Source organism: Megalops cyprinoides, chromosome 19, assembly GCF_013368585.1.
Source record: "Megalops cyprinoides isolate fMegCyp1 chromosome 19, fMegCyp1.pri, whole genome shotgun sequence".
NCBI lineage: Eukaryota > Metazoa > Chordata > Actinopteri > Elopiformes > Megalopidae > Megalops > Megalops cyprinoides.
Genome location: NC_050601.1, coordinates 9,858,386 through 9,922,249, shown reverse-complemented (window position 1 = coordinate 9,922,249; position 63,864 = coordinate 9,858,386). Strand labels below are relative to the sequence as shown.

At 40.6% G+C, this 63,864-nt stretch overlaps 2 protein-coding genes and 1 long non-coding RNA gene across 3 annotated transcripts; all 3 read right to left on the bottom strand.

Moving 5' to 3' along the window:
* Nucleotides 1-3,803: 3,803 nt before the first annotated feature.
* LOC118794948 (SEC14-like protein 5) lies at nt 3,804-17,457 on the bottom strand. Its single transcript, XM_036553244.1, has 14 exons — nt 17,395-17,457; nt 12,973-13,122; nt 11,589-11,720; nt 11,237-11,365; nt 10,616-10,832; nt 9,865-9,977; nt 7,953-8,231; nt 7,690-7,760; nt 7,326-7,497; nt 6,477-6,611; nt 6,067-6,204; nt 5,386-5,628; nt 4,029-4,192; nt 3,804-3,943 (listed from the first exon to the last, which is right to left on the bottom strand). The coding sequence occupies exons 1-14, from the start codon at nt 17,455-17,457 to the stop codon at nt 3,838-3,840; spliced, it is 2,112 nt and encodes a 703-aa protein (XP_036409137.1). The 3' UTR covers nt 3,804-3,837.
* Nucleotides 17,458-23,658: 6,201 nt separating this feature from the next.
* Nucleotides 23,659-25,363, bottom strand: LOC118794061. Its single transcript, XR_005005729.1, has 3 exons — nt 25,306-25,363; nt 24,840-24,906; nt 23,659-23,878 (listed from the first exon to the last, which is right to left on the bottom strand). It is a non-coding gene; the product is annotated as an uncharacterized LOC118794061 (long non-coding RNA).
* A 34-nt stretch (nt 25,364-25,397) lies between these two features.
* si:dkeyp-72e1.9 (syntaxin-binding protein 4) lies at nt 25,398-57,403 on the bottom strand. The gene is made up of 21 exons (XM_036552839.1): nt 57,341-57,403; nt 47,670-47,743; nt 45,793-45,888; nt 43,320-43,389; nt 43,118-43,192; nt 39,883-39,962; nt 38,215-38,338; nt 37,580-37,721; nt 35,134-35,240; nt 34,839-34,980; nt 34,396-34,468; nt 30,812-30,903; nt 28,654-28,750; nt 28,022-28,146; nt 27,666-27,758; nt 27,110-27,175; nt 26,642-26,833; nt 26,373-26,489; nt 25,922-25,971; nt 25,638-25,765; nt 25,398-25,444 (listed from the first exon to the last, which is right to left on the bottom strand). Exons 1-21 carry the CDS (start codon nt 57,397-57,399, stop codon nt 25,398-25,400), a joined length of 2,049 nt encoding a protein of 682 aa, XP_036408732.1. The 5' UTR covers nt 57,400-57,403.
* Between the last annotated feature and the right edge of the window lie 6,461 nt (nt 57,404-63,864).

Here is a 63,864-nt window from a genome sequence, read left to right as displayed (position 1 = left end):
GTTTGCCCCACAGAAAAGGTTTTTAATTTTCTTTGCTAGTTTCGTATTTATTTAGATGGAATCTGTGTAATCTGCAGTCCCTTACAAAGTTAACCTATCTAGTGAATGATTTTCCACAAATTCTGTAAAATGTTTTTTTTTTTTTTACCTTCCTATTGCAATTATCATTTTCTCCACTAGAGATCTGAACAATATTGGTACTAAAAAAGACAGAAAACAGTTGTGGCATCTCTGCCTCACTGCAGTACAGCGTGCATCATCTCTGTTAGATTGTATTTTTCAACATGCTGTTGGTCTTAACAGGTGCTGAAAAATAAAGCAATTACTGTGAAAGCCCAAAAGTGAATTCTCCTAACTTAAGCTAGGTATAATGTAAATATAAATCACAGAGTGCCTTTATGATATTATCTCCTCTTGTCTGCCATGACTCCCCGATGTCAGAGGCTTTGTTTTATATCCAGCAGCTAGTGTTATGTCCTTACTTTGCCTTTTATTTAGGACAGATTTTTTTTTTTTAAGTGACATCACTTTTTGTTTCCTCAGTCTGGACATGTCCTTTCCATGTAAATATGTACATTCTCCTACGTCTTCAACCAGCAGCACATATAGTTCCCTTCAGTGTGCTGATGTGTACAGTCCTGTTTTAAAGGTACTTGGACAATAAAGAAATGCAATAAAAAAAAAAAATTATGTGCATTTTGAAATGTGTTCTCGATGTGGACTCTGTCTTTGCTGTTTGGGGGGTCAGTACTTTTTGTATATAGAGATGTTTGTGGCTGTCACTCTCATGTGAAGAGGGAGCTGGCCGTACTCCTTGTAAGCAGTGTTTCAGTACAGTGTCTGCAGTGTTTCCATCGGGATGGTGAAAGGAATTATCTGTAGGGTTGGCCTGTATGTTTGGCAAGTTCTTTTTTCCCAGCGACCATCATCCAGAACTGGCAGCCACCAGGGGAGACACCCAGCATCCATTAATCTGCTTTAGCTGCATGCCACCTGCCTTTATCCAGGGCAACATACTTGGCCTACGTACTTTGCCCATTATCTGTTTATACAGCTGGATATTTGCTGAAGCAGTTCAGGTTAAGAATCTCGCCCAAGGGTACCCCACCTGTTATTTGGGCCTGGGATCATCTGAATCAGGCATACTTCCCTAACCAGTAGATCCACAGGAGAGGTTGTGTTGCAGTGCACGAATGCCCGGTTTGCTACAGTGAGGTGTGGTGGGAGGAGGTAGCAAGCATGTAGATTCTGATGGTTCTTGTCACATGGCTCATGGTCCAAAGAACACAGGTAGATCTCTTAGGACTGAAATGTGAGAATTCCTGCTTCTTCAGACAACTGTTAGACAGCTGGATTTGGACCAGTTATAAACACAAATGCTTAAAAGGCTTAAAAGTTTTTCATAAACACAGGGTTGAGGTTTTCAAAGTAATCTGATGTGGCCCTTAGCTCTTTATAACTTCATGGCATACATATGGGGGCTTGGAAGTACATGGGTTCAACTGTAAGGAAAAACCTGTCATCTGAAAGTTGCTGGCTTGAGTCTCAAATTAGGCAGTGTTCTTTTGCCTAAGAACCAGGTGCTTTACGTGAATTTCTTCAAGGTATACCCAGCTTGCATAACTGGTCAAGCTGTAACAGCGTTCGCTCTGTAATTCACCCAGATAAGGACATGTGGTAGGCTAATACATAATGTAATCTAATGGTGTCATTAAATGCTGTTAACATGGAAAGGCCTGCATCTGCAGCTTCTGAAGATCTGACGCTGATATTTTCATGCTGTCAGCACATCAGAGAAGTGATCTTATCAGCTAATGTGCCATTCTCCTTCATCACCACGGGAGCGCTGGCAATAGTATCAGAAGTGTTGATGTATGAATCCTTATTCAGCACTGCAGGTGGGCACCTCAGAGTTCAAAGAGCCGTTTGCTCTGCGGAGGCAAGCTGTCAGCGCTGCTCCAGGGGCCTGCGGCTTTGATATCCCCGACACTGCGGAGTATATCCTCAAAGGGGTGGAGAAGGCATGTATTTATGCGTGAGAATGTAGCTGGGTGCGGAACAAGTGTGCTCTGACGCGTTCTGTCTCAGTACGCCCGACACTTTTGATGGTAGGGGACTTTGGAGCATATGAGGTCTGTGTTCAGATGTTCAATGGGAGGTAAAGCAACTCATTTGGAACGGATGATGGGTGTTTTCAGGCGAGGGCCCCGAACTGAGACTGCAGGCATGAGCAAACCTCCACTTTCTCCTCAGGCCAGTCCAGGACATCCTGCAGATGCCCAATTCACAGATGTAAAGGTATCGCTACTTCCAGGTGGAAGTGTGTCAGAAAATAAATTTTTATTTCTGTCTTCTTTACTTTTTGTCCAGGCACTCCTGTCTGTTCTCCTGGGGTTAAATTAAACTAAACCAAAAGTATTTTGAGCCTGTGTCAATAATGGGAACTTTGAGTACACTGTGCTGCATCATTTAAAAAACAGAAAAAGGATTTGTTAAAAAAGAAAATGACATGTCAAGGGTTTTTCATTGGTTTATTTAACAATCAGAAATGTTCTGGATATGAATTGTGAATAAATCAAAAATTTTTGGTCTTCCATCCAGAAAACTACTACATTCTGCCCTTGTTTAAGCTTTTTAAATTGAGTTTGAAATACAGACTATAGGTGTAGAAAGCTGTTGTTACTCTCATTATGTAAAAATATAGTTTGAGTAACTGAGAGCTTATCAAAGTTAAATAATAAAAGACCAACTACCCAACCATTAGCTTTCCCCTGTAAAAGCTACCCCATCGATAACAGAAATTAATTTTATTGTTATCCTGATAATGAGAACTTGATGTTCTCAACATTTATTATGTAAATATGCTGCGAACAAATGTAGCCTTTAAAAGTCATTGCTTTTGTTCCTGCTAAAATATACATTTTTATTATGCAGCTAAATGTCAGTTACAACAATGCTGCTCATATTTTATATTCAACAACATGCCTTGGTTTTATTTGGTAAGTCATTAATTTCAAGTAGTTAATGGTTGTTGTAATCAATTAAATTAAGGCTGTTAATGAAAGGTCCCTGGCACTTGATTAGTGCATCCATTGTACCTTGTAAATATTGCTTATATAAAAGGCCCTGAAGTCATCTAAAGGTTTTTTTTGTATCAAAGCTGATTTGTGTCCTCATTAACTGAATGCTGAATTAACTGGCTTGAAGTTAAGGGAGGAACATTTGGTGATCTTCATTTTCTCTACCAAAGGTATCCTGAATATCAAGGACATGACTTTATGCATTTCCAGTGCAGGTTTTGTATCATGGTTTGCTTTCTGGTAATTTCAAGTAAAAATTGCATAATAAGGATAACACTTGTTTCTGAGAAGACTTAAGTTCAAGATAAGAGTTACAGTACATATTTGTCAGCTATACCCATCTCCCTGTCCAACATACTGCTGAATGATGTGTACACTGCTTTAACAAAGTAGTTTAGGAAAGGGACTGGCGGACATCTTAATAATGCAATACGCTTTCACTTGTCATTTATGTTGCAAAAAGATCTGCTGCAGATGAAACTCACCTGGATTCATGAAAGAGTCACTCCTATAGAAGTTTGTTTCATTTATTACCTACAATATTTAAAAAACTAGTTGCTCAATTGCAAACTTTCAAAACCTGAAGTCATTTGTAAATGATATTTCTTTCCCTTGTGGACTAGGCACTTCTTTGTATGTGTGTGCATGTATGTATGTGTGTGTATGTGCGTGTGGATGTACACTGAGATATGTGAGTGTTTGTGTGTTTGAGTGTCTGGGTGTCTGGCCCATGCCAGGTTAGGCTCTGGTCCTGGGTCTATCTGGAGGTGAGGGAGCTGTTCTGGGACTGGCTAGAGGATGTAGTGGCAGCACTGAGGTGGGAGAAGCCGCTCTGCCACGACTCCAGGCTGGTCATCGAACCCCTGCGTGACACACAGAAGCAGTCAGCTGCCTTCCTCCTCCACATTCACACCGCTTCACGGCTTTGTGATGTCAAGGCAATTTTACCTGAAGTCCCGGGAAGCCAACACCTCTGTGTAGTACATGACCTTGCACTTGTGGGAGGAGCCCTGCAGGATGGGTGGAGCGTCATCCGATCCGGATCCAGACAGAGGACCCCCCACCTTCCACTGCAGGATGTAGTGGCCAGGCCAGCGGGTTATGTGGGAGCCCTGCAGCCAGCATAAACACCCACAGTCATCCCTGCTCTGTCACTTATTGGCTGGAATTTATTATATTACTCCAACATTATAACCAATCCGTGAATTGTTGTACCTATTTAAAATATGTACTTTTTAATGAGCAATAAAATGGAACTTTGCCTCACATTTAAGTATAAAAATAGCATAAAAAGTATAAGTATAAAAATTTTGCATCATGCACAGTAACAAAAAATACTAAGTAAAAATTACATTTTTAATAGTACTAAATAAAACAATTCATATACTGTGTACACATTGGGTCTAGAAAGCCTACACACCCTTTCAAAATGTCTTCTTTTTATTGCCTTGAGGACTGAAATGAAAACCCATTAAATCATGTTTTCCACTTTCATTTAGACACGGTAATCCACAACATCAAAGTAAAAAAGAAAAGGCAACACATTTCTGAAAATTATTTTGAAATAGAAAAACTAAAACACCCTGGTTTCATAAGTTTGCACACCGTTTATAATGGAAGTTGTAATTGTGCTCCGGTCTAACCATTCACCATCTAAATCATGCCCAAAGGTAACTGACTTCACCTGACTAATTGATTGTGATAAGTTAAGGATAAAACCAGATACTTCTGTATGCTGTCCCAGCAGGTTTTCTTGTTTCTTAGTGCATGCCAGTATAAGGAAACAACTATGGGCAACAAGGAGCTACCAAAACATCTTCAGGATTGAATTGTTCAAAGGTACAGATCAGGAGAGGGTTATATAAAAAGATATCAAAGGCCTTCAGAGCTTTGACCAAAACCCCTTTGAAAATCTCTGGACTGATGTGAAGAGAGCTATTCATAAGTGGTCCCCTCACAATTTAAGTGAACTTGGTAGACATATCCAGACAGACTTGGTGCAATGTAAAGTATGTATGTACCAAGTACCAAGCATGAATTTAAGGGTGTCCAGACCAAGTTTTTTCATTTTTAATACTTTTTTGAAAAGCAGACATTTGATGTTTCACTTAGATATTGTTGGTTACAGTGTGTAAATAAAGCCAAAAAAGACTTCACTTGTCTTTATTTCAGCCTTAAAGGCACCAAAAACAGATTTTGAAAGGATGTTCAGACTTTCTAGATCCACTATGTGTATGCACACAGCTGTGCATATGTACATCCATACACACAGTGATAAAGAAGCGTTCTGAACTGTGAGATGCACCTGGATGCTCTCTCCTTCTCGACACAGGAGAGGTGGCTCCACCATGCTGTAGTCCACGCCGGGCACCCAGGTCTTCTCTATCAGCTGCACATTGCGGACACCCCCGGGTGCCGTGGTTGAAGCATCCTTACTGTCTGCCTGAGGGGCCCTTTTGGAGCGGAAGATGTTGAACAGCAGGTCTCCTCTCAGCACGTCAAAGTCCCACGTGATAACCGAGGAGCTCTCCGGAATCTCGATGAAACACTTCAATGAAAGAGGGCCGACATGTGGAATACTAATGTGCACCTGTAGAGATTCTCATCTCTTTTATCATCTTTTTTTTTTTTTAATTTGAGATGGCATCGTTGTGCACTGTGAAGGCATTCATTTTGGAGATTACTGTAATAACAGATGTCTGTGCTGCAATGATTCCATCCTTGAAGTTGTAATTATGGCAAAGAGCTTTTGTGTTTAATTTGTTCATGATGTATTTAAGTGAGTTAAATTGTTCGCTGTTGTATTGTAATTATCTTGTGCATCACAAGTGCCCCTTGGCAACTGTGAAATGACAACAGTAATAAAAACCATGACAATGACTCATAACGATAATAACTAATAATAATGATTAATAGCAGATAAAGATGAATATAATAACAGATAAAAGGCACTTTGATACAGGTGGACACTTTTTTATGGCGCTACCTCATGGGGTGCTCCTTTAAAGACATGGGCAGTCTGGTAGATGGTCTCAGCCCACAGTTTTATGTGGCCTGTATTCTCCGGCTCCTCCACTGTTTGATAGAGGGACTTTGGAACCAGGCCGCCCTCTGGCACATTGCACTGCCGAAGACAAAAGGTTCAGCTTTGCCTGTGACTCAGAGCATGTCTATGTATAGCATTCCTCCGCACATGCTTTGTTATGTTAAGGCAATAATGTTTCAAGATCGAAATGGATGTAGTGTAAAAGGTCAAAGGTATTCATCCCCTTACAAAAAGTAATATGTAGTATGAAGTGTGTGTGTTATTTTGCAAGTATAAATATGTCAAAATGATATTTAAAAAACAAATGCTTTCTATTCACTAAATTTGTGAAGTGAGGTGAAGAATCTTACGAGACAATCCCCACCGAGGAAGTCTGGGATGATCTCTTCGCTGATGTACTCTGCCAGTCCTTCCAGTCCCTGAGAGCTGATACCGCCGAGGACCAGGAATTTCTGCCGTGTGTTGTCATTTATGAACGGACTGACCTACACACACAGGCAAACACATCAAATCTCTATTTGCTTCTGGCATCCAACACTGGAATGATAACATGTCTTTGAAAACAAACTTATAGTTGCTCCAGCCTGGCACACTTGGCTGGTGTTGTTTCAATATCTTGGATAAGTACTGAACACTACACTGATGAGTAGCCCTACTTCATGTCTTATAAACAAAACTGAAGAGGTTGTTTTAGGACCTTCTTACTTCATTGGTTAAAGATGGCACTACCCACAGTCAAATGAATTATTTTACCACATGGATAAGAATCCACCTATGTATATGGAATAGCACATGAGCCAAGCAGAAATGCCTTCTTATGAGGAACCTTTCTATGGAATGATAAAGCAGATATATTTTTAGATATCTGGGGTCCATTTCTCTTTCGGACAGAGAGATGGCAAGGTCTGTGCCTAACAAAGGTGAAAGTTGATGTTGTAGGGGAGGTTTGGGGTTCTAAAGTGATGTTTTTTGATCATTTTTAAATTAATATGAATAAGTTTTTTCCTGGAAAAAAATTATAAATAGGAAAAAAAAAAAGATAACATATTTGAGTCGGTTATAAAAAAAAAGCATGTATCTCGGTTTAGAATAACTCTTCCTGGATAAATGCGTGTTTCACAAATCAATACATAACGTAACCAAGCAATGAATAAATTCATACAGCAATTGTGCAACTGTGCGCTGACACTGAAACTCACCAGTGTCCACAGCACGGGGAAGACGCGTGGGGCGCGCACAATCAGAAGCCTGCCCAGAGTTTCGGGGTAATTGGCCTCCACCACCTCAATGATCTGCAGGAGGGCCTTCACCCCCGGCCTCCACAGGTGCCTCATGCTCAAGCCTTCCAGGTCAAGGAGACACGTCCAAGACCTGGGCAGAGGAAGCACAGCTTCTCCAGGCTTCTGAATCAATATCCAGCTATCCAAGAAGCTACGCTTACACTGATAAGTGCAGCTTGGTAAAATGATTTTGACTGGATTGCGTACACTTAAGATCAGAAATTTAAAAGTAAGATTTTTGTATGTTTTTTGAACATGAGAACACGTTTGGACATGCACTTACGAGATCGGTCTTCCAAATATTTTGGTGTTCTCCGCACACCTTTTCTGTCCCTCCTCATTGATTGATAGCACCTGAGGAGAATACATCCAGATAACAAAAGTCCATTTGCCCCTTCGCTCTCACTGCTCTGTGGTCATCTCATACTAATGATTTCAGATTCAGACCCAGCCTTATGTTGTGTGAGAGTGCATGAGTGACCGGTAATATGATAAAGCACAGACGCAGTGCCCTTGTGTACAGACGGATGGCAGTAGAGCACTCACATGTCTGAGCAAGGCCTCCTCCCCCAGCGCTTTCACCAGGCCCTTGGTGTCCATCTGGCCCAGGCGCAGGATGTAGAGCGGTCGCCCGCTGCTGTCGTGGAAGTGCCACCCGCCGGCGTAATACTCCTCCAGGAAGGCAGGGGGCCTCCAAGCCTCCAAGATGGAGTCTACCTGGTGCTGCTTCCTCCAGGCCAGCGACTGGCACAGCATCTCCCGCGCCTTGTCCAGGTTGAAGTCCCGGGCGCGCAGGAAGCGGAGGATGTGCTCATCTTTGGGGATCTGTGAGAAAGGGAATGTTGCAGACTAGCTTAATCCTGCAGTGCACCTGCCCAAACCAGAGACCCAACATATGGAACCACTCAGACCATCAGTAACAATGTGCATTCAGTTTTATGAATGGAAGTCTTCAGGTTTTGTCTTGCGCTCAGCTCAGGTTATCACTGGACAAGCCTGGTCTTGCACATCAGAATAAAAGTAAATACTGAGAGCAAGGAAGAACATGTGCAAACTGGGCAGTGACTTTAATATTGTTTTGACATTTACAGCAGAAACAGTCCATTACTGTCACTCTCTGCCTCTTCATTCAAACAGCTGTGATCATTGATTGAGAGGCACTCGAAAATAGATTCAACAGAAGGTTTAAGATAAAAAACAATATGTCAAGCCTGCCACTCACAGCCCTGTCTTGGATTTAGAGCTGTAACCATGTGTGTACACACTAAAATAATCTTTTGTGTTAAAAGTAATGAATTTGATGGATTTTTTTCTGTCAATGCGAGGTTAGGAAGGTATTGAGTGGCTTGCCTCCATAAATGAAAAAGAGACTGTAGCGATAACCTTGTGAATGCGCTGGATTTCATATTATTTAATAACAGTTTTATCTCATTTATACACATAGGTGGTCATCTAAGCCAGGTATCAGACAGACAGCACCTATTTTTAATGTGACCCCCCTGGACTCTGAAGAATTGATTTGTCCACTGCACATACATTTGATTACAAATGTAAACTGTATATTTAATTTCATTGTCATTTTTCTTTTCAATAAACCTTTACTCTTTGAGCAAACAAAAAAACATTGTTTCTGCACAGGGTGGCCCACGCAAAATCAAAAGTCACTCCCTAAATGTCAACAGGAATAATTATGGCCTCCAAGAAATTCAATTAGCTGGCTATCATGACCTGCTTCAAAGTTGTCAAAATGGATATTTTTCTATCCTAAAAATATCTTTTTGCGTGCAGTACTTTTGATGTAAGACCAAATGAAGATGAAGCTCTGCTACTGGATGAAATTGTACCGGTAACGAGCTACATCGGCATTTATATTCATTAGTACCAACAGACTACTGGTAGACATCAAATAACATTCAATGCTGGGTTTTACACACATGGACAGCTCTGGTTACTGTGCTCATCAGTTCAGATCTGTTAAGGTTATCCACACATTTCACACAGCACATGCTACCTTCTCAGCTTCCCATTCACGAAACTCTGACTACAGTAAAGAAACAGGATTGTTAAGCCACTAATGTGCTAATGCAACAACAGCTACCCGAGTGTGTAATGCAAGCATATGAAATGGATTTTCAAACTCCTCTCAGAACCTTAAGACAATGGAATCAGCCCAAGTACAAGGAGAGAAAAGTCTGTGCCAGAGCATTATGAGGCTGTATCCTATTAGAGCAAATAGCATGTCAGTGGGAGGGTTCTCAGAGTTAGAGCTCTGTGCCTTAAATGCAGCTGCAATTATATGATTATTCAATGACAGCAAACCCAGGGTACATTTTTAAAAACGGAAGTCACTGTGAACTTTACACACTGTGAGCATTAAATAAAAATGAATGTTTTATGGCACCAGGGGTCCTGTGAGAAAAAGGGCCTTGATGGCGACATGATCAAAATGGTGACATACCTTTCCTTTGTGGGTCTCCTGCAGCCACCGCCTCAGCTGAATCAGACAGCTCTCCTGCATTGGTGCCAGTTTCCCCAGGTAGCGCTCAATATAATCTGCATCTAACTTGTCCACTGTAAGATTATAAAGACATGACAGTGTGGTGCCCATTCAATATAACTACAGTGTGCTTTGTCCTTCACTTAGATTGATAACGACTGATCATTAATAGGAGCCAGTGACTACTAGGATTATATTGCTGTATACACATCATCATCAACAACAACAATAATAATGATTATTCCACAGATGACTGTTACCTTCCTGATGAATATTCACTTTTCCAGCTTTAACTAACAAGGCTCAGACACACTATCACAGATTGCCTCCCTCAAAATACAGACAGCACAGCATTTTACTCCTAAAATCTTGGAAAAGATGATTTTTGCTTGATAAAAGATAACAGAGAGAAGCTAAGTGTGTTTGATGTGAGAGTCATTATTTGGGGATGTTTTTCCCACAGCCTAAGCATTATCAAAGTGTGTGCCTCTTCAGTGCTGCTGAAACATTAGATGGCTGAAAGACTAATGAGGGGGGTCCACTGAAGTGGTCGCAGGGCAGGATCAGTGTCTGCTTTTGTGTCTTATTACCACATGACGGGCTTGAGAGAAAGCCTCAGCAGAGATGCAGCAGTGCTGGCACTCTGGTATCACATCTGTGGAGAGCGCCTCCCATTACATCTCAGCATGTCCTGACCATCAGGCCCGCTCACCATCGGGCGTGGTCGGCTCTGGCGGGCCGTCTTTGGTGACGCTGTGTGCGAGGGAGTCCAGGTCCAGCCTGGAGTCCGGCGATGAGAGGGGAGAGGGGCCGCAGGAAGAGGCAGGGGGCCCGGTCAGGGTATGCTTCTCCGGGGGCGCCCAGCGTGGGATTTCAGAGATCCCCTCTTCCATCAGCTCCTTCACATAGTACTCAATCACTTCTTTACCCTGCAGGGTGAGGATAATATTCTGTAAAGATCTGTATAAAATTACATTCATTATATTGCATTGTTGTAATTTAGCAGACGCTCTTATCCAGAGCGACTTACATGGTTTACAAAACATGTTATTCATTTTTATAGCTGGATATATTTACTGAGGCAATTGTGGGTTAAGCACCTTGCCCAAGGGTACAGAGCAGTGCCTCAGCAGGGAATCAAACCAGCTACCTTTGGATTATGAACCCTACACCTTAGCACTGTGCTACACTGCTGCCCCTGTCACATTGCAGCTATCAATATTCAACTGTTGTGTGTCACTGCTTGAATGACATCATTAAATCAACACTACAGTTTTAATACAGCTGATTTATAGGCCTGAATGACATAACAGCAGACCACTGTAATCATTACTCTCTTGATGTTGGCAGTGTACTGTTTCATGCCAATCTTCTCCACAGTGCTCTCAAATCCGAAGAAAGACTTGATGTCCATGGAGGCTGACTGCTCAAAACACGTCCAGTCCTCATTCTCAGGATGAACCTGAGGAACAGTGAACACACATACAAAGCCTTCTTTTAAAAAATAAATACAATGATCTCACATTGATGCAGAAAATATGCATCAAAATAATAACTCGAAAATAACGAAAATAATAACTCTTTAGCAGATACTCAATGACCAGGGTCAGTGAATTACCTCCTTTATTAAAAGCCATTTGCACACACATGCACACACTGGATGCATTGCATTCAAACACACTCACACTGTAACAGCAGGTCTCGGTGACAGCCACTCTGCTGGCGAAGGTCTCATTGTGGGCTTCAATTAGTAGAGTCCTGTCCTTCCAGTTATAAATGTTCTTCTGAATGAAGTAGACATATTCCACACCTGCAATCTGCAGAAACGGCCATCATAGGAAATGACTAGATGTATACAAACTTGTACAGCCATGACCTCTTGTGTGCATGATCCTGAGTATAGAAGATCATATTTTTACAAAGTGATTTTGATTTTTCATGATGAATCCATGAATGAATGAAGGAATGAATGATATACAGTCATTATGAATAGAACTTATATAGTCATAATGACTAAATGAATGACAAAGGCTATGGCAATCCTTCAATGGCAGATGCTGTTACATAGACTGATAATCAACAGATAAACAATCTAAAACAGGCATACCATAATCATACCAGTTCTAACAGGAAAAAGGCTATTTATCCTCCATCAGTGTGTGTGCGTGTGTGTGTGTGTGTGTGTGTGTGCACGCGCGCCTTCTCATCCATGGTCTCATCAGGAAGGCGTGTTATTCGAACAGGAACACTGATCCTGTACAGCTCTACCCACGGTTTAAGAGGCAGACAGGATCACAGCGGGGTGTTGACCCACACTGGCAGAAGCTCATTACACTGACTGTCACACAGACAGATCGTGCCGTCGCAGACGGCAGGAAGTCCTGTTTTCCTCCCACATCCTGCAGCTGTAGTATAGCGGTCATTATGACTTGTTTGTTTACAAAAATAGCATGCCTATTTAGAGGTTACGACTTCATCCCGTACATTGTCATTGCATTAAGCATGTATTTTTTCATTCTTTTACTCATTGTAATGATCATGCATGAAATATTGTTTTGTGTTACTACATTGCAAACAGAACACATCCTAATCAACACTGTCATTTTGTCTGTCAATTGACTCAAGAGAATTAATCAAGTGACCTATTCACTTCTACTAATATTGCAAACATGTCATATATTAGTGAGCTGGAACACTTTTTCATACATTTATTACACATATCACACATGTATAAAGTTACAAGGTAAAAGATACAAGGTTACAAGGATCAAGCTGTTTTTTAATGGCACATTTTCCATGCAAATATCCTCAGAGAGATAAGACAGCAAGAGTGATAGAGAGGGGGAAAAAGTTAGACATACTGTAAAGTGACTGTATCTACTCCTCACTCACCACCTAAAACTAAGATGTTACACTCTTATTGTACCCAGTTAACATGGTATTGCTAGGCCGTATGCATTCCCCAGCCAATAATCCAAATCCTGCCAGGTTTCACAAACACAGCTGTGCTGATCATGGTGGTGCCTGAAGCTGACAGGTGTTTTCCGTGTGGGTCCTGTGGCACCTCACCTTTTTAAGGAGCCGTGGCGCGTCCATGTGGAGCTTGCACCTTCGCTCCACCGTGCGCAAGGAGCCGTCCTCACTGGTGACCTCACCGAGGACCTCGCTGCCCAGGAAGACGGGGATCAGGGGACAGGTGGGGAAGCGCCTGTCATACGCCTGGGACAGGACAGACACACGTCAACGGTCACCTCCGGCCTCCCGTCCGGCCCTGCCTTGCTCCTCTGCAGTGAGGCGAGGAGTAGGCTGAGCGCATATGCACATTCTCATAACTGCTCTTTTCTGAAGAAGGGACACCCCTAAAATGCTTCCCTCTGTAGAACCGACTGCCTTTCCCATCTAACATACTGTAAACTCCATTCATATAATCTTCACAGAGTGCTATGTACTGTTAATACATTTAGGGTAAAATGTATTTAAGCGTATGTTACATTACAGTGTATCATTTGCAGATACCCTTATCGAGGGCAACTTGCCTTACCTCTACATCCATAACCATTCATAGAGCTAGATACCTGTATTATCAAAGCAGCACTGGCCAAATCTCTCTGCAAGGGTATCACAGCAGGTTCCCATCTGGGCCTCAAACCTTTTCACAGACATTTTCTATGGGTGGAGCAATTTAGGGAAAAAAATCATGTTGCAGGTGCAAGGAAGTAGCTATTTTTAAGGAAAAAAAAGTCATTTGAGTTCCTCAAAATTGCACGCCTTGTATATCTGCAGAGCAAGGTAATGGATTCAGGCTGCTCCACACTGTTAGCAGCACAGCCTAAAAGCACTGTCAAGCTACTCCACTTTCCTGGAATACTGGTGTGATATTGCATGACAGTCAGTCAAGCCAGTGTAGCCAGTGTTTGCTGCTCTAAGGATACCTGACAAACAAAATCATTCACACATACAACTGCAGAGGAGAGCTGCTGTGCAAGCCTTGCTCCTGTACATTACGGTTACTTCTCATGGGGAACTGAAGTGCTCCATCCACCAGACTGCGGCATTCTGCCGTGCTGCCCGGTCTTTTCAGAGCGTGACTCTGAAGCTGAGCTCAGAGGGGAAGGAGAAGGAGAAGCTCAAAGGGGAGCTCTCGAGCTGAGATCAGAGAGAAAGACTTCCTTTTCGTGTCAATTTTGCATGGACCCTCCAATGGACACACACGCACACGTACACACACACACACACACACACACACACACACACACAGGGCTTTCTACTCTATGATAACGGTCTTCATATAACAAAAGGAAGGACAGATGTATCCACGATTAATAAAATATGTTTTTGCAGTAATGCTATTGAGTAAGCCCGTGAGGTAAGGCTGGGTCATGAATACACCACTTCCTCTGCCAATCGTACTAAACCCACCAGGGAATGACCATAATCCTCACAGAAACAAAAGGGCACAAAAGTTAAAGCCAGAGAACACTGGGATACTGTCATGTGTGCAAATGAGTACAGTGAGCACACAAATTCCTCTGTTCGACATGTTAACATGGGAGTGAAGCACGTCCCACATGCTGCTATACTAAAGAATGTGGATGCATGCAATGCCTGACAATGATCATTAAATGATAGGCAGGAATGTCTGATTTCTGAGCTTCAATCGTTCAGAGAACAGTGACACTAATCCTTAAAATTTAATGTTCCCTCTCCCTGGCAGGCCAAAATGAATTAGAAACAAGCTACTGCCGCAACTATGAATGCTGAGCATGAGTTATGCACAGCACATTAATATATACTGTGGTCTACACATATCCAGTACCCATGTTACCCAGCCCAGAGGAAATCTTCCTAATGAAAACCTGGCTTCTTTTGGTACCCTGACAGGTTGGTTGTGAAATCTCTCAACTAGTGAGACATCTTGGTTAGACATCAAACACCCTTTGATTCTGGGTTATTACATCATTGGTACAGTTCTGAAGAGGACCTCAAAATCAAGCAAAATGAAAAAAGACAGAAAAAAACTATATTATTACTGCAAAATGACAATTTGGAAAAGCAGTGCTGTGTTTCCACTTTGGCTATGAAATCATTAGCTGGATGAAAAATCCCCTGCCTTCTGTCTCTCAGCACATGGCAATACTAACATGAACGTCAGCCTTCTGCTGCTCTTTTTAATTCTCTCCAACACTTTTCATCTGATTCTGTCCAGATGAGTGACCTTAAAGGGCCTTGCTTAATGCCCTTTATACAGCGGGCAGGGTCCTGTCCAACTGACAGAGAAGTTGCGACTGCCGGCAGCTGCTTTTTGTAAGGTGTCTGCAGCTGACCACCGAGCTGCGATGCTCGTGCAGCGGTACGGAACACGCCCCGAGCCAGACGCAGTGCAGCTAGCTTTCATGCAGCGCGGCAACAGGGTGGGCAGTGGATCTCAAAGTCAAAAGTGGAGTCAAAATCTCCATTCCGAGTGAATCTCTACTGACCTAGTGCCGTAGAACCTGGCTGCTCGATCTTGTTTCCTGAGGCGTGCAGTGTTCTTAGGCTTTTCTTCCCACGATGCCCTTAGCTACCTGATCCCAGGAGTCATCATCTTGATTAACCCCATTTTAGCTTCCCTTTAGCTGGGAAAAACCATTGTGATGTGTCTTTCAGTGCTGTCTGGCAACGTCTTGCTTGGCAGGCACAGTCATATTTTTCTTAAATAACTTGTTTTTAAATTATTTAATATAATCACGGCTCTCACCTACTATATGAGGTCTGCATGAAACATTGCAATATGCATTTCAAAGCTTGCCAAGCCGGGGAAAAATTTGTGGGAATATGCAGTCTGACAAAAGCTGAAGATCTTCCACTTGGCTGGGGAAGGTGAGGAAAAATAGTATACCCCAAGAGAACTACTGCTGTGGCTCAGACTAAATCAAAGCCTGATCATTTTCCTGATTCAACATCCACTGTTAACCACAGTTTAGACAATATTTACAATATAATCCTGGATAAAGACATGATTTGGCGTGAATCCACAGTTCTACACAGAAATCTTTCAGTGCCCACACAACAGCAATCCACAGGCTCTTCATAGCATAGCAAACCTGGTGAGAATCCACGAACATAAACAATTCAAATCACAGCAGCTTGCATCTCTACCCACACCGGGAGATGCTCAGGAGATTGCTGTCAGGGCTGTTAGATTTTGTGAGGAATCGGCTTCTCCCATCCTGGAAGGCCCTGTCATTAATGATGGCACAGGGTTGTCGCTCCCCTCTCTGACAGCCGATGTCATAAGCTCCACCCCCCCACCATTACCCTAGAGAACAATTGCCCCTCGCTCTCATTCAGCTCGGAGCAGCTGGCATCCCCCAACAATGCCCGTCTGTGTCGCTCCGCATAGCGGGTGTGGGCGAGCTGGCTGCGAACACGAGTTCAGACAAATATTTGTCATACGCAATGGCACAGCCTACGGGATGCCAGGCGTGTCTGAAATAGGCAGCAGTCCTTCAGCGGGACAGCTGGGAGAACCCCAGCGCTGGTGCAGAGGCAGTGCAAAGCTCACAACCATAACACTGCACAGAGGCGATCTCAGCAGCTGCAAACTTCAAACAACTATCATTAAAGCTAAACTTTCTGCACTGGAAATATTTCTTTTGGTAGGCTTTATGGTCATTTGGACGCATTTTTGACGAGCATATTCTGCAGATTGAAGGGACTGGGTTGGAACGAGTGAGAACAGGATCAATGTTAATTACTTAATACTGAGAAAGTGCACATTTTCAGAGAGGTGTTAGCAGAAGCCACATGCCGCAGCACCATGGACAGCTCTCATGCTTTTTTTGCAGCAAATGCAATTTTAATTATCTCCCATGTCACTTCCTGGGTAAGAACAGCACAAAGGAAAACCAACAGGCAATTGGTTTCAATGTTCATCAAAAGCCAATGCTGCTGTATTGGCTGCATCAGTAGGGTGGAGGCTGTAAGTGTGTCAGCGGAGTGATGTGATTACCCATGTTGTCATATTGTGGACCATGTTCATACCAACATCCCCTTTTATTATCAGCAGCAGAAGAACTGAACTGATATTGTTTTACCACTGCCTTCAAGATTTGCATTCCCGCACACGCTATGGGTTCCCTTATGGACACACTTAGGCCTTAGGAGTGCACGGATCTACATTTTGATAAGAACACATTTTACGGCCTCTGTCGTAAATGTCCAGAGCCATTAGCTTTCCTGTCTGTTGTGTGCTTTCTCTCGTTAAGTGTTACCATTTACAAAAAAGTGAAACAGACTGTAATTGCATGTTGTTGAAGGGGGCTTGGTTGATGTGCACTGAAAAAAGTGAGGCCCCATGGAGAACCCTGAATGCTTGCAAGTAGCATCTTGTAGCAGATTCATTTGATTATGTTGTATTTGACAAGCATGACAACCCTTTCTCTGGGCATTTGCATAGGCAGTAATTAAGACCAAGGAAAATCTCAGACACTGTGATGTCACTGTACTCACCGCCATTACCATTTCAAAGGGGTACTTGTGGACTCTGACCGGAGACTGATATTTCTGTACCATGTTTGCTCTGCAATTAAAATGCAGCATTTAACAGAATGCAAATGCAAGCTACAGAACAAAGGACAAACGGCAATACAACAGAGAACACACTATGGGTATCACAAAAACGACTCTAGATGAACAGTTGACATATTCAGTGGAGGTGATGGAAAATATCTATACTACCGGTTTATGGGCAATTCTGTTTACAGCCTGCATGATTGCAATGTCATCTAGAAGTGAGACATGTATATTTGAGTAGACTTGTGGTAGTTGTAGTAAGAGGTGGTAGGGGGTGGTGGGAGTGGTGGGGGGAGGAGGGGCGTCAGCTGAAAATGTTTGGTCAAGTTGAACACTGTTAAACTAATACGCACTGTGATCATAGTACAAAATAATACAGCAGTCATTTCCTGAATGATGAAATGGTGATAACACTGAGGCTGAGTTTACTGACAGGCAGCCAACTGAAAAGAAAGGTAACTAAAAAATATGCTTTGAAAACATCAACATTTCTGAATGTGATTCAAACGTGTATGTAACAGGTGTAGCCTGTTTGTGTCTGGGCCATAACAACTGCATGTTTCAGTACAATGTTACCTGTGAAGGAGGACCTTCACTTAAAAAACATTAAAATGTTTGTCAGTAATGTGTATTTTAAATGTGTGTTTTGCATTAATGTGTGTTTTGCATTAATGCAGGATTAGTTACCATAATCACCAATTCACAAATCCACAAATTTATGAATAACAGATTTGCATTCCATCATCTTAATTTCAAACAGGATAACAGTAATTTCCTGTGTGTGGTTGTGGTACATAGCCAGCCATTGGCTAATGAGCTCCACCTGCCTAACTAAAGGCTCATTAAATGCAGGTGTGTGGCCTGAGAGCTGGGGATATTTATGAGCAGTTTGTGCCTTTGCTCAGACTGGTTTATTTGTTTTGAGCTTTAAAGTAAGATGTTTTTTTTCCTTTTTAGTTAAAAGTGTCTCCTTTTATGGTTTTATGTGCAGTGCATCGGCCAGCATCTTTATATTAGCCTTTGCCATCTGGTTCTGTTTGTGCTGAATGATGAACAGGGTAGCAGAACTTCTTGATAAGAAGGCAGGGACAGTCCTTCTGCCACTTAGCAAAACCTATGGAGGGATGACTCTTCCTCCCAAACCACTGCTACTTCTCTGGAAACTGACAGGTGAGAGGCCAGTAGCTTAGCCGTCATTTATGAATTTTAATCAGTTGTGATGTGTGAAGGTCTCAGAAAGAATTCCTATTCACAAATAAATGAATGGCACCTAGTTCAGAATGTCTAAGGCTAAACCAACTATTGCCATTGTTCCTCACTAATGTACACTGCTCTGAGCCAAAGCTACATAATTTTAAAGCAGACAAATCCAATGTGGAAACAATAAAGAAGCACAACAAGTAATACACAGTACTTGGAGTAAGACTGCTGTGTTCAGTGTGATATGGATTGACTCCTGCAATCTGTAAACACTACAGCAATCATCATTAACAGTTTAACCACAATTATTTTATCCCTGCAAATGCTATTGGAGAGAAAAAAAAATGGCTCACCAGGTTTACCAGTAAATCTGATGCAGGTTCCAGCGTCCATTAATCTCAGAAGATATTATCACAATGGTGGCATCTCCTGAGTTGACAAGCCAGCCTATTTTAATGGAGGAATTGGAGCAGATTTAATATTTGTTTGCCAAATATATTACCAGTTGATTGTCCATGTCATTCAGCTTTGTGTCTGAGTAATAATTTCTGCACCATCGATGAAGGTTTATGTGATTTCCTTTACTATCAGAATTATTCATACAGCATTTGTTTACTGAATGGAGAGTGTGCTTTCACATATGCACATATGTGAGTGATAAGAAGCTGAGAGATCTTTATTTTATGTAGTTTCATGGACTACATATCCACTGTGCAACATTTCACATGAGAGTAGGTCATTGGGACAATATTTGTAGTAGTAGTACTAGTTATATACTGCAGTAACATGTAGTTCTTGTACCTTGCAGAATTAATTTAATAACATTAAAACGTTTGATAAAATTGTATTTATGTGTTTAGACTGAATAGACTATTCATACTATGAATAGACCATGAATTCTACTCAAGGTAGGTGGTCTGGTTCTATGATCATACAAGTTAGAGTAAGAGTAAATTTGTACCAAATTCAGACAAATCCAATGTTGAAATTTGGTCATGTCATGGTCACATCAAAGTTATCAGCACAAATGTGAGCATCTTACGTTTGCATTTGCTGCTGTCATGTATGCTTGCAATGAACGTCAGCTACGATTTTCTTTAGTTCTGAGTTGCGCAGACAGCTGCCATTTGGACGACTTGAAAAGATCGTCTTTAAAATTTTCACTTAGAAATGACACGACCGAAACTAGCACTAGAAACTAGAAAATAGGCTAGGTAGGCTACACTTACCACATCTTCCGAATATACCGTAACTTCTGTCTTTATCGCCCTGAATTGTCACGATGTAACGATTTAACGCAGCTATGGTTTCTCTGCCAGAAACTCATCACTTACTATCATCATTGATAGTCATAGCTAATTGAAATAAAACCACTTTACAAGGAGAAGCACTCAATATTTAATAACGTAGAATTTTACCTCACAATATGATCAGCGTCCGGCCAGATTATGTCCTCCGCAAGATTCCAAACTTCCTCCATCATACATACATTTGTTTGCATTCAGAAGTACGTTGCGTGAGTGTTCTCTGACCACAGAACAATTGTGTATTCATTTGTCACTTTCTAAAGAGGCGTTTGTGACGTAGTCCTTCTTTCTTGACTTTTTCTATCCTGTGCTTCCCCCATGTAAAACTGTCCATGAAATCTGTATTACATTAATGCTATATATACATTAATTAAACATGCAAAACAAATAAAAAGACAAAGTCAAGACCCTACAGCCGAGGACACCTATAAATGTTGCACTGCTGTGTTTTAATTTATCCTTACGCAGACTTCTCCAAGTTCGTTTTGCCTAATTGTCACTGTTAAACTTGCAATGTTGCATGGACAAAATTGCCCTTCAGTGTACGGCACTAACAGGCATCTTGAAATTACTCAGTCCCAGTTTAGAAAGTAGATTTTCTACTGTATATTAAGTCATTTACAATTTACAATTTCACATTTCAGCTTCAGTTTTCCCACTTTTTGGTAGAAAGAATCAATGCGTTTACTTTGAAAGCAAAATAATTTACACTGTCGTATTTTGTCTATAATCAGTAGGCTACTGCAATATTGGAACCATGAAACTGCAACTTAGTGTGTCAACTCTTGAACAACATGTGCGAGCACAATGTTCGAGATACGTTTGCAGATTTTCCAAGGTTTCAACTAATTACTCTAAAGCACTTTGTAAACATGGACCACACAGCTTTAGCGTCTCCATTGTCCAGCATCTCGCCCACGATGTGTGACATATAAAGTAATAGAGTCTCACAGTGACTGGACTGCCATTCACGGCGAAGGCGGGGCCGCGGAGCAGCAACGGGCGCAGCCTGGACGCTGTGGCTGAGAGCCGAGCGCAAGACCGGTTGCCAACACTGGGGGTATTGTTTTCATTTCCGTCGAAATCCAGATGTGCACTACGCTGCCATTCTCGTTCATGAAACAGAGAGAGGCCTTATCAATCAGGGGGAATTACTGAGGGACGAACAAAGAACAGATTGCACAGACTGCAACTTTCTGAGACCACACCAAGTAATTACAATAGTTTCGAGCAAATAATTTCTTTTCCAGAGCTGGTTCACACGGGTAGATCTTTATCAATGTACATCATTGCTGAAGACGGAGCAGTGGAAACATTGTATCAATTTCTCTTCAATCAGGGTCCAACAACGTTATTTAGAATAACCAAATTAGTCCTCATATAGCATGCATTCGTTCGTATGTTTATAGTTTACGTGTGCAGTAGCAAGTAGTACCATATCATGGGTGTGTTTCAGATTAGATCTGTTTAGAAACAGTCAACATTCTGTGAAATGTTTCACTAAATGGCTATTGAGGGAATCAAATGGCCCTTGTTATCAAATGTGTGCATTCTGTATGGTATTTGTAAACACATTCTGTGTGCTAACATACAGCATGCTGTGGAAACAGATGGTGAGGTCAATGTGGCTATTCCCACATTTTTCCAACACAAGTTGCCAATGACACAAGAAATGAAAGAATATCACATTTCTCTTTTGTTCCTTTAATAAAAAGAATAAATAAAATTGAGGCCACACATATAATGCAATCTAGTTTAAGCACAGGAAGGACTACATTTCAGCATTTTGAAAGCATGTTCAGTTTTTAATATAAACAGGAGTCTTCCACAATGGCCAACACCTCATTCCATATGTTTTTCCTCACAAGGGCTTGCTTTGTAAGTGTATCATAAAGCCTGCTTTATCATGGCATTAATAATGTAAGGACGGTGTAGAGTAAAGCCCTTTCTATAAACCCATGCACAGAGGTTTACTTTTTATTGAAAGCGGAATCTGAAACTGCGCCATGGCCACACTAGCATATGGATTTTTGCATTTGTATACAAAGGCATCTCCAAACAAGCTGCGTTTTTTTGTAATAAAACCATAGAACAGCTGATACGGGATTCAAAAATGTAGTTCTACTGCAGCACAGGTGGTAAGTCTATCACATGGAGTCAGAGAAATTCTAAACCCTTATGAAAAAATAACTGTCAACATATGGTGAAATATGAGATCCAAAAATATAAAGAATATGAATTTTCATATATGCCAAAAACAGCACAAGATAAAATATATAAATACCTTGCACATTCATAATGCAATGTTTTGCTTACATTGTTGAGTATAACTGACTATGTACATGATTTTATTATATATGCTACACACTACATACATGAAAGTGACAATTATTGATACATGTTCATTAACATACATTTTAAGTACATACTTTTGTTTTTGGATTTTGCATTTGAAAACATTACTTTTTCATAAGGGTATATGGCTTTGCAAATAAACATATTTAAAGCATACTTACATATTTTGATACAGAAATGCCAAAAAAGCATTGTAATAGGTAATCAAATACATGGCTTGAGTAGCAAAAACATGAAAAAGACCATGACAGTTTGAATTCAAAGATCACTTGTAATAGCAAATAAAAATTTCTTTATTCTGCTTCCTCTGCCACCTTTTCTAGTAAGAATAGACTCCAATGACACAAAATCTCCATATGGTAATCTCAGAGCACTTAACCAAGTACAAATATGCGATAATGATGTTTGCAAGAAATTAAGTGCAATGCATTGTGGTACAGCAGAAAGTGTCAGAACCACACTTCCTCAAACTCCTCAGCAGATTTGGGCCATAAACCTGGGAAAGCAATCAGATGAACTGCCAACACCCTTAGTGTTCCTTTATCCTTACTGGGTAGAGGGCTGGCTTCAGACATCACTCCCACCAATAGCTGTCTGGCTCAGAAAAACTGCTAACCCTCCATGGGATATGTGTGTTGAGTATTTCCACAGCAATGTCTAACTGTTTTGTGGTGCTTTGTTGACTTCACATAATCAATTACATAATTCTAAACAAGATACTGTATAATAAAATTGCACCATATTGTTTAGTTTAATTTTCCATTCCAAATACTGGGCATAATATGCATTTCATAGTGAGCCTCTTAGTAGTGAAGTATGTTTCCAGTGTAGATTATCAGGTAGTACTCATAACCCTTGATATAGACTATACCCATGGATACATTTGATGGTCATTCAGTGAGTTCCTTCAAAATCCACCGGTGGCATGATTCTGAAAAAAACACAAATCTGAACATATGCTGGACAAAATCAGGAAGACATCTACAATTTATCTTTCAGCCTGTAACAGCACAATGTGGACAGTGATTCGGAAAGTGTTCCTCTGCAGAGCTGAAATGAGCGCATGTTGTGTAGCATCGGGACCTTGTTGGTAATGGCACGACAGAATCCGGCAACCGTCCCCTCAATAGGTATCATGCTCTCTACTGCTGTTCTATCTAGCATCTAGTTGACTTGCAGCTGAACTTACCCCCGATGCCCTTTTTTTTATCACAACCAGACAAATGCAAGAACACTGAAATTGCAAAGATGTAGCTGCATCAGTAAAAAGTTTTTTTTTTTTTTTTTTTTCCTTTTCTTTTGCAACGAATGGTACATTTATAGAACAGTCCCACCGCAGAGCTTCCACTAATGTAGGAGTTATTTAAGATTCAGAATAGCTGCACTCTTTCCTCCTCTAAAGCTGCTTTCACAGAGTTCATCAAGCTCCATCTTCCCAGCGCATCCTTTATTCTTGCTCTTCTGTGTTCTCGGGGTCCTTTGACTGATATCCCTTGTCTTTGGCAGGAGGTTCGGGGTATGATGATTGGGGCCAGAGATTGTAGCGACTGAAGTAAAAGCTAGAGAAAGATACAAGTTTCAGTGTTTGGCTGCGAAAAATAAGTGCTGCAATCACATACGACCCATACTCAATGTAACACTGCACTGTTCTTAGCTCTGACCGATGATATTAAACAAGGCCTATTCTTTATACTTATTGTCAGAGTAATTAACACAAAAGAATGCACTTGCTTAACTGAAATTTTTCATGAAAATATTTCATGAAATGCAATACAGTGCAATACAGTACAAATATATCTGGTCTTAATATCGAATCAAGACAAACAGTATGTGTTCATGCCAGTAGGCGAGAGTAAAGCTTCCCAACCCTGGTCCTAGGGGGCACACTGTATCAGATTTTTGTTTTTCAAAACTACTCTACCTAACTGCTATTGAGCTAATGATTGAGTCACCTGAGAGTTATTTGCTGTAAGCCTGTGACAGAACACATGTCTGACAGTTCATCTGGAATAAAACCTTGCATGGATGGTGTTTTGCCAGCACCAGGGTTGGGATAAACTATGAAAGAGGAAAGTGCATACTGTAACTACTAAAGCACTTAACTCTTCACTAACATTATATAATGCTTAAGTAGCATATTCTAATAGCTACTTATAATATACATTTGGGGTGAAAAGGGTACATCTCCACAATAGACAAACCATTCAAATAAAATGAATCCTTGGTCCACTAACACAAACAACATAATAAAAGTGATTAAACAGATTCAATCTGATCCCAATCAATAAGTTGAGACTGGAACTGAGGTCTACATCTAGTGCTCTCTTAAGTTACCCTGTGTAAGGGTAATATGTCCAATAAGGTAAATATTAGCAATAGCTAATTCTAAGGCAACGGAAAAAGCGTCATTGTGGATTGCACTCCAGAGGGGGGCGATAGAGAGCCCAGAGAGCAGTGAAGGTTGTGAGGAATCTGTGCCAGCCCCACTGCTACAGGTCGAAGCCCATCTGAGTTCCTCACCTGATCACTGGGTACAGTATATGCAGGGCTTCAGTCTCTACAGAGTTCAACCCCACATTCACGTCCTCTTGACAAACCAAAAACAAAAAAATACATGCTGACAACACAGAACATGGGAGCTCGGCACATCGCTAGGTGGGCGTACCCACATCTACTCAGATTCTTCGGGATTCAGTTCTTGAGAAGATAAAACAAATACAGCATCACTGCAGGCCCTTTTCAAATACACAGCCCGCTGTGCCCTGCGGATATAGATAAGCAAGTCCAGACACTGAAAAACTGACTGATACGCTAAAACAAGTCTGAAATCCAGTCAATTCTGCACTTTCAGTGTGCTATGACAGCTGCCTCTGTTAACCCCACAAACTGACAGTAACGCCATAAAAAGTCAGTAACTCTATGGAAAATTGCTAGCTGTTGTGAATAACAGAAGCCGGCGAGAGTGGGAAGGCATTGGGCCACTTACTCTGTGATACTGTCATGTTCTATTCCTGGATTACACTCCTCTGCGTCACACGGTAACACTGAAGGGAACAATGAAAAAAACGATGCTGGTGGTTAGAATGTTTCCATGAATTTGCTGCACCCGTACGAGTTTGTGAAAACTGCAAACAAGCAACAGAGGGTACATGTGTGACAGTGTAAACTGTGCCATGAAAAAAAGTGATGTTTAAATATAATGAGCCAGTGTGCATCACTGGGTGTTTTTTGACCTGAAGTATTTTAGGATTCTTAAATGCTGGGAGGTCCAAAAACTGGCAGATGTCAACACTGAGACCCTGGCTGCGCCTCTCTCACCCTCCTCTGTGCTGAGGGAGCACACTCTGTCCACCAGCTCCTTGGCCTCAGCCGCCAGCTGTCCCGCGGGGTCTGGGATGGGGGACGGGGTGTCTGGACTGTCTGTCCCTGGAGACGTTTTTGCGCTCCTGTGACGAAAAAAAAAAATCTCAAACCCAAGCAGCTCAGACAACTACAATTTCTCACATTTTACTTCCATGAAATACACTTTTACATAACGTAAAACAAGAATCTTTCCTTATAGCTTCTTTCAGAGACCATTTACCAATCGCAAACACACTTACCCACTCTCAATCCCAAACAAGGTGGTGGAGGACAGCACTCGATGGACATTCTGTAACAGAATGACCAGTAAATATGATCCACAAATGTTATGATGTTAAACAAATGTACAGCGCTGAATAGCTAGAAAAAGAAAGCGCTGATATTGGAAGATATTCTAACCCTTTCAAAGAATAATGTTTATGGTTGTTCAGCAGTACTCGTTTTGTTGAATCTGATATTATGGCTTGTGACCACTAGATGGCAGTGTGGTTAAGAATATGGCAGTGGTGGCGCAGTAGGCTAGGCGGAGCAGTTAATTTGGAGCTAATAAATATTTAAGTACACAATGTACACAGTACATTTATGGTGGTAATTGTATCTCCTTTCTTTGCTTAACCAACATCTTGCACAATATGTTACCACATGGACTGCCCTTCTACTCAAAAGTTTGTTTGCTGAGGGTAGTATCACCTTGGCGAATCCAATCAGCTTTCTGTTGGACACTTCCAGATGTTTTCTGCTGAGTTCTGATTTCCTCAGCTGGTAGTCAATGAAGCAAAGCCGCCTGTTCAGTTCAATGACATCCTCCTGGCACAAAAGAGACCACATACTACTGCTCATCTACACATTAAGCATACAGACAAACACTCCAATAAACAGGGATGTGGTTAATGCTCCCTTGTTTCCTTATGTGAATTTGAGACAGAGGGAAGAGAAAGGGGGACTCCATAAAAGCCTACTTTAGAAGCCTCCAAGCCCTTCTTGGTGTTCTTCCCGGCCAGCTGGTTCTTGAGGTCTTTGATTTCGGCCTCCAGGAGCTGGATGACCTCCTCGTAGTCCTGCTCCGCGCTGGTGTTCTGCTTCTGCACTGTCTCCGCCACCTGCAGCTTGCTCTTCAGGGTCTGGTTCTCCGCATACGTGGCAGTGGCGTTCTGCGACACACACGCCCGAGAGCAGGGAAAGGTGTAGCAAATACTGCAGTGTGCACTCCAGACCACCTTTTAAATTACCGGTCTTTGTCCCTACCTGTGAATAACATGTTTATGCCGTTTCTGCCTTTTCATTTACAACATTTTTCATTTACTTCTACAACTGCCAAACCAATTTAAAATCGTAACGGAACAGGACAGCCTTTCTCTCATAGTTTCTATTGCCTCAGATGAAGATATTCACAGTGTTTTTATAGCAAGCATTTTTTTGGTGTGTACCTCAGCAGTCTTCTGAAGCTCCGCCTCCAACGTTTTCTTGCTGTGCTCCGTGTCCTTTAGTAAAGTCTAAGACAAAGTTGACATTACATGTTAACACATGTTATGCATTTAAATTGTAGTAAAAGGATTTTTTTTTAGGATTGTAGGAAACAAAGCCTTCAGAGTCAAGCATTACAGCGTTTTTAAGTGTTTAAGTGAAATACCTCCACCCATTCTCTTATATTGCAGATGAATAGGTTCAAGCCTAAAAGTGCACAATATTGGTCTCTAAATATTGCCCTCTGACAAATAATCAGTAGTTGAGCCTACAATTGTCATCTAACATGTACCTGATCAGAGCTTGACATTACGTGAGGTTTTCAGGAAAAGTCAGCAAGTATTTTCAAGACCATGGGCATACCAAGTAAAAAGAGAACGTCAGATTTATGAATGTCTGGGACAGCAAGTGCCTTCCTTTGGTTTTGCTCTCCTATCATTCCCTTTAGAGTTCCCTTTAAAGGTCTGAGTTTACGCTGTAGGCCAGTGCTATGTGAGACCCATGCAAGGTGCTGATCACCTTCAACTGTTTCATTTCCTGCTGCAGGTGCGTCACCTCTGTTTGAAACTGCTCCAGCTCCTCGCTGCTGCAGCTGCTCTCTGACTCGTATGTCTGCAACGACAGACGTCAATCAAGAATGAGCAGAAATCATGACAAAGCAAAATCAGGCTTTACCACAATTAGCCAGCTAATGAAACTGCAGGGAGCGGGGGGATTTTCAATTAAATTAATGTGTTTAAAGATAATTAGCTCTTATTCATGGCCCTACAAAGAGAAACATGGATAAAAGAAAAAAAATAGATACAATACTAGTTTCCACGAACACCAAAACTGAACTTTTTTTGTCCGAGGAGTGCCTGTGGGAATGAACTTACTGGTGAATGGAAGGCTGAGGTGTCCATCAAGCTGGCTGCTTCATGATAAGAGAACATAAAAGGTCCCACTAGCCCCGCCTCTTCCAGCTTGTCTTGAAAGACATCACGGGTAGCCTCCACAAAGTCTGTACAGACAAAAGCACGTTACTACAATCCTTACAGATTACAAGCAGATTCAATACTCACAAATCAAAAGTAGATCTTCTACAGCATTAGTACAGACTACAGACTACGTTCTGGCAACTTCAGAAATCAAGGGTTAGAGTGTTGACAGGTTATCATGCTGCCTTACATCCTAATTATTTATTCAAAGTCATTCTTTGGAGAAGAGCCCTTGAATACATGTATCCTGGGTTTAAAGAGCCTACAGGATGCACCAGGACTGGAATTGCTCATCCCTCCCATAGACAAAGCATTGCCCATGCAGAGGTGAAATGTATCACATCCCCAAGGATGCATGTCAAGGATGCAATTTGACCCATCTCGTTTGTACCCTCAATGTGTGAGTAATCCTTTTACAAGGATTTTTTTGCTGGGTCAGGCAGGTCGATTACTGGCCACACCCTCTGTGGAGACCCATCAGCACATCAAGAGAGACGTCATTGTGAGGCACAATCCAATTCTGAGCTCACCTCCGTAGGCCACTGTTCCCTGGGGGTCTGTCGTCAGACTCTGCCTCATCTTCCTCCTCTTCTCCTCTGTAACCTCCAGGCCCAGGTAGGACAGAGCCTACGGCAGACATCACACATCACCAATATCAGCAAGCAGCCTCCTCTTCACCATGGGATATTTAGTACATTGTGCAAATTTCCATTGAACTCTCCAAGTAATAACAGGCACATAGACCTTTGGACAACCTCGTGCTGTGGTTTACTTTACGGGGTAGTCTTCATCAAGGTATTTACGTTACCAGTGTAAAAGCTTTTCAAAGGCTTAGCCATCACAACTGTGTTAAATATCTAGACCACCCCACCTTCTCTTTCATTACTGGTTCATACTAGTGTTGTGAGCTTGGTGGAGCCAATGGGGTACTTTCTTGTGCTGCCCCCATTTTGACGTGTAATTGGATTACAATCCTCACGGATCTTTATAAACTGTGACTTTTCATCCCAATGAAAGCTCTGAGGTAATACTACCAGGCAGTGCGTAGCCTCAGTCATGTCAAAACACATCTGCCAACTGTAATTCGATTAGGTAATGAAAGGGACCAATTGACTTGAACTTCAGATGACTATAAATAAACAACAATGACGTACATCACATCTCATGCAGTGCTACAAGAAAATCAAATATAACCCTACTACTACCAAAGGGGTTGGACCAATGTTGTATGCAGTACTGATAAATACTGTGTATCTCTTGCCTTGGAATTTGGTATATTAAGCTCTAAACTGGATCAGACAAGGTTTAAGTATTACGGCCCATTAGGACCTCTAGTCCTGTGATCTATGTACTATTTTCACTTACGTATATCTCCTCAGGGGGGCAGTGCAATAATAGTAGTATCCTCTCCAGCCTGAGTAGATTGGCAGACAAACTCAATAGCGTGTGTATGCACCATTGGATTAAAAATTTTCCAAGAACTGCCACATAAATATTAGCTCATAAAATGTACTTCATCATACATGAGAGTGTCATTCAACTACATTCAGCTCTGTATTTGTCTGGCTTTACCAGCTTTCTAAGCTTTCTGTGTTTTTCATACCTACTGACTATAGTCAGTTTAAGTTTTGCTAAATATAGAGGCATTGTTTCTTCATTCAACATTAAAGTGCTCTCCTCTACCAAGACGTAATCCTATTAATGACACAGTAGATTAGGGTCACAACCTGGATTAGGAGGATCAGACTAAATCATGCCAAAACAACTGAATTGGGAGACAAGTGTGTATACTGATGATCAAAATGGAGGTTACTGATGTCAGTTTAAGAGACCAAAAAGATTATGCTAATAGATCAAATTCCTGGACAGTGCCAACTAGAGGTATGCTGTGGAAATTACACTTTTAATTTATAGCCAAAGGTTATGATAGTTCACCCCATGAATTATTTTCTATTTCCATTGGAAGTAATTATTTTTAGAGGCCTCTTATATGATTTATTCATTTATTTATTCATTCATTTCCATTGATGCCAAGTGGTACACACTGATACCAGAATGAACTGAAAAGGATTCAAGGCAATTTTTAAAAATGAAACAGCCCTAAGGCATGTTAACTTTTGATGAAGAAGTGAGTCAATTATTTCACTAACAAATATTATACAGCATAATTACAATAACTGTAACAATGCCTGTGTTCTTTTGTTAAAGGCATCAATATGTAGCCAACTAAATTAAATAATCAAGATACACAACAAAATAAATAGTATATTCATATGAACTTTGAAGTTCCAGGTTCCATGTTTTTAGGCTTCTACAGATGAACCTTACAGCATAAGAAACCATAGGTTGATCTTCAGTCTGACCACAATGCACTTTGTCATTTTAGTGTGTGAAGCAAATTCAAGCATATATTTATTTTCATATATTTTTATACATTTTAATTTCTTACACATCATTTGTTTCAGTAACTGATAAACTCTTGATTTTCTTGCTTAAAAATCACAACTAAGCGATTAGCTTGAATAGAGGGCTCGGTCAATGAGACGGTTAGAATATCCTGGTATGGAGAAACACGAAAGCTAAACAATGGTATCTTACCTTTCCACATATTCTTCCTAGCTCCTAAATTGTGCATATTCAGCACAAGCACCCTTGGTAAGGGTAGTAAATTCACCATTGGCAACTCACCAAGTCTACTTTCTCAGACTTCAGGCGGATGTGTGGATCCAGGGAGATCTTGGGTTTGGTTGCTGTGGCTGTCTTCTGTGAGGTGGCAGACCCTAGACATTGGGAGACACAGAAGTCTCAGGATCTATGTAGCAAAGCAGGCACTAAAGCATAGCTTCTCCCTCAACAAACCAAACTGCATTTCGTGGTAACAGCTCTTTCAAAAATCCAAAAGTCAATTACATAAAAATGTAACAGTGAGTGAGCTTGAAGTTTGGGGTTTAGACAGGATATGAAAGTGTCAAAGTAAACTGGAGGGGATTTTGCTCTCCCTGAGACTCATCCAATGTTCTGCAGTTGTGCTCGGGTACGCATTTGCGCTTCGGAGCACAGTACTCAGCAGGGAGGGAAAAATTAAGCTGATCATTCTCTCATTCTCTGTGTAGACTAGAATGCGCTCCCAGGATTCCAGTGACAGTTAAGCAGAGCGTTAATTCGTTCCTGGAGCTGCAGGCGGACCACTCCTCTGCTGGAATGGGAGCTGATTATTGCCCCCTCCCCACCAGAGACTATAATTCCTCCACTGATTTATACTCTTCTGCGACAAACGAGTTGACATGGAGATGATGAGAGGGGAGGCGGAGTCTGGGGGGGTTTCACCCAGCCCGCCTAATACGACAGGTCTGACACAGCAGGGGCTCGCTTCATTTTGAATTGATGGAACAGGTGGTGCAGTGTGTGAGCCTATCAACCCGAGGGCACTCGCAAATCAGATTAGTCTGATCAGAATAAATGTTTTATTCGCTTTCTAAAAAAAAAAAATCTCAGCACCACATAATGGGAGAGACAACTCGCCAACATAAAATGCTATTAGAACTGAATACCGCAGAATACCATTGAAGTTGTCTGACAGTAACTTCAAACATTAAAAAGTAAGAAGTTACATAAGAAGATAAGTTATTTTCTCAGGCTGCAAGCACACCATGACAGCATGAAGCACCCTGATTCTTTCTCATGTTCAGATACTACTCTGTAAACATCATTCATTTTACTATTCTACTCCATGTTTTATATTTACAGCATGTCAGCATCTTGTTACTATACAATGATTTAGGCTACTGCTGTTTAAACACCATATTTCTGTTCCATGTTTCAGGTCACTGCTCTGTGAACAACACTTCTCATATTCAACTTTGTATCACCTATGCTCAGGCAACTGTCACTGGGAAAGGCAGCACTGCATTCACATTGATGTGGTCTCTTCCTGGTAAATTAGTGGGCAACAGTCAGCTGGAACAACGCTACAAAAATATGACAGGTGTTCTTACAGAATAAGACAAGAAATGAATGCTCATTTCTTTTTAGAGTCAGTGTCAGTAGTGGAGATTTACACATTCTCAGTAAAAATGGAAAATGTTGTATGTATTTCACAGTGATTTCAGCTTGTTTATGAATGGAGTAGCTGGGGTTCTGTTCATATATTCATTCATATATATATATATATATATATATATATATATATATAAGCATTTTGTCTTTGCAACCATAAATAGAATATCCATTAAAACCTCAATCATTTGAATGGAACCAGAACAATATTTTATAAATTTTGGAATAGTCCTGTCATGTTCCACAAAGTTCCTATTTCAACTTGTGTCAAATGTAGCACAAAAATACACGCACAGCAACACCCCTGACAAGGACATAATCAGTAGTGATCATGATTCCAGTCCCTCTGGAACTCCCTACTTTCTGTTCAAAAGTACCCGCTTCATTGGAGAACCAAAATTTTCATGACTATAACTTCTTAGTTCAGCTATTTAAACTGTAACTCTCTCAGTTCACTGTTCATTTAGCTGTACGTACATACATATGGTTAGGTTCTACCCTATTATATTCTTGATAAACCTCTGCGAAGCACCATTGTATGTGGTCTCTAGGAAGTGTGTGAAAGTCCATCAAACTAGGGGGCACCACAACAAAGAGTGGGGGCAGGAGGTCAAGGACAAGTGGCGTTCATTTCCTTTGCTTATCTGGATTAACTCCTGACTTAACCCTATTCCATTCTCTCATTCCCTGACCGACTCTTACCCTCCCTTAACCTCCGTGTGACTTGTGGAGTCATTAATGTGTACTGAGATTAAGCTTAGGAGGCATCAAGTCATGATCAAAGAGACACTTCCCTGCAAGTATGCACTTTAATATTACAGTCTGCCTGTGCCACCATTTTATACACGCTCAGATCATGGTATAGTCCTAACTGTTATTTTACTGCTTAACATTTTTTTAACATGGGAAATTTCCAGTAGTGCTGAGGGGCTGAATGTAAAAAAGAAAAAAAATGGGAAATGTTAATTTTCTCGTGACTGTTGGTTGCCATAGAAACTCATTTATGCTCTCGTATATGAGCCAGGCATCAAAATGAGGAGGGAAAATCAATATCTTAAGCAGTGATACTGAAGGACTAATCTGTGATAACGCTACTATCAGACAGAACATGAAAGGTAGTTTTCATTTCATTGTACCCACCCGATTTTGATTTGAAGTACAAATACCTCCTACCCACGATTGCCCCTGGGGCACACACAAGATTATTCCTATTTTTGCTGGGGTTTGATTAAATTTTAACCACAGCTCCTGTCTAATCCTGAATCTTTTTTTTCTCTAGTAAATTATTGCCATTTGAAAGAGCCTCCTTTCTCAGAACACGTAAGTTAATTTTCTGTGTGACTTAACTTCCACAGTGAGCGATATGGGTGTTAGAGTGCTGAGAGTGACATTAATTTAATAGGCTTTCAGGGGACACTTGCGATTCACTCTCATTTCCACTAAGCTTTGATCTAGTCTTAGTGAGATAATACAGTGTCTTATGAACCGCATTCAAGAGTAAACGCCACTGAACGGCCTCAGCATAGAGACAAACTAGCACAGCCAATGCGTAGAATATTAAAGGGCATATATTTGCCTCACCTTCATTTCAAAACAGGATTTAAAGGTTGGTGTATAATCCCAGCTTCTGACAATGCAGTTGACACACAATATAGTATATCAAGGATGATATACATCAAAAGCTATAAAAATTCTTGAAAAATGTGATGAATATGTGCGGTCTAAATGATACCTCAGGCTGTCCTGTGAAAACTCAACCTGACAAGAAAAGCTTACAATTATCACCTAAAATGTCTTTCTAATTGGAGGTTTTCTTTAAAATTTCTGCTTGGGAAAGTCTCCAAGATATCATTAAAAATCACATCCTAGCAAGGATAGTTTTTACAGTTAAATGCTAATGCTATTATTAAAACACCTTTCCTGGGGTTTATTTTACAAAACCCCCTTGATGTCTTATCAAAACAGCAAAATGGGTCTAGAAACATGTATCTACATGCAACAACAGCCACATCTTTGCTCATTCACGTGCACAATTCAATTCAAAATTCACTTCAGTTCATTCAGTTCCTTGAAAACAAGAGAGTATATCTCTGAAAACAGGATATCTAGAACGACAGGAATGTTGAAACTCTGAGAGGCCAGGTTGGCTAATTGAAGATAATCAGATTTACAGAAAGGTATATAAAGACGCAGTGATACAGGTGAATGATACCTACCTGAAACATGGATGTCAGGGGGGCATAGGTCAGGAGAGGATGAAGGCACTGAGGCTGGCTCCTCTTGTCGGATCTGTGCAGTAGAGACAGCTGATGTCACACACTGCTTGTTTTTGTTTCATTTCATAAAAAACACAACCTTTGCTAAATCAACTGGACTGAACAGAGGAACAATTTAAGAAAGCATTTTACATATTTGTTGCCTTTCACAATTCTCCCCAAGTATTCTGTTTAGTAGTACTGCAGAATCCATAAAATATTTTTAAATTATGATAAAAATAGTAAAACTACAAATAATAAAAACAACAGTCTGAATGTTACTCATTAAGTACAAAGCACACATTTCAATTTTTTGGCCTGCTACACTAGGAATGGATAGGAATAGATAGCTTTCAATAAAACCTTTTGCATGACCTTTGACATTTCAGAAAGTGGGTACTTACCTCAGGTGACCTGACGTGTACTTTTAACCTGCTGGAGTTGTATCCATTTCCAACTCCCCTCTGCATGCCATTATGTAATGAAGTACTGCTGGGAAATGGGCCCTTCCCAGGGATGAATGCAATCTCTACCACCCCCTCTTGGCTTCAAAGACAAAAACAAGAACCCAGGTGATCATATGTATGCATATATTGATATGGAAGTGGATGTGATACGTGAGTAAAAAAAAAAAATCAATGAAAATCAATTCAAAAACTGTGAAACAATTCAGGAATGACATCTATGGGCTATTAGTACCTGAATTTGGCTTTGCTGAGCAGGCTCTTGGCCTCTTCATGGGTCACACCTATTAAAGACTCCTTGTTGATGGCAATTAGCTGATCTCCTGGCCGCAGTCGACCATCCTACATGTAACAAGTGAAAACTATGAACGTACAGTATGACCAAACAATGACACTTGATGTACAGCTTTCCTCTATCAATCACTTACACGCAGAAAAGGAAAAGGCATGGGTTTCTTCCTGGCCCTCGTAAATAATGCACAATGTGTTTACAAAACAAACAGCAAGCGCTTTTAACAGCATCTGGACCGCGGAGACATAAGCCTCTGTGAACTGACACATGGACGTTACGCATACAGGAATTTCTAGGACTGGGCAACAGTGATCCTATTCCTCATAGCTTATATCTGTGTCAAGACTATCACTCTCATGCTGGCACATCCAATTAAACCCTGCTCAAAAACATACGTGATGTAACTTAGGACCAGCACTGCACTGGGAATGACAACTGACTGGCAAGCCACCAGGATTTCAAACATGAATAAATGATACACCTGAGGATAACATTTTTATACTCCACAACATGCATTGCATTATGTGGGACACTCATGAAATGTTGTCATGCAACATTTGGTAATACTAAGGCAATTAGCAGGTACTACATTGTTGCTGAGGTTTACTTGTAACATGGTGTACGTACGTCAAATTAATGTCAAGGAATGTCAAACGCACAGTAAATAAGTCTTGCAGCTTGTGCACAAACAGCATTAAAAAGGACTGTCTGGAGGGGGAGGTGGAGGTATGTCCCAACCAATGCATCTGTTGTCTGACCATGCAAAAATGTTATCAAGGACAAAGGTTTCATATAATATGTAAAGGATAAAGAGGATGATCCATAGCACATCACACACCCCCCCACTTGTGAGCACTAAGACAGACCCTCACAGGGTGGCAGAAAAAACTGGAGAAAAGACTGTGAGACAAAACTGTTTTTTTTTCCCTAATGCAGTGTCAAGAGCAGGTTTTATAAGACTGCACAGCTGAGATAGTAGGTGACGTCCGATGAATGCAAATGAGCACAGAACGGAAACTCAATCAGCTGCTGCCTTCCAGGCAAATCATTGTCCTGTGGCTAGCAAGTATCAGGCTTAAATCCTACCCAGAGAGCACGACTCTTCACTGGGATATATTACTTAAGACTATGCCCTTCCTGTCCTCTGCAGCCATAAGCTGACTGGCCCTACCCAACCAGGTCCGCTTGGCATCTGCTATCCCCTGCCCTTGGCTGACAGATATGAAAGTTCATCCTTTTTCGTGGTCACCATGAAAAGTGAACTCGCATATCTGAAGCCAATGGATGTGTTGATTTTGTTAACATGTTAGTTTTCACAAAATTAAGCTTTGCAATGTGCAATGAGACACACTGTACCTTAAACATCTGGATCCCAATGATACAGAACAAAGATCTGTTTGGATATGTACTAAAGTGCATCGAAAGACTAATACTATGCAGCCGAAAGTATAATTTAAGCCTTTTTTGAGCAGTATGACAAGTGACAGACTTTTCCCATTAAGTTGCACAGACTCTTCAAGCCAGTAATCGGCTTGGCAAAGTAATGAACAGCTGTTGGCATTTCACTGAGAACCAGGATTCTGAACGCAACATGCATACATCACTTCAGTGCCACAGACTGTGCTACACTTAACACAGCATATCACATGACAGATGCTGAGTGAAAAACCCTTCATCTAGAATACATACAGCTGCTGCCCTCTCACCCTGTTGCTGCAGTTACCTGGGGGTGATGTAGTGATACAAGGCCTACAATACAAGGCCTTGTGAACAACAGTAATAAGTGGACCTGTCAGGTGCTAAAAATCACTGACTCCTATGAACAAAAGGAAAGGACTTGCAAAAGACTATCATTTTTTCAAATCAGTGAGTCTCTGTTAGTGCATGTAAAAACTCCACACATTTCAGGCTGTCCTCCTTAAATAATCTCGAATTCTGAGTGAGGTGTTTGACCACCACTCAAGTTAACACTTTTACAAAGATCAGAGGCTTAGAATATATTTGCTTCCAATGTTTATCTAATAATAGCATGTTTAATATCTTTTATCAGTCAAAATTAACAGCATCACCATCGTTGATAATGAGGGAATAATCAATAGTGAGTTCATAATTTTGTTTAGATGTGGCCTTTAATTATGGTGAAATTATTTTTTTCATAATGTAACTGAACCAGATGTACCAAACAGACTAGTCTCAAAATAGTCATGACCTTGGTGTCCTCAATGGAGGATATGGCCATGATGCAATGGGCTTAGTGAACAGACCAACCAGTAATCCAAGTACAACCAAAAATCTTCTATTCAGCTGGAAATAAGACTTGTGACATGGGCACCAGGCTGCCTGTGTGCTGAGCTCAGGGGTCGGTGCGGTGTCGCCATATGTCTCTCACCCTGTGGCAGTCGCCGCCAGACAGTACTTCCTGGATGAAAACCGCGGGGCCGTCGGGTCTGTTGGAGCCTCCACCGATGGTGATGCCCAGGCCGCAGGAGTAAGCCACAGAGATCAGCTGAATGACGCCCTCCCCTGGGTGACTGAAATCCACAAACACACACACACACACACACAAACACGCATGAATGATACACACAATCTCTATTTCTAATTCATCTATATCTCTGTCCATTTCATGTCTGCTCAATGCACCCCCATAGCTTTTTAAAGCCTGTGAAAATATTTATGAAATAAAGAAAGACTTCCTGTTATTGCAGCATGCCAGAGTAACCTCATACATTCAAAACTGATCTAATGTGAGCATTGAAGCAGAATGCATTCTGTTTATTCCATGTTACCAGATTGTAAGAGTACATACAGGATTACCAGTCAGACCACAGCTCTCAGACTTTATTTACCTGCAGTGAGAATATTGTGACATAGCCGTGCTGACACACTCTGTGAGTCTGTGACTGACATTGAACCCGAATGAAAGGTAGATGGTGCAGCACGCTGATTAGGGGCTCAAGGATGGATCTGGACTACAGTGGTTCTCAGGTCACAATATGTCACAGCTGATGTCTGGCAGAGTACCTGAGAGACCGCAGCAAAAGCCCTGTGCCGTTATAGGTGTTCTGAGAGCCAGCAGGACTCAGCAGCAGGGGACTCTGTGACCTCGATGAGGACCCGGACGATGTGCTGTCTATGTATCTCCCTGCTGAAAAAAAGGAATAGAGCACTAACTAAAAGCTGTAAGATAGGAGTTACATGTTAAATAATACTATTTCTGAAACTTTAATTCATTAACCTTCAATATGCATGTACAGTATGAGGGATGCTATGCACAATCATGCTTTAGAGCACCACCAGAGGGGTAGCGCAGCTAGCAATTAGTTCAGCATACTGGCAAGGAAAACATGATAGCCTGTCAAGTTTAAAACTACATTTAGAGAGAAAGAGTTCTTGATCTCTTAGAGTTCCAAACTTTCAAGGGAAGAGCGAAACATTTTTTGACAGGCGTAAGTAAGCTTGAACATTTTAAGCTGTAAATGATGTGTAATATGCTGACCAACTAGGAAACATCCACAAGTTATGTGGATATTACTGCAACAGGATTCTAATATCCAAAATTAGAGACACTTCAGCAAGAAGATCAAGGATTTGCACAGAAGAAAATATGGTTGTCTTAGTTCTAGAGTTTTTTTTAACATACCAAGTGAACTAGGACTCATTCTTAGCCTTAAATACCCTGCTGATTGTTGGAATTCAAGCCATTAATAATGACCTAATTGCTATTTTCAAGTCCCTGATTAGCAGTTATTTTATGTGTAGCTCCAAAGTGCCTTCTTCTTTGCTTTGACTAAAGCATTTAAGCAAGTGTTATGTGTGTTATTTTTTCACACCTCTAACATTACTGTCTTATTAGGAGACACTTATGGCTTGTAATTTGCCCTGTAGAGAATCAGAGACTGCACCAGATGATTGCATGTTTGAATCTGAACATTTGATAGTGTTGCTGTCCTCTCCAGCAAGGTGGTTAAACTGGATTACTTCAGCTTTACGAATGAGTAATTGTGACAACAATGTAGTTTTTGATTTGTGGCTTGATTGGATTAGACTAACTTGGAAAAATGAAATTCAATCAAATTAAGCTTTTTGCTAAGTTTTCTCTGCCAATATGTCACAAAAAACACCATACAACAAAGCTGTAGAATGAATTAATAGAACGAAGAATTACTATGTATCCAGGCTGTTCGATTTCATTATCACACAACCTTGTCCTGCAGTAAATTCAAAACTACATATACCTGTAAATGACAACTTTTGTTTAACAATAAACTTTCAATGGAGGGTTTTCATTTTAATATTACTGACATAACAGAACTAAACACACTCAAGACGTATGACTTTGTACAAGCCAAAGTAATGCACATTTTACACGTCCTGCATTTAATGCAACAGCGGTAGGCTTTATTCCAGCAGAAACAGATGTTTTTCACAATTACGTAACAGTCACTGTCATGAGTCATTTTCCAAGGCTGATTCATTCTGCCTCTCAACCATACAGGATTAAAGCTCTTAGTCATACAGAGATATTTTTGTCACAACACATGTGCTTCAAGACAATAATTGTTACATGTCCTACTGAACAAACTATTTACATAGCATCTTGTGAGAAACAAATGTAACTGCCTGAGGACATCCCATTGCTTAATTTATTAGATGTAACTGACTAAAGGGGAGAAAGAACAGATTACATACCATGCTGGATGGGAGAACTCCTTGTGGAGCCTGTGTTACTGCAGGATCCATATTTCTCCATCAGCTCAGCAAATTCTCTCCTTTATTAAAACAAAAGGGAGAAAGCGATTGAGCATAGCTTCCTACAGGCCCATGGCACATAGTCATTCATTTGAGCGGAAACCACTGCGTCAGCATCTGACATGATCCTTTCGTACAGAACGGACCCACACTTGACTGATGCTATCTAAACCATTTTCAGAATCTACCTGACGACTATTTTGATTTAAAAGATCAGAGCTCAGCTAATCGGAGATCTGAGTGCAGAATACTGGGCAAGGTTAAAACTGTGTCACTTTATTCTTCTGAATTGCACCTTAGCAATTTGATCCAGTCAATTTTTCTTGAATGATGAACTAGTGAATCAAAATTCTTGCACCCAAAGAACTGTTTTTTATTGCTAGTGTTTTTGCTTTATTGATGTGCTCAAATGAAGCAAATTGCATCAAAGTCAATCTGACTGAGCTCTTCTCTTCATAACTGAGACCCTTCACCACAGCAGTCTCTGCAGCAGTCAACAGCGTACATCATCAGATCCTCCTGTAACCCAAATAGGAACGGCATTTTTAACCATTGCCTTCCCAGCTCCTATCCCAGGCTGCTGCAATGTCCTCTGTCCTGCCTGGACTACTGTAATTGCCAGTCAGCTTGTAAACCTGCCCGCAAGACTGCTGTCATTCATTCATTCATTTATTCATTCATTCATTCATTCATATGCACTCTACACTACTTATAGAAAACACGCAGTGTTCTTATGTAAAAGTACCAAAGTACCCCAACATAGAATTTAGACGGCATTACACAGAAAACATTCATTTCACGTGTCCAGCTTCCCCAGGACAGCATTTTAATATTCAATTTAATATTTATGTGTGTACTAATTTTGTATCATGTTGGTCTCATTTTGGAGATGGACATGGCACCATGGGCTTGAGAGAATGCGTTTTTAACTCATTACTAGACTACTACATCAGAACACTGTATAGCTGAGCCGATTAGATCAATACTTAATGAGAGGAATTATACGTTCATCTTCCTGGAACCTGTTCGGAAACTCTGCTCCATCACTGTCCCACTATTCAAATCCCCTGCTGCCCCATGACTGTCAGATATAGGTCACCAAAACCCTCTGGTCGTAACCTGAAGGATGTAATTTCTGAGGTGGGGGGACTGCCATTGCACCCTTGCAGAATGTTTACTAACTCCCTGTGTTTCAGTAAAAATCCTGGCTGGTTTAATGCATAATGTTTTCAAAATGTAAGCGGCACAAGCTGCTTTATGAAAAAGCCCGCCTGATACAAAGAGCAACCATTTGCAGCTTGAGGTCTGCGTAGCGTGGTAAAATGTGCCCCGCTGCAGAAGCTGTGAAATGGATTTCGTGATGAAACTGGATGCAGTTTTTTTTTTCTCTCCTCACGCTGGGTTATCCTTTGAGATTAAACCCCTGGAGGACGGACAAGGTTGAGTGACGTAGATGGTAACGGGCTGGTAAACAGGGGGAGAGCTGAGATCCTTAGCCTTGGTTTCCGATCTGCGAGCAGGGCACCGGACGGGGTCCCACAGCCGAACACCAACGCGAAAGGGGCGTGCCCAGAGGCACGATGGAGCGTGGGTGTTGTTTACTAGCGGCTGGAAGCAGCGCCGGAGGGCGTTACATGAGCATGCTGTCGTTGCAGGCTGCAGCGGGAGGCATAATCCCCCGGACTCGCGGTGGTTAAAGTAGAGCGCAGATTAACAGGCTGAGGCTCAGGGACACATGACTCATGTCATCACGGTCCCGGCTTAGCGAGCCTCAAGTCTGCTGTTATCTTTTTTTCTTTTCCCAAAATAAAAAAAAAATCTAATGATTCATTCACGCTTGGTCTTTTTTTATTCTTGCCCACACGTGTGGTCATTTACTGATATGTGAAGGATTGACGACAGGACAGTGCAAGTGCCATGTTTCCCCTCCTGCAGTATGAATCTCCTAGTCTGTGCTTCTTTGGAGAAATCTGGGATATAGTTCCGGGTCTATGATCGTCTAGACTTATGTCCATAAATATCCAGCAGCCTGACATTGCCCCAGTCATGAAATCCTTTAAGAGGTTAACAGAAGTCAGCTATCAGCAGCACAACCACATACTGTGTGACACTGATCCTGTGTGTGTGCCGGTATGACAGCAAGTGACGTCAAATGCTTGCTTTTTCGGACAGCTCTACATCTGTCACTTTTAATTTCCAGCTTTCCTGCAACATGCGTGAAAGGCATGCCTTTCTCAAATCTGAAGTCTGGCCAACTATCCTGAATTGTCCCTGATTATGTCAAAATTCTACAGCTAAGAGTATGGGATTGAATGATAATCTGCATGCTTCATGCACTGACTACAACAATACGACTTTATAAGCAAGACATACTTGCCTCATTCTTGCCTCTGTTCTGTTTCTCTGTTCTTGAGAAATTAATTTATCAAGCATTATATATTCACAAATCTCTCACATAATATATGTGATGTCATTTTCATTTAACTTATAAAGTGTGCAAGAAATCATAAAAAGGAAAAGTAAAAATTCACAACTATGGGTTACAGACAGAACACACTGAATGAAGTTGAAAGATCATTATTTTGGTCATGGAAAAACCATGGCCATGGAAAAGCTATGGCTAGGCAAACCTCAAGTTGCATATGGTTTCTCTTTGTACCAGACAGGCTTTTTGTTTGGATGATTCAATGTTCATGAAGGGGCTGCAATACAGAAGCACTGTGGGGAAGAAACCCAGGGGTCCCTTTTCTCATCCAGACTGTAGCTGCCAGTGTCTTTGAAGACCCAGCCAAGAACCCCCCTAAACATTGCCAGTATCAGCACAGATCTAGTTTAGGAACAAAATTATTCATTCCTCCTTAAAATATTTAAAGCTACTTAAATAAAAATATATAAATATCAATGATGAACACAGTGTTTAATAAAATACATATATAAGTTCAGAAGTTCAAATACATAAAAAGTTCAACAAAGACAAAGCCAGAAATTATTCTGTCGGTCCAATTGAAATCTCCAGCCCCTGAATCTGACTGATGCTTATTGTGTTTGTTCATACTGATTGAATGACACTGCAACGTCCTTTCACTGTTCCTTCACATACAGGTAAGTCTGCTGGCAGTCACTACGTCATAATATTTCCAGGACATCCATCTGCATACAATCAGTAATGGCTTACCTTGCCTCCTCGTCCCTGGTGATGAGAAGGCGCATGTGATTGGTTGAGGATGCCGCTCTGAGGATGTCCACAGCTCTGCGAACACAACAACAGCCAGCTGTTGTTTAACTTGCAAGCACTCACCCGCAGGCAGATGGATAATGAACTGATAGTGTTATTCTCAGTTCAAAGAGACGGAGTATTAAGCTATGTTATGCTGTACCTTTCACTTGTGACTCCTACCAAACTCTCCCCGTTCACTTCCAGGATCTGGTCCCCAGGCTGGAGATGTCCTGAGAAAGTTTAAAAACAACGGCTCAATGCACAGCTTCTCCAGCCAATGACAGCCAACACACCCCACTTCTAATGAGCTTTCATAAACCTAATAACAGATGGAGCTACCATGTGCTGTCGGTGACAGACTTGGATGAAGCAATCAAAAGATGTTACTTGACACACCAAAACACTATGCCTGGTTCAAGTCACTCACTAACAACACATGATAGAAAGTCAAGAGTGGGCTTAGGTACTTGCTAGTTATTACAATGCTGTGCAATATTGTTGCTTTTTTTCACCTTTTTTTCTTTTTTTGCATGGTGCTCAGCTCATGTTTTGAGATGCACCAGTGTGAAGTAATCTATGTCAACTAATGCAGTAACAAAGAAATCAACACATCCAATAACTCTTTCTTGCTCCTTGGCTGAACAACAGCCTTTTTATATACCTTTTATATACATGATTAAATTTAGGATACTAAAGGTGTCCCATAAATTTATCCTGGATACGGTAAACTGTATAAAATGGCAGAGGATGGGAGATTGCTGGTTTGGATTGTTAGTTTTTTCTGAGAGTGGTAACCTGTGCTCTCATAGCTTCTAATCATGCCAAAGACCATTGGCATATACCATTTCCACAATTTATATAAACACTCCAATACTTTCACTCTTGCATGTAAAAGGATGGTGTACCTCAGGAAATAAAACAATCCTCCCAAAAGGAAACGGAAATTTCAAGCCAGGTTAGTAGTAAGAATTAAGTAAGAAAATGGTCCATAGAGGATTCAAGAAGTAAAACTTGAATGGATACACTTATGTTCTATTATTCTGGAAGTCGCTCGGGATAAGAGCATCTGTAATGTAATGTAATGTAAAAGGAAAGCAAATTTATTTTATATCAGTGTTAAACCCTTCTGTTTATTAGAATGCCAGCCAACAATGTCAGTAACATAAATGCTTGTAATTTTTATTGTTATACTTTTTCAGAGTTGATCCACATTCACTCATGGAATGAATTAAAGAGGGAAAATGTTTTGACATTGTTGTATCTGGTGCAAAGAGCAGCCAGCAGGTGTGACTGGCATTTGACCCAACTGGCAGTCTTCTGTGTGATGCACCTGGCGTGACTCACAGCGTACCATCTCTCCCCTGCAGATCAGGGAGCACCGGAACTAGGTCATAGTCACTTGTCTTTTATTAATGCTGTCCTGCTCCAAAAGTTCCTCATCACAATGTTCCCCCAGGATGCCAATATCCTGCTCCTTCCATTCTCACATTCACGGGCTGATCTGGGCTGTCATAGACTTTCACTTCAGTTCAGTGTTCTCTGTGACAGGATAAATCATGACATACTGATCTAAGAAAATAGCTGCCCCCATGTGCTCTGTGCTCTAGACCTATTCCCCATGCTCCATAATGTAAAATGTCTTTTAATAAAAACAATTTAAAATGAAAACAATTAATATTATTTCTTAAACAGATCTAGTCCCTACTTAGCTCTTTCAGTTTTAATTGACACGATTCTTGAAGTGAATTACTGAAATAGAAGGGAGTGCCAGCTGGGCTTGGAAGGCCTGTGCTGGAACTGAACAGGCCTGTCGCCTATGTATGTCTACTGAGATCGCAATGTACACAAGGCACGATAAGCAGAAAAGACCCTGGAAATCCTGCCAGCCAAAAGCATTAACACTAAGCACACAGGTTAATTTAAACTCCCCAACACACGTGAGGGTATTAGCCAGAGGTAAAAGCTATGACTTCAACGGTCTGGTAATTGGAACCAGCGGCAGGAGACTTTTCACATCACTGCTTTTACACCATGAACCTTTTCCAGATGAGTATTTCTTCTTAACCACAACCATTCCTCCTTTGATGAAATGTCAATTAATGAATTGACCAAACCTCAATCTCAGTTAAAGCATATTGGACTTTCAACCTTAGTTCACAATAATGAGATTGCTCACCTTTGTTCATTAGAAAAAGCTCATTGTAACAGTGTGGATCACAGCAATTTAATTAAACGATGGCTCGTCAAAGTAGATCTTTTAGGAATTAGCAGGGGAAAGCTTTTAAAGTTGGTTTGAAGGACAAAATCAGGGCATGTCATTGTTCACTTCTGCAAGCATGTTTTTTATTAATCAAAGGTATACTCCTATTCCTGGTAATACTAAAATAATAAAACCAATTGAACGGTACTGCAGTTTTGACAAGAACCATTCCTTGAAATTTGGCATTGCATGACATTACGTCAGTAAATATCTGTGCTGTCTTTGTGCCTTCCTAGTCTGTGTGACATATGCTGCATTTTGTGCAAAAGTCAGAACATGTAATGTTTGCAAGCATAGTAAAGATAACAACATTGCTGTCACTGGATATGTATCATATTTTGCTGACTGCATTATCTTTTTAACATGCACTTACCATCACCTGCAGCAAGGCCACCAGGTAAAATCCTTTTCACATAGACACCAAATTCCTCGCCAGTTAATTCCTTTACCCCTCCAATGACTTTAATTCCTGAGAGGGCAGAAGTGTAAAATTGTACATCAAAACATTCTGAAACACACCACACTTGAATTCTAATGACAGCTTACATACATTTTATTTCCATGAGCATAGATTTTCTTTCGCATGGAGATTTTCTCACCCAATCAACAATGCAACATACTATACAAAGAACATACAAACAAGCTCTGTAATTTCATTGTTGAACCCACAGCTCCATCCCCAGAACTCCCTAGGTTAAAAATCAACCCATGAAGGAATACAGAACATATAGTCTTGCAGAATAAACAAGCATCTTTTGTCTTCTGTCTCTATTTTATTTGTGAGTAAGCTATGTGTTATCTATCTATATAAGCTATAGATTCCCTGTATGTGAAAACTTGCACATACAGTTCAATCCCTAAAAGATGACTAAGTCAACACAACTGGCCAATGCTCACAGGTCATTTAATTCAGCCGAGTGCTGTTACAGATGCCTGCACAGTATAGCACTGCATGTGAGCAGGTATGGCGTTCAGCCCAAATATTGTCCACAGTAATCCATGAAATAAATCACTTCCACAAACAGACAGGAAACTCCTCACGAAGCTTCCGTGGTTAGAATAAGGCACATTTTAAATGCATTCCCTTCATCCTAAATAAAACCTAGCAGATTTTTTAGCATTTTGTCTCAGAAAAACAGCATACATCTCACTTTTAATCCTTCTGTACAGAGGAGGGATTTTTGTGAGCTTTCAGCTCAAGACAGGCAGCACTAGCTGTCTCCACTAATAGAGTTTAGAGCAAGGAGATGTTAATCACCTCAGATTGTGTTAATTACTTTCTCATAACTCAGCCTACAAGGAAAATGAAAATCCTATTTCATAAGCCTGGCATCCCAAGGTTTCCCCTTACATTCCAATGTAAGTGTTTTGTTATACCAGGAAAAGAAAAATTCCTTGCCGGTTTGACGCTCAGAAAGATAAAAATTATCTTTCGGGTAATTTAAAATTACCCGAAAAATACCAGTAAAGGCAGTGATTCCAACTTATTGATGTGCCCATGGCTCTACAGCTGTACATCTAAAATGTTGCCATTTTAAAAGTCCACAAAACACCTGTAAGCTACCACCATGACATTCCCTTGCTGTACGAAATATAGCTGAGCTGCAGCTTAGCTGAAGTTCAAATACATTTCAAAAGTGATGATTCTCTTTTTTTGTGTGTAGGCAGTCACAGCAATTGGCTAACAGGCATCAGTACTACTGACTTCTTGAAGTTTTCACTGGGAAAGCTGTGCATTTTCCAAATCAGTGACAAATCCTTTATTGCAAAAGTTGGACTACCAGAAATATTATTTCCCGTCTTTGGTCTTGATACAAGTACCTTTGGGGCATTATTGATCTTAATTCTACCTGGAAAATGCAAGAAAGTATAAACCTGCAGTGAAACATCACCAGTTTCTCCTCAACACATTTTCTCTCCTTACTGACTACTAATAATATCTGGGATGTCCAAATTTTGACATTAGCTCACATGAAATGTATAATCATTCAAAGACTCAAAAAAAAAACTGAGGCAGATGCCACATCAAACTTGTACAAAGTAGATGTCAATCAAAAGACTGTGCTCTCAGTCCCTCATCTCCATGAATAAAAACAAGAGCCCTGATAAGCATTGCACTGCCAAATACAATGCAAGCAGCTTAAAAAACTACTCTACTTCTGAAACTTGTTTCGTTGCCACAAACCACGGCACATAGCTGTATGACAACAAAACAAAATGATATGTGAAAATAAGATGAGACAGACTTACCTAATCCATTCTCGCAGTCTGTGAAGTCCATGGAGTGCACGGCTCGATCTACCCCATGTGGACCCATCAGTGTCCTTCAGGTCACAAGGACAGGGGGAGATGTGAAGAAAGGAGCTCATCACTGGATCTCTCTTACATCAACCAACCAAAAGTAAAGGCTGTTTCTTAAAACAGGGGGAAACTTGAATGTTCTTCAGGAAATACTAGGGGACCGGTTGCTGTCATTCAGATTATCTAGAATTGATAAACTCATATAATGTCCACAACCAGTTGGTTAGATGAAACAACCAACTGGTTAGAATTTCCAACAGCAAAACCTTGAGCAATTTACAAATCTAACACCCCACAAATGTGAACTTCAGCGCTGACCAGATCTCACTCCCACTTCATCCGTCTTCGACAGCTGTAATGTGGGACACAGTGCAGTGTGCAGATTAAACCTACATGCAGCTGTACATAAATACTAACCCAGGTCAATATTTGGCTCATTCAATAAGAAGTTGAATGAAGCTGAATGAAGTGAAATAAGACGATCTCCTTCTGGTCATTGTTTGTTTCCCTGAATGCACTTGCCAACTATCCAACATGTCAGAGTTTCTGTGGATCATTGCATTCCAGGAAACACCACATGTGTTTTTAAAACTGGTATACATAGAATGTATCTATTACATCCCTCTAAGATTCTCAGTAATCAAACCAAGATCATTTTCATTGAAAGAAATAATTACAAGAACAGCAAGAATATTAAACAACCAAATAACTTCAAACTAGATGCACTTTGTCTTTGTTCTTTATAAGTTGTCATCTGACAAATAGCAAAATGTTATGTAAATGTAAGCCTGAAATTAGAGGTAACAGACAATAAATCCACCCCATGTAAGTTCACTAGATACTGAATTACAATATCTGTGGGTCTTTTTGGCCTTTGGATGTGTATTATTCACATGGATATCCAACTTAAACCAAACGGCTTGAAGTAGCAGCTATTCTGGACTGCCTGTTTTCGTTGTTTATTACCAGACAAGAAATTAAATTAGTGTAGTTCTTCACCTTCACCCGTTTCATGATTATCAGATTTTAACTGCTATATGATATCCTTGAATGGTAAAATCTATCAGCAGTTATTCGAGGGCGATGGGACACTACTGTCTTCTCAGCTTGCACCAATTACTTTGAGTCGTTATAAAAACGCACAGTCAGATCGTAAAATATATCGTGTATATAGGCCTACAGTAACTGGGTCTTCGAAAAGCACAAAAAGCCCAAAATATGTTGCGAACATGCACAGACGCCAGCTGAACTGTAACAATTTAATTCAGATGAACTTTAAAGTGTGCTTTTTATCATTTTATTTAAAAACCTAGTTAAGGACTCATCCTGATTTCCTTTATATATAGCAACTCCGTGGCATTCGTTACGATTCATTCATTATAATTTAATGGAGGACCTTCACATCTATTTTACGTCTTGCATTAACCCAGTATGGTGCTGTAGTAAGTCGAACAAGCATGATCCAAGTGTTATTTTCTTGTGTTTTTGTGCAACAACGCTGTGCAACTTTTCTCGTGTAGGGAAGATACATTTTAGTTTGACAAGCTGAATCCTTGTGTCCGATTGAAAATATTATTTTAACAATCTCCACTGCATTCAAACCACACCCCATCTTCAGTAATTAATTACAATGTATAACAATAATTACACAGTGAATGAGTGCCCGATAGTTAAAAGAGACCTCCAACTTTGTATAGGTCCTCACCTACCCAATAAAGGGAAAACGAGACACAACTAAGTCTCCATTGTCGGTTACGGCAGTTGCGGATTACAGCCTGCTCCAGATAAACACATGTCCTTACAACTCGAGCACAGTGGATGAGCTTTTAAGTTTCAGTTTAACCTGAGAAACAAATGAGCAATAAAGCACGATTAATATGACATTTACTCTGAGTGGGAATGCCATCGTAGACTACTGAACATTGGACACTGTCTGCGAATAGGCGCTTGTGTATCTCCATACACATCTATAGCTGCTCACGCCGGAGTGTCCGCTTGCCAGTTGCGCACGACACAGTTCTTACGATAACAACAATTACGACAGATTACACAATATTTTCCCTATCCCACATCTCATTCCCCCATTACCTGCTTAACATGACTGCTCCTTTATACATGACAGAAAAAGTTGGCATTTTGAACGCTTTTCTTTGCATCCAAGAAAGTGAAATATGAGCCCTCCTCTTCAGCTTCAGTACCGCACGCAGATCCTCGCCAGTGCGAAGCACATGATCTGCTCTCTTCCAGGGTTTAATTCCACCCGCTGCTAGCAGATCAGACAAAACATCGCTAACTTTCCTAGCAGATTTGCTCTTATGCAATGCGGCCACAGAACCCGAAGCCCGGTATGCTTTAATATGAAATTTTCGTTTTCGGCTGTCGAAATAAAGGCCGGCATCTGAGAAGTACACTTTTATGAAACATCGTATGGAAAGATGAAGGCACCTTCGTTGATTAGAAAAGGCGTTTTAACTTCTTACTACGTTAGTACCTTATTAAGTAATTTGACATATTGCACATTTAAAGCGTGATTATTCCCAGTGTTAAACCACATAAAGAGGATTTACCAAATATCCATCTGGCCCCAACAAATATTAGCCTCCCAGTTTCTGGACGTGTTTTAGTCTATTTTTTGTGCTAGTTATGTCGGACAAATCTGAAAGTGCTTTCGTTTAATTTTGCACATCACAATTGCATGTTTGAAGCTGAACAATCTTTTTCAGATAATTATTCCATGGTGGATGACGAGTTTATATTCACTAATTTTCTCAACCATTACTTAACATCGACCCTGCCTTTTTAAGAACTGATGCTCTACCTTTGTATTGCTTTGTGTTGCAAGGACGTACAGAATTACCACAATACTGTAACTGTGATCTCATGTCCCCTTTTTGAAGTAAGGTTATATAATGCATGGGATTATGCTGTATTAAGAGAATTGCATCTTTTTATATGGATTCCACTTTCATAATAATGCAACTTCCCACCCCCTTACAATCTTTAATTAACCCAGTAACATGGACCTTGACCTTTTCCATTGGCCAGTTTTACGAAAAGGGAACTGAAATGTTAATGGGACACCCTACAATATTCCCACACAGAGGTAGTAATAGGTAAAAAAAAAGAAACAATGACTGTGGAGTGATAGAATATCAACTGTCATTACAATTAGGACACTCCCTACAAAGTCAGGATGTTGCCAAGTGACTCTGACTGTTAAAATGTGTTAACATTACATAACCTGTGGCCAGGCCAGCACCAGAACCTTTCACCAGTGCCCCAAATACATCAGGACTGACAAATATGCTTAAATAAGCAGTCACTAGGTGCTTCTACACATTAATTAAAGTCGACACAACCATCATGTGACAGGTTTAGTTTGAATTGATGGATTGCATGTTTTTAGATCAAACAAAAGCGAGCTCACAAATAAACATTGTGGCCAGGAGCAAAGTTTCAAAACTGGATTTGTACTGGCTGTCTCCTCATTTGACAAAAATGACAGCCCGTGTCACACAGAGGGCAAAATGAACTTAACCACTGTAGGTCCAACACCACAGCAATCAAAATAATGGCAGCCTTAAAATCTACATCTTAAAGCTTAGTACACATATAACGTGTAATTAGTGAGTGAACCTTAAACACATTATGAGGAATCTACAGCCGAACCATGGGTGCTGTGTCTGACATACCATGCACCTTTCAAAATTAGGGAATCTTACCATTTATCACCATCTCAGGACTGGGCAATGATTTCTGCATCATACAGTGCTGATGTTCACCGATATATGGTTATAAAGAACTTAAAGCATGAAATGAGACCACATGAAGTGACCAATTGTTTCTTTCATGCTACCTACCTATTTTTTAACACTGATCAGGATTGTGATGGTTGTGGTGGTAGCGGTTTGCAGATGGATTAAATAAGCCCTGTTCTTGCCACAGGTCAATCATTTTCCTGTCTAGCTTGTGTTTCTAGCTTGGCACTCACATTTCATCTTTCTCATAGTTTCTTCTTATGGCTTGCTGCTCTTGCTGGTTGTCAAGGACACATCAACAAACCCCTTAGTATGGAGATGCAGTATTCCATAACAGCATCTAACATCACCCCAATGTGAGTCAGTCCTTCAACTGAGGTGTTGTTTTTCATGGGCACTTTTAGAGACCAAGGTTACTTTGAGCTTCCTGCCACAGTACAGCCTTTGCTATAGAAGGAAGCATGAATTGCTCATTGAACCATGTTTGAATTTACAAGCGTTTCAGCACCACAGTAGGTCAAATGATTACAGTCCAAATGGGGCTCCAAAGAATGAGCTCTTTTGGGTTGTTAAATTGAGGATGACAACTCCAAACTTTGCACTGCAACAAGTAAAACAACAGCTTCACAGCGATATTGTGAAAAATCCATTTTAAAGCATTTAATCAAAGATGATTGATGACTGAATTTAAACCAGTGTTTATGCCTGAGAATAACTACATTGTGCATGCCCCAACTGATCGAACACTCAATATTGTCCACCTTGCTGTTTTCCTTACGATCGATCACACAGCATACTCTGCTGTTCTGTTTGACAACTGCAAATGAAAAAAAAAATCTGCTCAGTTACAGTAGGATGTTCAGTGACTTCATGTGTCTTTGAAGTGTATTGTATTCTTCTTGGTTGGTGCACTCTTTTATTTCAGATCCTCACTAATGGATTTTGCATAGGAGTTTTTCATCTTGAGCTACTGCTAATGCACAGTTACCTTTCACAAACATATCTTGTCTGTATTCTTTGGCCCACTCAAGTAGACCGTTCTTGAGGTACTGCATGGTTAAAAAAAACTTTCACATACATTCCACGTGAACATCCAGCTACCTTTTTTGCATTAAAATCATTAGGTGGGAAGAATTTATTGCAAGGGCCTGGAATTATTATTCACCCAAGATGAACAATGGAGGGCCAAACTGATCTCCACTCTCTCTACTATGAAACCTGATAACAGGGTGGATTTGACAGAGGCATGAAACAAAAACACACACAGTCACCCCCCCCCCCCCCCCCCCCCCCACACACACACACACACACACACACACACAGAGCAGAATTATTTTTCTGTCATCCAGTAACCATGGCAACAACCATTTACATCACAACTTTAGTCACCAAATCTGCACAGTGGGTTGTTATCAGATTATAGGATAATCCAGGCAACACCGAGAAATCACAACAGTGATTCGGTGGTGGGGCCTCAGCTCACGGCCATAGCAACCGCTGTGTTCCCGCATCCCTCTTTTCGAGGACAGGAGCACGCTGCACAGATAGACACCTGGCCCAGAAGGTGGGGGGATGGGATGGGGGGAAGCGGCACATGTGACACAACCAGCTTTGAGACGCCTCTGCACCGCCCAATTGAAACAGGTTAATCTGAGTTCATGAAGAGGGTTTTGACCTGTTTGCAGCATATGAAAACAAATGCCTGACTGCCCCCTATAGGCAACAGAGAGAAGAAATTTTGACACAGCCAAGCTTGGTGTTGGCAGTGCAGCTAACCTCAAAATGTTGCTTGATATGTACAGATATATCAGAATTATCTTTTTGACTACTGAGAGCAAGGTTCATCTTTTTGTAATCTTCACCACTCACTTTTTATGGATATATTTATTTTATTTTATTTATTTATTGAAGAGGAGAGAAACATAGGAATTCCCTTGAGCATGTATTTGCGATAGTGAATTCATTGTGCATTAGTATGTGTCTAAAGCTGGCAAGCCAATTTATCTTTGTCAAACACATTAAAGACAGCACATCTATCAGTCCATTTAGCACACATTTTCAACTGACAGGTAAAAAAAGTTTGCTAAGCAAGAATCAATCATTGTGTTGATTAAAAAAATCTGACTGTGTTCTCTGGGGAAAGAGTCAGCAACTTGTAGCACTGTGTTGAAATGCTGAAGGAAAGAAAATCAAAACCAATGAAGCAGCAAACAGAAAATCAATACAAACAAAAAGGAAGAAGGAGCAATTTCGAATGAACTGAAAAGGCCAATGAACACCAATCACTTGGAATTGAGATTGCACAAGCAACATTTGTGCTCTTGATTATTTGTTTTTAGCCCAGATGATATGAATTATGACTCAATATTAAATATATGCTCACTCCTCTTATATTTCATTAGTGGTGAGGTCATACACAGTACATGAACTGATTTCTGTTACTACACATTGATGTTAGTATGGCAATGCAACCCCAGAATGAAAAGGAAACCATTCAAAATTCTTTTCTATAACCAACTTAATTATCAGAAAGGATCTATATAATTGTCATTGGTCAGCTAGTACCTTGTACCAAAATCAGCTAATCATTTGAGACAGTCGTGTCTAAATGGCATCAGATCAGAGGCTGGTCACCCTGCTCTCCTAGTTAAAAGAAACAGATGTCCGGCATTGGTTGTAGAATACCGTACCTCAGGCAGATGGTTACCAGGATACGCTGAGACTAATATCCAACGCAATTATGTAAGTAGGGTCTCTTACGTAATAAAAGGTACGTGTTTCAGGTATTCCATAACAATGGCTACTTATCCACAAGATCATAATCCTTTAGGGATACTTCCACATTTTCAGACAGCGTGGACAGTTTGCCATCAGGAGAAAGGAATCCTGCTCAGTCATGTTTAAACAATGTTATGGAAGTCTCGGTTTTCCTGTAAGAAGGGACAACTTCAATCCTCTGTCAGGTAAATAATAATTTTCTTTCTCAAGCAGACATGGAGACATATCTACCCGAAGTGAATGTGTCATGGGTGACTGATCAGACTTGTCACGAATAATTATGAAGATCACAAGAAAGGTTAAAACTGAACACTGAATTACAACCTGACACATTACGTGTGATATAGTTTCAATCAAAGGCTGTTAGCAATTTAACACTGGGAAAAAATTGGGAAAATGAATGATAAGCATATGGATGCATGACATCAATGGGAAGGGCAACTGTCACTTCACTAGGATTTTTGCACTAGCTAACACATAATTCACAAACTGGTGGAGAGACTGTCCCTGCCTGTGGAAAATGTCCTATTTCAGGGTTCTGCACAGACAAAGGTCTGACATAAGCTACACATACCCCCTGTATACACCCCAAAACATGCTGTAATTTGTAATTTCTTCTTTTATTTTCTGCTGACAATCAGTCAGTCATCTTGACCCAGGTTCTCCAAAGGAGACAAGGCTATAAGGAAGGATTCTTTCGCCTGTCAAGATTTATAAAAGGTCTGTCAAACAAATTAGCCCTATTTTCCATCTCCATTTCCATTCCATTTTCCTCTGGTGGAGACTTACAAAACATCAAGTTATTGTGCGCAAGATGTGAGAAGTCGCACACACCAGCTACCAGACAACTGAGGTTAATGTAAAGAGGTCTCTACTAGTGCACCCCACCTGACCCATAGTTCCCTTCAAAGGACTGCTTTATTTAAAATGTGAACATGCATGTACTCATCTATTGCCCATGACCTGACTGCTGAAACAGTATATGGTACTCCTGTGTGTCTAGTAAATGAACAAGTCACATGTATGATTCACTGTTCAGTTGGAAGGAATTCCTGTCGTCCAGTTTTGTTGTGTCTGGTTGCAGGATAGCTAATCGCAGCTATAAACATGAGCTATGAACATAGCACTGCTTATGCTACAGACATCCGTCCAAGCCCTTCGAAAGATATGAGATGAAGAATGCTTTATCAACTGTGTTGTGAGCGCTTGCGACGTAGATGGTATACTCCACACAGACAATTCAGGAAGACAAATAATTCATCAATCAGGTATCTGTTCAAAGATTCCACTGTCCAAGATACGGCGAGATTAATTTCAAGCGGTGAATCAGTTGCTTATTTAGCCATTTGAGGGTGACCTATTTATTTGTGAGGAAAAAATAACACCCTTGACTTCATGTGCTGGAACATACCAACATTTCCACATCATCACATTACTAGCCCAAGATATCCTTGGTATGGCGTTCAATGTCAAAACAAAAAAAAACTTGTATCGGTATGGGTGCCAGGCCAATTAATTAATCAGACGTAGAGTTAGTTGGGCAATGATGACAGTAACCTTCTGGCAGAAGAGGTGCTTTCTGATCCTTAACAACATGGAATCGAGAATCAGCAGCTGGTATCCTCACCAATGTATGTGTATATGACAGATCATGGTCTAGCAGTTTAATAGGAAATTAGAATAGCTAAGCCACGCCCTCTTGCTCATACTGTTGTGACGCCCTCAGCTATGTTAAGTTATTATGGCCATGCACCTTACTGTAGTTGGTGATTTAACGAGCACTGACCCGCTCTCATCGCTTGTCCAGCGCTCTCAGTTGACTCTATTGTCCAAACAGGTCCCAGCTTCCAGTGTCTAAATTTAGCAAGTCGCTAGGCAGAGTCGTCCCTGGGGCAAAACAGCATTAACCGTTTGAAATGACTTTCGTCACTTATCATCCGAATTCATGCCTTACATAGATGATCCCAAATTCCCTTTTGCGATGTTAATATTTGAAAAATGTTTTAGCTCCAGCCACTAATGTTGGCGCAGTGGTTGTTTTGAAAGACTTTTAGTTCTGCATAAAATGCAAATAATAAACACGTGCCAAACCACGTTTAAAACGATTGCAGAAATGGGCAAAGAACGTCAATTTTTAATTAATGGAAAGCTTTACTGGGACATTTGTTTTTTTCTTTTTAACTTTTTTATTGTTTACTTTTTAACTTTTTTATTGTTTACTCTGACCAATATCAGAGTTTTATTGTTTACTGACCAATATCAACATATTAAATCTTGCGCACGTGGTACCGTGCTTAAAATGTACACACCTACAGTCCTGCACGTTTCATTGTGAACTTTGGGAACATGATGTAGCAGTATTACTCTGCGTATTATATAGACATGTAGCTTAAAGAGTTAAATTTTAGATTAAAAAGAGAGCGACCTAGTTCATGCATTTAAAAAGTCATCAAACAATGTGTAATTATGCCCAAACAGTATGTATGAAGCGCAAATACCTAAAAAGCCGATACAATTTCTCCTACGTTAATAGCCTAACAGCGTCTCTTTAGTAAAACGCTACGCTAGTTTGTCATTGTCTACTCTGAACATTTTATGTGCCTTATTTTATGAGTATGACTATTTAAATAATAGCGTTCTAATGAACCGCCTTATATTCTTGTAAATTCGATCTAAAATCGGAAATATTCAGATCTATTATGTATCCACAAATTAAACTACATTGCACATTGTTTGTCCAAATATTTAATGCACCTTATGCTATTATTATACTATGATACTTTCAGCTGGCATCAGTGCAACCCACCGACTGGATAGAAGACAAGGAATATGTAGAGAAACCGTTATCCTCACTCAAGAAGCACACAAAAACACCGCTTGCGTCTCTATTACTCTACTTTCGCATAAATAGGTCAAAATTATTCAAGTTGAATGAGAGCTGTCCTCGTATGCCTTTTGAGAAAGGACGTTAATTCTGATGAGGGCATTTTGCAATTAAACACGAAACGTATCGGTGAGCTGTCCTCGGTTTCTAAACTTCAGTCTCTGATAATGACAGTAAATATAAACTCCTTATTTACTTACCAGTATAGGAGCGAGAGTCCATCAAATCGTTCGCCTCGAGGTTTCAGATTCAAGGACATTGCATACAACACCAAATGTGAGGTTAAAATCTTAATGAACGGCCGCTGAGTTTCAGAGTTGTTTTCGAACACTCCAGAATCATTTCAGAAAGGCATGGCTCTGTTTTCGTGTCATCTCTGAGACGCACTCCTTCCTTCGCTGAGTGTGGGTATCTGTCGGCGCTCGTTCAACGTCAAATCAATAATAAAGAGATTGCAAGCCAAGAGTGAGACTCAGCTAACCCCGTTTCTAATCTGCTAGACACGTGGTTTTATGCTGACCGAACCGTCTGTTAAGTGAAATCAGTATCTTTCTTGTGCGGGTCTTGCATCAGTATGACTATTTTTAATATTGCCGGCTATGCACAGTGAACGCTTTTGAAGGATGCGCATGTACTGTGTAGCGTTGTCTCTTTGAGAAACAGATGCGAGGATATCTGAGACTTAAAAACATGCGCAATTCCCGCTAGCCTGAGGTGCAGTCTGGGGCAGGCATCTGGAATCGATGAGTGATGCAGTTAGGATGCTTCCAAAAATTTCATTCCATACACTGCTTGCAAATGTTAATTGGTCATTTGACACCTTTTCTGTGAATACCAAAATGCATTGCTTTCATTTTTTACTAAAATATCGTTATTAAGATTTTCCCCACCATTTCCAGCCTTATAGCACCAACAGAACTGGAACTAGGGGAGGAGAGACCTGCTCCATTTATAGTACACAGTGCTACCTTGTCTTATCTTATCAGTGGTACTGGTCATGTATGAGTTGCCAATTCAAGAGATTTTTTAAATAAGAGAAACATGAATGTGTTTATTTGAGTATATGAGTGGTGTCCCAGTGCAATGTTGGTCAAAGTGTTTGACATATATAGAATAACTAATATTAATTTGAACAGTCCCCCCTTCTGACAACACACACACACACACACACACACACACACACACCCAAACACTCATATATATTTCATGTGGAATAGCATGGAAACAGACTGTCTCTGATTTCAGATACTGAAATTAATGCTGAAATGTAAGTGCATTCGATTGGAATTGAACAGTTACACAGCTGTCGACTTCCAGTCTCGGAAGACTCTGTGTCTCTCTGTGTCATGGTAATTGATAAGCTGTGTCCCGTATGGTCTGCAGTTCTGCAAAAGTAAGTCAGGTCATGGGTCTCTTGCATCTGGCTTGCCAAGGTAAGGGGTAGGGCGAGGGAGGTTCTTAGTGTGTCGACTGGAATAGTCCACAGAACAAAATCAGCAGTTCAAATGAGAATACTGCATTTTAGTAGAAGAGGTACAAGAGCTGGAAATATTAAAGAATGTCTATGACAGAAGTGATTCACGTGATCTCCATCGTCATTCATTATTTCTGCTCTCTAGTGGCCAGTGCTGGCTCTACATACACTTACCTGAAGTTACTGTACAAATAACGATGTCATTACATTTAAGAGCAGAAGCAGTGTGAAATCCAGCAGTCTCTGGGCCTTAACAGCTGGCATTGCCTATTTTTGACCCAGCCAGTCCCAACACCCCATGGATCTGGAACACACAGGTATTCACCTATGCAAACACACACGCACACACCCACACACATGCACACACATGCACACAGTACAGATAATTCAATTAGCATTATTACAGATAACAAAAATATCCACATTGTTTTCTGGATCTTTTTCTAACTCTACATGTTTACTAGAGACACAATAACTGACAGCACATAACCTTTTATCCCTGACATCTGTATCCAGACCCTGATAAGGGTTCATATTATTTGGCTCTCATCCAGGGAGAAAATATTTAGTCTTCTCTCTGTCATCACTTTGCCTCATTCCTGTGTTCAGAAGGCACATTGTCAATGCAGACGTACCTGATTATCATTCTGCTGAAATGCCTCAGCACCACTGAGCTGGAGAGTAAAAATTTATGTTTTGTTATTAGAAACCAGAAGTAGCAGCATCGGCATCAGTCAAACAGTGGGCAAAGTTCATTATACACCAAATATTTGTTCATATGAAATGCAACAACTAAAGTTTCTTTTATTATATGATTATTCCCAAAGTCACTTAAATTTGTTGTGTGTATTTGTGTTTGACTAAAATGTTCATGGTTAATTTAATCAACCTGAATAAACTGTCCATTTACTATTGAAACCTCTAAAAGTGTATTTGAAATCATTCAGCTCTGCACCCTAAAGTAGTCAATGAATATGTCCTTGTGTGAAAAGGTGGTTTTCTAGCATTCACTGAATTCAATAGAGGTCACAAAGCATTTGCTTCAATGGGCTAAAACATACGTATCATACGTTTAATTAGCCAGCAATGAAAATATGGAAATATCTTAAACACAGAGGGCATGTGGTTGCCTATGTGCAGTGTGCAGTGGTGGTCAACTCAGAACAGGAAGAGCTGACCTTCAGGTAAAACCCAAAGCAGGGTGACAGCTATTGCCATCATGCTTATGACTGTCTCAGCACTGCATTCTGCAGCTGGCTCTTTGTGGCGTTCCTGAATCTCAGGGTGGGGTTGACAGGGAAGGGACTCCACCTCCCACCTCTCTCAGAAAGTATGAGTGAGGGTGTAGGGTGAGCCTGAGTGGGAGGGAGGAGGGCGGGGGGGTGTGGGGAATGCAGTTGAACAGGTTCTGCTCCTACCTCATACCACCCCAGGGTGTGTTTCCCATCTGCAGGTGTCATGTGTACTCCACACGCAGTTAACATGTCGTTACAGACCAACAGTATAGAAAATCAAGTCTGTTCCCTCCAGACGCATTTTTTTTGAGCATGATTTTTCAGTCATTGTAGAAGTGACCTTCATAGCAAAAGCATACAACAACAATAACACAATACCAATGAGTTCTCATTTAATGACACTGGTGGCACTTTCTATGATGTGTAATCATACAAATAAATGAAATAAATGATAAGAATACAGTTATGTAGTTCATTATTTTCTGCTTTCATTTACAGATTTATATGTAACTGTGTCCAAGGAACGCCTTCAGCTACAACTGCCTGATTGGGTGGATGAATTCAACTTCAGGTCCGATGGAAGCATAAAAAAATGTATTTAACCATATTTTTAAAGGCCTGTTTAACTTGATCCTTCAGGTGGATCAAGTAGGAGCCTGTATATGCCTTCTGGAGCCTCTAAAATCCTTCTTCTGCTGTAGCAGACATGCCTGAACACTGACTGGTGCTTCACCTGAGGCAGCACACCTGAGTCGCGGCTTTGATCCGGGCACAGTGCAGCTCCATGAACTGACATGTGACTTGAGTTTTCCAATAAAAAATCTCCTTCAGTCACCTGAGAGCGTGCGGAACTGCGGGCGAGTTTCAAAAGCACAGATTACGCAGGTTACGCTGTGTAGGCCAAATACAGTACTGGCTGGAGAGGACCTGTCTGTTTGGTGTTTATATTAGTTCTTAGAAATGCATTAAAGAGAATTAAGAGGCACCCAAGGCCATTTTCTGAAAAAGAAATCTGTCATGAATGAACTTGAAATTAATTTGAAGTTTTGAATTGGCAAGTTGCCCAGGGAAAGTGCTTTAGTCAGATCCACATGGACCAGGCTTTTTAAGTCTGTATAAATGTGTTCAACCAAACATTTTCCCAGTTTGTGTTTCACATTGTCATAAGCTTCAGACATTGAGCTTGAAAGCATCATAGAAACAACAAATAAGAATTGTTGCATGAATTTCCATGCACAATTCTATACAGAAAGCCACCAGATAAGAATGAGGCTATTTACTTAAAACAGTTACTTACAATAGTGATAGTGCTAATGGAACATGGAACATTCAACTGAGTTTGTATAATGGTTGGTCTATGTTGCTGGGAGGTGTATGGCTGGTTGCAGCAAGTGCATATTTGACATTAATGTACAGAGGCTTGCCACACATGCAACACACCTTGATACTGTGAGAAAAATGTCTGTGGAAGTGCAGCCAAGAGCACTGACACACCCGCCATTGAGGACGTTGTTTACACACCCAGATGGGTAGCTGTTTCACAGCCATTCTGAGCAAAGACTGAAAAAATAAAGCAACTTGAACGCACAAGCACCTCTGTCTACAGTTGCCAATTTGGTTATTTCATCCTCATATCAAAAAAAAAAATTGTTTTTTTTTAGTTTTTTTTAAAGTTGCTAATTATTATTTGTTCTTTGCCAGGTTATTGAAAAAACAAACAGGTGAGCACTTGTATCATTATCATGTCACTGTGCCCAAAAATGCTGGGCACATGTAGAAAAACAAGTTGCCTCTGGACAATCTACTAACTCCAACTGCCAACAAAAGGTCTGCATGATTTTTATTGTGAATTTCTGCTCTCTATACTTACCCCAAAATGCAATTTAACATGTCTGTTTTAAAAAGACAATAGTTAATAATAATAACCATAGCAACAATAACCTCTCTGCTCAACATTATTTTTATTTCATTTAACTATTATCCATGTGCTGCATAATGGATTTGTCTGTTTTCTTTTTCATTTGGAAACTGTAGGTAAATTCCTGAACTACAGTTCAATGGTGCACCGCTTGTGACATGAAACCATGCTGCCTGTCTGAAACACACCTTTGGCCGCTACACCCACACAACAGTGCCACATCGCACACACAGGGCGACACGCAGTACAAAAAGCAACACGCCCCTAGTCACAGCGATCCACCCTTCCCTGGCAAAGCTCCACCCTGGGAGGGAATGTACGCTCATCTCGTTCCCATGTTGAACCGGTCCCAGCTCTCTCTCTCTCCGCTGACTGATCTTGGCTGGAAACATACATGGCCGAGGACATTTACAGACACCCACACCCTGACAGGAGAATGTCTGTGACAGTGGCAAAGTCGCGCAGTCTCCACCACTCCCTGCTTACAGCGCAGCCTATATTGTGACATACTGTGGGGAGTGCCCACACACACACACACACACACACACCCACAGACACACACACACAGATCCTCAGCCTTCTCCTTCGATTACTTAAGCGTAATGTTATCAGAACCTTTATACAGGTTAACAGTGATTCAGTAAAGAACAATGCCAAATGAGGTGGGTCTGTTAGTGAAAGTGGAGTTCCACATAATCAATAGTCATAACTGGGGGGGGGACAGCACTGGAATTCAGCTCCTCCCCCTAAGCTGGATCATGAAGTAATTAGCCACCCACCATGACAGATGTTTTATACAAACACATGTTTTCACATTTCAACTGTTACAATCTTCCTATAAAAAGCACAAAAGAGTCTTTGTCTTAAAATTTCACTGCTGATTCACTGCTGATAGAACATGAAATATTACCACATGAAACTACTCTCCTCCATATTCCCAATGAGCAACGGAAACAGGAAACTACTACAAAGCCTCTTTTACACATGGAGAACAAAAACTTCTCCTGTACATTATCAGATTCACCAATAACAAATGATACAACTACATGCAATTATACCTGCTTTAGATTAAATCAGACGGTTTAAATCGCGTCACATTACTTTACTGACTATTCAGCTTTCATGAATTCATTGTAAATACCTTCAGTAGCAAAGACTGAGGATCAGTGAACAGTGTGGCTCCATAGGTCTGGTACATGATAACCAGTAGATCTTATAGGTCACAGTAAAATAATAAAGATGGAAACAATCCTAAACTTGCATCAGTTAACAAAAATGGGACTTCGGAGCTGGAAATTAGTGGTCATGTTTTAGGATAAAATGATGTCAAACTTTAAACTGATGGATTGCTGTGCTTGATTTTTTTCAGGAAAGGACATGGTAGGGTCTAATTGTGTTGTTGTCTAGTCTTGTTGAAATGGAGAGAGTTAAAATGAACAAACATACCAATACCAATGTGCCATAAACCTCACACCCGTATGACAATCATTCTGGATGCCATAAAATGATTATATTGAAGGACACATGCCGCACATCACTAATCATGGTCTAGTTGCAGCCTTGGTTTGTGTCAGTACTAGAGGAGTGAATTTCATTATGGCTTCTAAGGATTCTCAAGGTTCTCGTCCGAAAAACTGCGCAACTTGCTTGCTCACAGCTACCACAAAATTACCTTTTAAGAGGGAACTGTATGTGTCAAAGCAGTAATCTTTAAAAAGGACTATAAAGGACTACAATAAAATCCATTTTCCTCTGCGCACCTCAGGCAAATTCCCTCAAACTCAGAAAGCATGAGCTGAGAGAATGGACATAAATAACTTTCTGAAAGTGCATTGTGGTTCATTACAATTGTCACAGGAGTCATTAACCGTGGTTTCATTATTAAGTACCGCAATGAATCCATGAATTTTTGGCAACCAGGTAACCCATTATACGCCTGTGCCTCTGGTGAACAGAGCATTGGATGGATTGACTGCCATGCAGTCAAAAATATTCTCTTTCACAGAGAGTTATGGTCAGTCTAACTTTGAGCTGTCACACTGAATAAAAGAAAGAATAAGAGGTTTTGCAAATTTGCAGAAAATGGGTAACAGCAAA

Coding starts and splice junctions, on each gene's coding strand:
- si:dkeyp-72e1.9 (XM_036552839.1), bottom strand. CDS start 57,399: ATGTCCTTGAATCTGAAACCTCGAGGCGAACGATTTGATGGACTCTCG. Junction 45,889..47,669: donor AGACTGCGAGAATGGATTAG/GTAAGTCTGTCT, acceptor CTGCCCTCTCAG/GAATTAAAGTCATTGGAGGG. Junction 28,147..28,653: donor GGGAACAGTGGCCTACGGAG/GTGAGCTCAGAA, acceptor TTGTCTGTACAG/ACTTTGTGGAGGCTACCCGT.
- LOC118794948 (XM_036553244.1), bottom strand. CDS start 17,457: ATGGTACAGAAATATCAGTCTCCGGTCAGAGTCCACAAGTACCCCTTT. Junction 11,721..12,972: donor CGCCACGGCTCCTTAAAAAG/GTGAGGTGCCAC, acceptor CCGTTTCTGCAG/ATTGCAGGTGTGGAATATGT. Junction 6,612..7,325: donor TCCCCGTGCTGTGGACACTG/GTGAGTTTCAGT, acceptor CTGTGTGTGTAG/GTCAGTCCGTTCATAAATGA.